The 56,452-nt window shown below is 39.7% G+C and overlaps 1 protein-coding gene across 1 annotated transcript; it reads left to right on the forward strand.

Moving 5' to 3' along the window:
- Positions 1 to 13,861: 13,861 nt before the first annotated feature.
- Positions 13,862 to 32,013, forward strand: LOC110329235 (zinc finger protein 728-like). Its single transcript, XM_029543918.1, has 4 exons — positions 13,862 to 13,929; positions 24,495 to 24,621; positions 26,991 to 27,086; positions 29,063 to 32,013. Exons 1-4 carry the CDS (start codon positions 13,924 to 13,926, stop codon positions 29,746 to 29,748), a joined length of 915 nt encoding a protein of 304 aa, XP_029399778.1. The 5' UTR covers positions 13,862 to 13,923; the 3' UTR covers positions 29,749 to 32,013.
- The last annotated feature ends 24,439 nt before the right edge of the window (positions 32,014 to 56,452 follow it).

A 56,452-nucleotide genomic window follows, 5' to 3' on the forward strand; every position in this document is an offset into this window, starting at 1 on the left:
GTTTGCTGCAATCAACAAAGATGAAAAGGGAGTTGGAGCTCTGAAGATCATCAGCCTTGGAGTTAGCTCAGCTGGATTTCTGTCTTGCTTTGGGAATTACAGTTACGTGACTGGATGAATTTCAGAAATGATAGACAATGAAATTGAACTTTGGTCCAAATCTAACCCTTCAAGTTACTCCTGTGTGCATATTTTATCACTGCCATGAGAGTACTTACTAAATTTTAATGCCAAATGTAAGTTTCAATACATATGAATCATGTCTCTTTTCCCATTATTATTGCCTTCCCTTTTGCCCCCTTCTCTGAAAAGTGTTTCCCCTCTCTACTTACATACCTACACACATATCTGTATGAATGAACAAAGATGTAGAGCAAGCAGTGTCCAAAACTATAGAAATGGTAGTGACTGCTGGCTGGCTGACTGTCAAGCAGATTTCCCTGCAACACTGGAGCATTTATATCTTCAAACTATTGGACCAGAGCATCTGACAGATTTTTCTGTGAAGTAACAAATATGAAGGACTTCTCTCCCATGTCCTTGCAGAGTTTGGCAGTTGACTCTCATTGTGTCCTGCTTGTCCACAGCTTGCACAACATATAGTCAGCAGTTGAGGCAAGGGCATTTTGTCATCTGGTGGCTGATTGTCACATTTTTAGCAGACTTCACATTGTTCGAAGGATTCTGGGTTCTGCCAAGAGCTGGCATTTCTCACCGTCAAAGATTAACAAAATATCCTTCAATGCCATATTCTACAGATTTCTGTTGTTTCTGAAGACCATCTAACATTCTCAATATATTTGCATAGGCATATATCGCTTCTCTCTAGTTATTTACTATCTCATTAACTTAGAAAATGTCTGTGATTTAACTATATTAATATGTGTGAGGTTTTGTCTTGTACTGTCTGTTCTAATGCTAATTGCAGGTACCCAAGACCTCCAGTGTGCACCTAGCCCCTGTGATCCCGCCCCATGTTACTTCTGATTGGTAAATAAAGATGCCAACAAACTAGTAACTAGTCAGAAAGGGCATAGGTACCATTTAGGTTTCCTGGGCTAGGGGTCAGAGAAGAACCAGGATAAGAAGAATGTGCAGGTGGGAAAATAATAAGCTATTCTGGGTTAGCTGAGCCATTAAAAGCAAAAACAAAAACAAACAAACAAACAAAGGTGCCTCTGTGAACTGGACAATTGAAGTTAAGAACAGTTCAGATAAAATACAGTGATTATGAAATAATTCAAGGTTATCAATAGGAAAGTAGATTCTGATAGCATCAGGGTATCTGAATCCTTTGTACTATGTAAGGCTTATTGTAACTATAAAAGGTGTGTGTGTGTGTGTGTGTATGTGTGTGTGTGTGTTTACTCGGGAACTAAATGGTAAAGTCACGATAGAAACCCTTGGAGGATTAATATATTTCTACAACATATGGTATTCCAACATCTGGCAAAAACTCACTTTTTTTTTTACTTTTTTTTTTTTTTTTGGTTTTTCGAGACAGGGTTTCTCTGTGTAGCCTTGGCTGCCCTGGAACTCACTCTGTAGACCAGGCAGGCCTCAAACTCAGAAATCCACCTGCCTCTGCCTCCTGAGTGCTGGGATTAAAGGCATGCGCCACCACGCCTGGCAAAAACTCACTTTTAAAAAGTCAATTTGCGGGGGGGTGGTGGTGGCGCCTTTGAGCCCAGCAATTGGGAGGCAGAGGCGGGTGTATTTCTGAGTTTGAGGCCAGCTTGGTAAACAGAGTGAGTTCAAGGACAGCCAGAGCTACACAGAGAAACCCTGTCTCGAAAAACAAAAACAAAAACAAACAAACAAAAAAAAGTTAATTTGAGATTACCAAATGGAAAACATATGCCATTCCTTTAAGATTAGGAGGCAGGAAGAACTGTTTTCTTAGATGTATGTTTTTTTCCCCCCAAAGACACATGGTGTTTGTAACTAGGAGAAAATTTATGCTAATTGGGTACACAAAATTCTGGGGTTCAGAGCATAAGACACAGCTGCACCACCCCAAGCGGACCCAGACAATACACCGGTTGGTGGGCTCTGTGCTGATGCTAGGAGCCCTGCTGTGCAATCAAGCAGGCTGCACAGAGTGCAGAAAATATGGCTGCATGTCTCCCGCAATCAAAATAAGAGTAGAGAGTAAAGAGAAATATAAGTTGTCAGTGCTGTCTAAACCAACCAGATTCTTTCAATGTGGGCTCCATGTTAATATTAGGACTACTTAGCCTAGCACATGACACATATATTGGCCTGAAAAATAGGTTACACAGTAAATAGAAGGGAATTTAATTGAAGATAAATATAGGAAAATAGGAAAGAATATTAGTTCAATGTATATAAAGAGAAAAAATATATATCCTCTGTAATATATACTCTGATATATATGTAATATATATATGGAGAAGTGGAGAAGGTAATCTCTGATATTACTATGGAGATAGTAAACTCCATAGAAGGGAAGAATAAATAAATATTGCTTCAAATGTTCTTTAGTATAGAGAAATTTATTGAAATTAAGGAATAAACAAATCAAGGCCTTTGATCTCAATGTGTAGGAGACAAAAGTATGGACCCCAACAGAGAAAACCCTATCTCAATAATTAATAATAATTGTTTTAAAATGTTTAAATTATTTTAAGTTGTCATAATTATTAAAATGAAGGTGGTCATATGTTCAATGATTATACTGGTATTACTAATCCTCTGTGAGAGAGATCAAAGTAGAGCAAGTCTAAATAAAAATGAGACTGCTAAATTGAATCATTGTAGATTTTGATGGCTTGGGTTGCTAGACCAAGAACATGCTATTTTGGGAGAGAGGCCCTGCATTTCTGTTAACAGGAAAGAAGGAAAAAGAACGCTTTGGACTCCTTCCAAAGTAATATGGATCAGCTACGACAGAAGAAGAACCCTTGAAGATCTTGTCTGCAGACAGGAAGGAAAAAATTCAAGAAGACCAAACAGGACAGGTAACCCGATTTTCTGTTCTCTCTAGATGGGAACAGCCCTGAAACTGGCTGAGACATAAAAATGTCTCTAGCCCACAGCTCAGGTATCCATACCTTATAAATCTTATTGGTTGCAGAATGCTCAAAATTCATCATGCCATCCTTTCATACGGCATGAATGAAGAGTTATTACAATGTGGTTGTTGATCAAGCTAACTCAAAAAAGACAGTTGTCTTTCACATGCTCAAAGAGCAAAAATTCATACTTAACTAATTTGTGCACTTTGCACATTCCATACAAATGCCTTTATAGAACTAAACAATGTTGGAAGGTTTCTATAATACAGAATAAAACACCAAGAGAACAGCCTTGACAAAATTCACTCTTGGGGAGGCTGAAATTACTTGTTCTTCCCACTCCCTACCTGATCCTGCCTCAAGTCACCCTGTTTCCAGAGACTTGCTCTGAGAACAGCTCCTGAAAGGGATGCTAATCCCCAAGGACTTCAGTTCATCTAACCTTTCAGGTGGTTCCTACCAGGACTTCAGTTGAACCCTGAACTTTCTCACCATACAAAGCCTAGAGAGCCAAAGCTAGAGCTTACTTTCTTACGACTAACCATATATTCTAATTTACTTCCCCAAACCCAAAATGGAACCCCTGGGGCATCAAGTCTCTACAGGATCAGACACATCCTCACCCACTGAGACCAGACAGGGCAGTCTCCTGCTACATATGTGCTGGGGGCGGCAGACCAGCCCAAGTGCTCTCCCATCAAGGTCCCTCCCTTCCTCTGTTTCCTGAGATTATTGTGTTCTCTCTTCTAAGTGGGAAGGAAGCATCCTCATTTGGGCCTTCTTTCTTGGAACACTTCATTCAGGCTATCAGTTGTACTATGGATATTCTTGTTAGTTATAATTGTTATTATTATTAAGAAGTCATATTTAATTTTCTCTCCGTGGTCTCTAATGTGGGACCACTCAGGAGCACACAGGCTGCAGAAGCAGCAGAGCAGTTGGGACAGGGTACTATGGGCCTACATCTGCACCCAGGAGGTGGGGCTTTTCTGTAGCCCTCGGAGTACCTTTCCTGCCAGGGGAGAAATTGCCTCCAGAAAGTGTTTAACCCCAAGACTCAGGCGAGATCGCCATTTTCTCTCTGGCAACCCTATAAGACGGGACTACTCATGGGAGCACAGGCTGCAGAAGTAGCAGAGCAGCTGGGACAGGGTCCTACAGGCCTACATCTGCACGCAGGAGGTGGGGCTGTTCAGAAGCCCTCTGTGCACTGGTCTTGCCTGGAAAGAACTGGTCTCCTAGGAGTGCTGACAGAGGCTTACAGACTCACAGGAGGAACAAGCTTCAGCCAGAAACAGCAAGATCATCAAATACCAAAGATTACCAGGTGGTGAAAGGCAAACTCAAGAATCTTACCAATAGGAAACCAAGACTACTTGGTATCATCAGAACCCAGTACACCCACCACAGTGAGTCCTGGATACCCCAACACACCAGAAAAGCAGGATTAGGATTTAAAATCATCATGATGCTGGTAGAGAATTTTAAGAAGGACATAAATAACTCCCTTAAAGAAATACAGGAGAACACTGCTAAATAGATAGAAGCCCTTAAAGAAGAAACACAAGAATCCCTTGAAGAATTACAGGAGAAAACAGGTAAACAAGTAGAAGCCCTCAAAGAGGAAACAGAAAAATCCCTTAAAGAATTACAGGAAAACACAACCAAACAGGTGAAAGAATTGAACAAAACCATCTAGGATCTAAAAATGGAAGTAGAAACAATAAAGAAATCACAAAGGGAGAAAATTCTGGAGATAGAAAACCTAGGAAAGATATCAGGAGCCATAGATGCAAGCATCGCCAACAGAATACAAGAGACAGAAGAGAGAATCTCAAGTGCAGAAAATTCCTTAGAAAACATTGACACAACAATCAAAAAAATGCAAAATTCAAAAGGATCGATCGAAACAAAAGATCCAGGAAATCCAGGATACAATGAGAAGACCAAACCTAAGGATAATAGGTATAAATGGGAAGGAAGTCTTCCAAATTCAAGGGCCAGTAAATATCTTCAACAAAATTATAGAAGAAAACTTCCCTAACATAAAGAGAGCAATGCCCATGAACATAAAAGAAACCTACAGAACTCCAAATAGACTGGACCAGAAGAGAAATTCCAGCCATCACATAATAATCAAAACACCAAATGCACAAAACAAAAAAAGAATATTAAAAGTAGCAAGGGAAACAAGGTCAAATAATATATAAAGGCCACCTATTAGAATTACATCAGACTTCTCACCAGAGACTATGAAAGCCAGAAGGTCCTGGACAGCTGCCATACAGACACTAAGAGAACACAAATACCAGCCTAGGCTACTATAACAAGGAAAACTATCAATTACCATAGATGGAGAAACCAAAGTATTCCATGACAAAACCAAATTTACACATTATTTTTCCACAATTCTTGCCCTTCAAATGATAATAAAGGGAAAACACAAACAGCAGGAGGGAAACTACACCCTAGAAAAAGCAAGAAAGTAAATGTTCAACAAACCTAAAATAAGATAGCCACATGAACAGAATCCCAACTCTAACAACAAAAATAACAGGAAGCAATAAGTTTCCTTTCCTTAATATCTCTTAATATTAATGGGCTTAATTCCCCAATAAAAAGACAGACTAACAGACAGGTTTCATAAACAGGACCCAACATTTTGCTGCATACAGGAAAGCCACCTCAGTAAAAAAAAGACAGACACTACCTCAGAGTAAATGGCTGGAAAACTATTTTCCAAGCAAATGGTCCCAGGAAACAAGCTGGAGTAGCCATTCTAATATTGAATAAAATCGACTTTCAACCTAAAGTTAACAAAAAAGACAAGGAGGGGCACTTCATACTCATCAAAGGTAAAATCTACCAAGATGAACTCCCAGTTCTGAAGATCTATACTCCAAATGCAAGGGCATCCTCATTCATAAAAGAAACTTTACTAAATCTCAAAGTACTCATTGCACCACACACCATAATAGTGGGAGACTTCAACACCCCACTCTCATCAATGGACAGGTCATGGAAAAAGAAAGTAAACAGACACGGTGAAACTAACAGAAGTTAAGAAACAGATATAACAGATATCTACAGAACATTTTATCCTAAAACAAAAGGATATATGTTTTTTTTTCTCAGCACCTCATTGTACCTCCTACAAAATTGACCATATAATCGGTCACAAAACAGGCCCCAACAGATTAAAAAAATATTGAAATTATCCAATGCATCCTATCAGATCACCAGGGAATAAAGCTGATCTTCAATAACAGCATAAATAATAGAAATCCAACATTCAAGTGGAAACTGAACAACACTCTACTCAATGATACCTTGGTCAAGGAAGAAAGAAAGAAAGAAATTAAAGATTTTTTAGAGTTTAATGAAAATGAAGCCACAACATACCCAAACTTATGGGACACAATGAAAGCATTCCTGAGAGGAAAACTCATAGCTCTGAGTGCCTCCAAAAAGAAACTGGAGAGCGGGGCATGGTGGTGCATGCCTTTGATCCCAGCACTTGGGAGGCAGAGGCAGGTGGATTTCTGAGTTCGAGGCCAGCATGGTCTACAAAGTGACTTCCAGGACAGCCAGAGCTACACAAAGAAACCCTGTCTCAAAAATCCAAAAAAAAAAAAAGGTAAAAAAAGAAAGAAAAGAAAAGAAACTGGAGAGAGCATATATTAGCAGCTTGACAGCACACCTGAAAGCTCTAGAAGAAAAGGAAGCAAATTCACCCAAGAAGAGTAGACAGGAAATAATCAAACTCAGGGCTGAAATCAACCAAGTGGAAACAAAAAGAACTACAAAGAAACAACCAAACCAGGAGCTGATTCTTTGAGAAAAATCAACAAGATAGACAAACCCTTAGCCAGACTAACTAGAGGGCCCAGAGATAGTATCCTAATTAACAAAATCAGAAATGAAAAAGGGAGATATAACAACAGAATCTGAGGAAATCCAAAAAATCATCAGATCCTCCTACAAAAGCCTATACTCAACAAAACTGGAAANCCTGGATGAAATGGACAATTTTCTAGACAGATACCAAGTACCAAAGTTAAATAGGGATCATATTAATGATCTAAACAGCCCCTTATCCCCTAAAGAAATAGAACAGTCATCAACAGTCTCCCAACAAAAAAGCTCAGGACCATATGGGTTCAGTGCAGAATTCTATCAGACCTTTAAAGGGGACCTAACTCCAATACTCATTAACCTAATCCACAAATAGAAACAAAAAGTACTTTACCCAATTCATTCTATGAAGCCACGATTACTCTGATACCTAAGCCACACAAAGACCCAACAAAGAAAGAGAATCAGACCAATTTCTCTTATGAATATCGATGTAGAAATAATAAAAAATTCTCTCAAACCGAATCCCAAACACATCAAGATGATCATCCATCATGATTAAGTAGGCTTCATCCAAGGGATGCAAGGATGGTTCAAATAAGGAAATCCATCAACGTAATCCAGTATATGATCAAACTCAAAAACAAAAATCACATGGTCATCTCAATAGATGCTGAAAAAGCATTTCACAAAATCCAACACCCATTCATGATATAAAGTCTTGGAAAGATCAGGAATTCAAGGCCCATACCTAAACACAATAAAAGCAATATACAGCAAACCAGTAGCCAACATCAAACTAAATGGAGAGAAACTTGAAGCAATCCCACTAAAATGAGGGAATAGACAAGGCTGCCCACTTTCTCCCTACCTATTAAATATAGTACTTGAAGTCCTTGTCAGAGAAATTAGACAACAAACGGAGATCAAAGGGATACAAATTTGAAAGGGAGAAGTCAAAATATCACTCTTTGCAGATGATATGTTAGTATACATAGTGACCCCAAAAGTTCCACCAGAGAACTCCTAAACCTGACAAACAACTTCAGTGAAGTAGCTGGATATAAAATTAACTCAAATCAGTGGCTTTTCTTTACACAAAGGATAAACAGGCTGAGAAAGAAATTAGGGAAACAATAAGATTCACAGTAATCACAAATAATATAAAATACCTGGTGTGACTCTAGCTAAGGAAGTAAAAGATCTGTATAATAACAATTTCAAGTCTCTGAAGAAAGAAATCAAAGATCTCAGAAGATGGAAAGATCTCCCATGCTCATGGATTGGCAGGATTAACATAGTCAAATGGCTATCTTGCTGTGGATACTTCGTTCCTCCTTAGAATAGGGAACAAAATACCCATGGAAGGAGTTACAGAGACAAAGTTTGGAGCTAAGATGAAAGGATGGACCATCCAGAGACTACCCCACCCGGGGATCCATCCCATAATCAGCCACCAAACGCAGACACAAATCTTGTTGCATATGCCAACAAGATTTTGCTGAAAGGACCCTGATATAGCNCTCTCTTGTGAGGCTATGCCAGTGCCTGGGAAATACAGAAGTGGATGCTCACAATCATCTATTGGGTGGAACACAGGGCCCCCAATGGAGGAGCTAGAGAAAGTACCCAAGGAGCTAAAGGGGTCTGCAACCCTATAGGAGGATCAACAATATGAACTAACTAGTACCCCCAGAGCTCATGTCTCTAGCTGTATATGTAGCAGAGGATGGCCTAGTTGGCCATCAATGGGAGGAGAGGCCCTTGGTCTTGGGAAGATTATATGCCCCAGTACAGGGGAATGCCAGGGCCAGGAAGTAGGAGTGGGTGGGTTGGGGAGCAGGGTGGCGGAGTGTATAGAGGACTTTCAGGATAGCATTTGAAATGTAAATGAAGAAAATATCTAATAAAAATGAAAAAAAAAGAATACAGATTTTCAGACTTTGGATTTGGAAAGCATAGGATACTAGCAGACTAGTGCTTCAAGGCAACTAGGACAAGGTTATTAAAGCCCACACCCACAAAGCTATACCTACTCAACAAGGCCACACCTCCAGACAGTGCCACTCCCTAGGCCAAGCATATACAAACCATCACGCTAGTATAAATTCTATTGTGTGGTTAATAACGTTCACCCTCATGAATATCTTTATGATAAACAGGAGCAAGCTTGACAAGGAAAAATACAAAATATATGTTTTTAGGAAAAGTGGAGCATCAGGAAGAAGAATGGATCTAAATCCAGTCTTAAATATATTAAAAGGAATTAATGGAGTGGTGACCTTTGGAAAACTTTCTGCCCAGCTAAGCTTATTATGCATATGTAGTTGAACAAAGGATAGTTATATCATGTTAGATGTTGTTATGATCTGGCTATTGTTTTCATTTAGCCATGTAGAACATCATAAAACTGACAAGCAATGGATTATAATGTCTATTGTCAGTTGTCAACTTTATTTGAAATAAACTATATTCCAGAAATGGAGGGCATACCTGGGATCCAGATCTTGAGGCTAGAGTAGAGTCTACGAGTATCAAGATTACACAGTAAGGAAATCAATGGAAACGGAAAACAGGTCATTCTGTGTTCTAGAGACAGACGTCATTCTGGCAGCCAGACTTGGTGATGTGCCATAATCCCTCAGCTGGTACTGCTTGTGAATGGATGAAGGCATCTTGAAGAATTACTGAGGCTTGGCACTGACAGCAAGAGGGGTATTGGTGAAAATGTAGCCTCATTGTTAGTTGAAAGCCAAAGATTGAAGGGGTCGTGTAAGAGAGTTGATGCATGTCAGCACAAGGAGAGCCTATGAGAGGTGATTGGTGAAATTGCAGCCTAGTTGCAATGCAAGACCCCAGTGTATTGAAGATGCCAGTACCATAGTATGACCACCAACAATTGAAGTACAAATGGAGTGGAGCCAGCCAGAGCTTAAAGGGCTACAGAGCACAGAGCTGGAGAATTGAAACAATTCCTTTGGAGGATTCCAGATTGTGGATCCCAAATGTTGTAGACTTTGAACTTTGCTTTTAAACACTGTTGAGATGTGATAGACTATGGAGAGTTTTCAAGATGGACCAAATGCATTCGCCATTGTATTATAGCCAAAGGCTTATGGGCACCAGGACCTGAAATGTGATATTTTGTAAATGTTTTTCTCCCATAAATTCACGTCTTTAAATGCTAATAGGAAATGGGGCCTTATTGGAGTCGGTATGGAGTTTTAGAGGAAGTGTGTCGCCGTAGAGGCAGGTTTCCAGGTCATTCATGTGTGTGTGTGTGTGTGTGTGTGTGTGTGTGTGTGTATTCACGTATCACTCCCTATCCCCAGTGTAGGACATAAGCTCCTTCTGGCTGACTTTGGATCAAGATGTAGAAGTGTCAGCTCCATCTCAGGTATCATGTCAGCCTGCACGCTGCCATGCTTCCCACCATGATGATAATGGAGTAAACCTCAGAAACTTCAAGCCAGCCAAAATTAAATCGTTTTGTTTATAAGAGCGGCCTTGGGCATGGTATCTCTTCACAGTCAAAAAAGCCTAACAAAAACATACAGGTTTGTGTAAACCTCTTGTCCTCTGACAGTTGTATCTTCCATTCTCTGTCATCTGAAAATTCCCTGAGTGTAACTTACAATTAACCAGATGGATTGACAAACTGAGAGTGTGCTAGTAAATATTTGCTGACTTGACGGAAGCTATGGTAATCTGGGTACAGGGAACCTTGATTAAAATGATCTTTATAAGATTAGCCTTTAGACAAGTCTGTGAAGTAGCACACAGTGTAACGATTATCTGGGAAGGCTTTACATCACTGGAAAAATGAATCTTGCTTGTTTGGCAAGGAAACTGAGACAGCCCTTGATGAGCTGGAGGAGTGGGTAGAGCCTGAAAGCACATGTAGATGAGTTTAAACAAGATAAAATAACCACCACAGAGGTGTAAGGATACACAAAAGACACATGTTCAGTAACGTAAGCAGAAAACTTTCCCATATACACCAATAGATAGTACAATCATTAATTTTATGGGGAGGAATAAGGGAAGTATGTGGATGTATTATAAACTTATACAGTGATGTTCAGTGACCCACCTTCTATAAAGTAACCATTTGCTGTATAATCTACTGAACAAGCTCAGTATGTCTTCCAAGAAAGTATGAAACTATCTACACATCTCATGTGCCTTCCTGTGAGGGATGTAGTAATGATGGGGTCTGTAATGTATCTTGGGAATTTGTACAGGCTCAGGATGGTAGACATAGGGGCTCTTGAGAACTGCACTAGGAAGGGTTCTATTTCAGTGGGCTTTTGCTGGTGAAAGCATCTATCTTCTAAAATGGCAACTGGTAGGTGTTTAACAATTTGTGTTATATTTAAACAGTGAAAACAATAATATTCCTTTCAAATATCATTTTTTTTCTAAATGTGAAGCCTTGGTTTTACTTTTTTTTGTTATTGTATTTGTTCCAGACAGGGTTTCTGCACTGATACTCTTGAAATTCACTCTATAAATTTCTGTCCTCCAACTGAGAAATCCAGCTCTCTCTGACCCCTGTCTAGTTGAAATAAGTGGATGTACCACCACGGGCAGCGTAAATTTTTAATTACACGTTTTATTTTACTTTACTAGAAATTTGTTTCTCTGTGTGTGTGTCTATGTGCCTATCTTGTCTACAATAGATGCCTGATGATGTGACAAGAAGGTGTCTGATCCTCTAGAACTGATGCTTATATGTGCTCGAAAGCCATCATAAGCATGTTAGAAAACAAACTCATCTTCTATAAGACAGTAATTACTCTCAACTACGGAAAAATCTCTTTAGTCTGTAAGCAAAGGTTTTAAAGTGATTTTGTCCAACATCTATTGGAGAACGTTTCAAAGGGAGAAAACTAAATGGTCAAGATGTAAAAAAAAAAAATGACTGTAGAAAATAAACTTAAAATGGTGAACATGGTCTAAACAAACATATTAGGCCTGAATATCTGGCCCCAGTAGACGTTTTGATAAGTATAAGCCTGGGTCCCTAATATTCTGCTGAATGAGGCTCCTCTTTGATCACATGTTCAGGTTGTGACTACACCATGGTAGCTCCTCATCCTATTGAATTACACAGCCACGATGCACAGAAATGGAGACTGCAGAAGACTTGTGAATGGATGCTGCCTTCTCAAGGATGAGCACATCTCATGTGAATGACTATCCTCTTAGGTAGGTGTGCATGAAAAGACACAAACATACATGTACACATATACATGTGTAATACAACCAATTTAAGGTTACACCTTACAAATAAGATCAATTCAGACTAGGGTTATTTCATTTGGCTTTGACAATTACTGAGCTGCAACCCTTAATCGACTCTTCTAACTGCTGACCTGGCACCCTTCCCAGTGGTGTACCCCAGATATTTGCTGTTTCTCCTGGCCACATGCTCATGGTCCATCTGCCCCAGGGCAGCTTCGTCCTCTTTTCCCATTCCTCCTCCTTGTCCTGGTCTCTCTCCCTTCTCTCTCTTCTCCACCTCTACCAGCTAACTCAAAACTCACCTACCTCAAATCCCTCCAGTAATCAATCGGCTGTAACCGATTTGATTTATCCAGTAGTTTTAAATCAAGGAACAAGATTTACACAATAGAACTTTGTAAATGTGAGAAGTTGGTAGAGGGCCTAGACCTTTTGTTGGAGAATTTAGCATAACAAAACATAGCAACACACCAAACCTCAACACATACACATATTAGAAAACTTATTATGCTCAGAAATTCTGTCCTTGTGGTTGCTGACAGTGCCCTCCATTGCAGTATTCAGGAGGATGGACAGACCAGTCGTGACCTCATTCTAAACAGACATGCCAATCAAGTGTCCAGGTGAATGTACTGCCTGTTGACTCTAGTTTCTCCAAATGAGGAAGCTGTTCTGCATCCATAGGTAAACACACTCCCTGGTGAAGAACTCAATAGGGACTCTGCACCAGTCTTTGCTCTGAAACTGCTTCCTTTTGAATCATAATGCATCAGGGAAGTATGAAGCCTTTTTGTAATGGGGTTTATAACTGACTCAAGCTTGAACTACACAGGAATACACCTTCTCAAGAAGAGGTGGGGATTCTCAATATTGCATGTTTCCAATATAACTTCTTTAATATATCGACCTCATTTGTCATTTGGCAATGCTATAAACATATTTCTGATATCTTTGTATTCAAGAAGGAATTATCACGGTGTTCTGCTTCAGAGAAATAACGGAAGTTCAAGGCAGATACCACTGATGGTCAAATATGGTCAAATATGAACGATGACAGGCTCACATGAGAGACGGGGAATTCAATAAGGAACATCAAACTTAACACAGGCAGAAATCCTATAATGCAAAATGGACCAAGAGTTAGGACACACACCACTGCGATCCCAGGAGCTCTGCCCCTCCTCTTGGGAGAGATGCAGAGGAGGAAAGCCTGAGCTCAGAAAAAGCCTGATGGTTGCTGGCTTTGAATTCTAAGTCTTTTGTCTTAAGCACCTGACATGCTGAGTGACAGGCAGGGTCACCAAGGATGGTTTCAAGAGCATCTTAAACTAGCTCTTGCTTCCATACTTTTAAGTAAAGCAAGTCATGAAAGCATGAATTTTCCGCGGTAGTAAGATAGTTTAAAATCACGGTGTTCTACCAGAAATAACTAGGAAACGTGATAAACATCACTGTGAAAGGGTCGACTCACAGGCTAACATTGCGTGCCGGGACCACAGAACTTTAAATGAGTCCAAATGCCCTGTGACTGCCCTAGTGAAGAAGACTGTTTCTTCCCAACTTCAGGGAATCACAGTTGGTCAGGAAACCAGCAGGTGAACGAACCAGCTCTGTGGGTTCATGGAAGTTCTTCGCACTGATTTGTGGGACATGTAGTCCGGATACATGAGACGTCATCAGAAGGCTGGCCGTTGCTATCAAACTTCCGCATTTGATTTTCAAACTTAGCTTCTCCCCAGAGTTAGGCGTCTGTCCTGTTGAAAGCTGCGTTTGGATCTCTGACATGAAGGTTGGTGCAGGGAACACCGTAACCTTGCAGATCTGAGGGACTGTGCAGGGTGGCGTATCGGGCACGGAAGGAGCTTATTTGGGCTTGTTATGAGACCCGGCAAGCTGCTGACCTGGAGGTGTGGTGCTGACCTAGGCTAGGGAAGAAAGTTGGAAACAACAGGATCACACGGGCAGGCTGGGTCTGCTGACTGCTTGTTCCTGAGATGCTGAAAGGAGCTCGCGCATCTTTACTGGGGAAATATGCTCTGCCTGGCTCACCCGTTCTCACGTGGCTGTAGTCAGATTCTCAGGACATACAGAACACGTGGACATCTAGCGCCTCCTATACTCTATATCCTATCTAGTACTTGAGTTTGACCTCACAAATCTTCTTAAAGTTCCTAGTGCCAGGGACAGAGAGTCCCGTGAGGGTGACTGTTGTGTGGGGTGTTAGTTCCTTTTCCTTTGGAATAAAGTGTTAGATTTACGGATGCCTCGGGTTAAATAGGAATTTAGGATGTACAATCCTGTACCTGAATCACCACAATACATGGCTATATAGCCACAGAGTAACCCTGTAATTGATATGAACCAGTGTTTGCACAATCCAAATAATTATGAATTTTGCCCTTCCGCTAAAAAAAATCACTAGACAATAATACTCAACAATTCTTAGTATGCGTTCTGTCCAAAATTTGGACTCCTTCTCAGATATGAGAGGTGACTTGGTGAGATGAGAGAAATGGAGCTCATGACCTCTGGAAGGGGCTGGAATGTGTCTGAAAGAGAAAGGAGATGACCCTCCTCTGGTCACATGTTTTTTTTCTGTCTGTTCACATTATCAGAAATGTCTAAATTCTCTTAAATGTACTCTGCTCCCTGTATCTGGCACCCAACTTTACTGTTGCTCGCTGAACATTTCTAGAATGATTTCATGTTTTCCTGTGGTGGTAAGAAAAATTGGGAAAGCTCTGGCACACTTGGGGTCTTAGGATTTTCACATAGGTTCCTGTCCATGCAAAATGCAGTTTTCCTCTTAAAGGGTTAAGAGGCAGTTTAGTCAGCCTTTTGAGTGGCCATTATCTGAGAATACAGACTTAGGTTAATCCAAAGTCTGTGCTTCAACACAAGGCAGTTTCATGGTTTTACAGAACAGAGAATGTCATTAACCAAGGAAAATTTAAAATACATTGGTGTGTGTCTCATAGAGTCATTGGAGATATTCTATTCACCTAAGTTACCATCTGCTGAGATTTTAGCTTTTGGATTGATACAATCTCATGTTCTGCCTTGTTGGTGGATTCTGAGAGGTTTTTATCTATTGTCACAAGCTGTGTGGTCCACTGCAGACTGAGGCAAGGACTGACTGTCCCTGAAGGGAAAATCAACCCAAGGTAAGACAGCTAATCCTGAACCTGCAAAATTCCAGGCTCTGCCCCTCAGTGATCTTGCTTATATTGTCATTCCTCAGTCCAATCGAGTGTTAGTGAGCCGGGGCCTGACTCATGGCATTCAAGTCTACTCCCAGAAAGCATGGGCTTCAGACCACTTTTTCCTATCTACTGGGATTTTCAATGAGTTTCTTGCCATATCTAGAATCATATATATTTCCTAGTAAATGTTGCTAATCTGTAGGAAAAATATAACAGTATATGAAATTGGAATCTTGTGCTACTTTGTACATCAAAATATGTTCCTTACACTGTAGAGAGAGAACAGCAGCATACTATATATATATAACTTCCAGGCACCAAATATTCACATATATTTTAAATTAAACAGCTCTATGACAGAGAATTGAACTTAAGCCTATTCTGTAACTCATTTCTGCCAGTTCTGCTTTTTGGGGAGGAGTCAGGAATTCTGGGGTTCAAAATCATCCTCTCCTCCATAGTCAATCCATGGTAAGCCTAGGATACTTGAGACCTGTGGTTTAAAAAGAATCTTAAAATGTAGGTTTTCTCCACGTGGTAATTATTTCTGGTTGGTCTCAGTTCTGAGCACCAGTGACCTGACAGAAATCCATCCAATTCACTTCTTCTAATTATGACAACTTACAAATGTGCTTTAAGAAGTTGTGTCGAATACATTTGAAATCTTGCATCCAGATTTCCACTAGCATCCTTCTGTTGATGACTAGCGTTGGGATTAGAACCTTGTTTCCACTGACTGTGTGGGAAAGGATTCCCCCCTTTGCCTGGCTTGAGTACTCCTCTGTATTTGCAGGGAATGGTCGTTTTGTTTGCATACTCTTCACTCTTATTTTCTGACATAACCTCCTGGTGACCTCTGCTGAATTCACATGAGTCTTTTGAGAACAGCATGGCTGCTCTACAGATAGAAAATGTCAGCCATATCTACCGCTGTCCTTCGCATCTGACACTACTACCGTCAAGGCAGTAAACTGTCAAGGTGGGAGCCCTTCCTCTTCCTCGGGGAGGGGTCCAGTCTCCTATGCTGTGCAGTGCCGCCCTTTTCCTTGCAGGCTCTTTTCATTTCACCTGAATCTACTCTGACTGATGATATGAATGAAGGACTCACTGATTTAAACAGACTGACTATGTTGGTCTTTTGTTTAGCCCGTATCCTCTTTTTTTTTTTTTTTTTTTTTTTTTTTGGTTTTTCGAGACAGAGTTTCTCTGTATAGCCCTGGCTGTCCTGGAACTCACTCTGTAGACCAGGCTGGCCTTGAACTCAGAAATCCACCTGCTTCTGCCTCCCGAGTACCATGTCCTTTTCTTGTCCAACAATACTTCCACTAACTCTTCTATGAGACTCCCCAAGCTCCTTCTACTATGTGGCTGTACGTCGCTGCATCTGTTTCAGTCAGAAGCTTGGTTGATCCTCTCAGAGGACATTTAACCGAAACCCCTGACTGTAAGACTAACAGAGTACCATTAATTGTGTTAGTCATTGGTTCTTGCCTGTGGAAAGGTTCTCAAGTTGGGTTAATCCAGGGTTGGCCATTCCCTCAGTCTCTGCTCCATCTTTTTCCCTGCACTTCCTGTAGGTAGGATGAATTTTGGATCAGTTTTTGTCCTTGGATCAGTATCCTTATCTCTCCAATGGGGGTCTTGCCTGACTACACTAGGAAGCCACATTAGGCTCCATATTCCCCACTGCTAGGAACTCAGCTAGAGTAACCCTCATAGACTCCTTGAAGCCTCTTGCATCCCTAGTCTCAGACTTCTCCCAAAGATCTCCCTTCCCCTGCCCACCATCGAGTTCCATTCACGCTACTGGCCCTCTCTCCCAGGCTCTCTCTACACCTGATCCCCATTACCCATACCCCTTTATATCCCCTTCTCCACCCACCTCCTTCCCTCCATCCACTCCTGATGACTTTTATTCCCCCCTCTGAGTGAGATCCAAGCATCCTCCCTTAGGCCCTCCTTGTTATTTAGCTTCTTGAGGTCTCTGGATTATAGCTTAGTTATCCTGTACTTTATGGCTAATATTCACTTGTAAGTGATTACATACCACACATGTTCTTTAGGGTCTTGGTTACCTCATTCAGGATAATGTTTTCTAGTTCCATCCATTTGCTTACAAATTTCATGTTGTCCTTGTTTTTAATGTCTGAGTAGTCCACTCATCAATTGTGGTACATCTGGATTGTTTACAGTTTCTGCCTGTTGTGAATAAAGCTGCTGTGAACACAGTTGAGCAAGTGTGCAGGAAGATCTTTTGGGTATATGCCCAGGAATGGTATAGCTGGGTCTTGAGGTAAAACTATTCCCAGTTATTTGAGAAAGTGCCAAATTGATTTCTGTAGTGGTTGTACAGGTTAGCAATCCCACCAGTGTTCTTGATCCACATCCTTGCCAGCATGTGCCTTCACTTGACTTTTTGATCTTAGTCATTCTGATGGGTGTAAGGGAGACTCTCAGAGTCACTTTGATTTGTGTTTCCCTAATAACTAAGAATGTTGAACCTTTTGACCTACCAATTAGAGATTCCTACCTACCAATTAGAGATTCCTCTGTGGAGAATTCTCTGTTTAGCTCTATACCCCATTTAAAAACAAAAAACAAACAAACAAACAAAAAACTGGGTTACTTGGTTTGTTGATGGCTAACTTCCTGAGTTCTTTGTTTATTTTGGATATCAGCCCTCAGTGGGATGTTAGGTTGGTGAATATTTTTTCCCATTCTCTAGGCTGCCATTCTATCCTATCGACAGTGCCCTTTACCTTTCAAAAGCTTTTCAGTTTTATACAGTCCCATTTATTAATTGCTGATCTTGGTGCCTGAGCCATTTGTATTCTGTTCAGGAAGCTATCTCCTGTACAAATGTGTTCAAGGATATGCCGCACTTTCTCTTCTATTAGATTTAGTGTATCTGGCTTTATGTTGAGGTCTTTGATCCACTGGAACTTGAGTTTTGAGCAGGGTGATAAATATGAATCTCTTTGCATTCTTCTACATGCAGATATCCAATTAGACCAGCACAATTTTTTGAAGATTCTTACTTTTTTCCAGTGTATAGTTTTGGGTTCTTTTTCAAAAATCAAGTATCTGTAGGTGTATAGGTTTATTTCTGGATCTTCTTTCTGATTCCATTGATCAACATGTCTGTTTCTAAACCAGTACCATACAGTTTTTATTACTATTGCTCTTTAGTATATTAAGAAATCAGGGACAGTGATACATCTAGAAGTTCTTTTATTTACAGGTTTGTTTTAGCTATCCAGGGATATTTGTTCTTTCATATGAAGTTGAGAATGGTTCCTTCAAGGTTTGTAAAGAATTGTGTTGGAATTTTGATGGGAAGTACATTGAATCTGTAGATTGCTTTTGATAAGGTGGCCATTTTTTACTATGTTAATCCTACTTATACATGAGTATGGGAGATCTTTTCATCTTTTGATATATTCTTCATATTCTTTCTTTAGAGATGTGAAATTCTTGTTCTACAGGTCTTTCACTTGCTTGGTTACAGTTAACCGAGATATCTTGTATTATTTGTGGCTGTCATTAAGGTGGTTGTTTCCCTGGGAAACATTCCCAGTTTCCCATTTTTTTTTCCTCAGACCATTTTTTCCTTTATATAAGAGAGGGTTACTGATTTTTTAAAATCTATTTTGAATCTATTTTGAAGGTGTTTTTCAGCTGTTGGAGTTCTCTGGTAGAGTTTTTGTGGTCACTTATGTATACTACCATATTATCTGCAAATAGCCATCTTTTGACATTTTCTTTTCCAAATTATATACCTTTGAACTCCTTTAGTTGTCTTATTGCTGTAGCTAGAACTTAAAGTACTATCTTGAAGAGATATAAAGTGGACACCCTTGTTCCCGATTTTAGTGGGGTTGCTTTAAACTTCTTTCCATTTATATGATGTTGTCTATTGGTTTACTGTATATTGCTTTCATTATGTTTACATATGTGCCCTGCGTTCCTGATCTCTTCAATACTTTTAACATGAAGGGGTTTTGGATTTTATTCAAATGGGTTTTCAGGATCTAAGGAGATTGTTATGTCATTTTTAGATTTCTCAATTTATTTATATGTTGTATTATAAGGAGTAGTGGTTGAAATACTTTCTTTGTTGAGTCTTTGTGTTGTTTAGGCATCAGAATGAACACTGAGCTTTTGTCCAAAGTGGCTGCAAGCTACAGAGAGTTGGGATAAGAGTTCCAAGGTTCCTGTTAAAATCCATATACATACATACATATATTTACATACATATGTATGTATATAACCTCCTTGTGAATCCATCTGGGCACAAATTTTTTTTTTTTAAATCTGGAAAACGTTTCGTTACACTTTCAATCTGCCCATTATTTTGAATCCATTTAGGTTGTTAATTTCTTCCTCATTAACTTTTTTTCATAAAATCATAAGAAAACTAAATCTCTGGGACCTGTTGAAGGCAATCTAGCAGGTGAAGATTATAGCCCAATTGTGTGAAACTATGAGAAAGACCACAGAGAGATGATTGGATGATACACTGAAGAAATTTGAGAAAAACAAGAACAAATGTAATTCTAATCCTGTCAATGGTCAGTAATTTTTAAAATATTTAGAAGAAAAATAATTGAGCTGGGTGGTGGTGGCACACGCCTTTAATCCCAGCACTTGGGAGGCAGAGACGGGTGGATTTCTGAGTTCGAGGCCAGCCTGGTCTACAAAGTGAGTTCCAGGACAGCCAGGACTGCACAGAGAAACCCTGTCTCGAAAAAACAAAAAACAAAAAACAAAACAAAACAACAACAACAACAATAATAATAATAATAATTGAAACTAATTCACAGAAAAAAGATTCAAATGATCAACAAATTCACATCAGGTTCTTTTAGAAGATAAACAAGATTGAGGGACACTTTATCCAGCTAACCAACAGAAACTGGACCCAAATGATCAGATTCAGAAATGAATATGAAGATATTACAACAGATAACAAAAAATTCAGGCTATCATAAGGGGATATTTTGAAAATCTGTCTGGTTTCATTGGGAAATCTAAAAGACATCACTGATATCTACTTGCTGTAGACAACATAAAGTTGGATTCGTTTCTTGATCCATTTTCCTGGCCTGTATCTCGTGAAAGGAGAACTGTGAGTGGGCATCACTTGTTCTGGTGTGTGAGTCTTCACTGTCAGTGTGTCCCTCATTCTCAGTGTTGTTTGTGTTCTCAGTGGCCCTTTGGGGTTTTGTCATTTTGGCTTCTGATGCCTTTTCATGGTGTCTGGGCTATGCTCATCTCTCTCATCAGCCTAAAATGGTGGTTTCTGTATTTTCTTTATGTTCGGTTTGTAAGATACAATTTTTAAATGCTCTTTATTTTATGGATGGTTTTTCTGTCTCTTTCAATCACTGCAGATAGTGTACAGTGTCTTAAGGTGGATGTCATTGTCTTTTAAGAGTTGGAAAGATTACTCCAGGCTCTTCTGACTTTCAAAGTTCCAGAGAGGAATTGCCTGATATCCTAATAAATGTGTTCTTTCACTTGCACATTTATGCCATGAGGACTTTATTTTCTGATCTTGTCCAATTAAGTGTTATGTGTACTTTTTATATTATTAGTTTAGGGACTATTTCTTTTATGGCCTTCCTGAGTTTAGGGAATATTTCTTTTATGACCTTCTTGAGATCATATCTGTGTAGTGGTAATTTAGTTAACCTGCTCTGGATTCGAGAATAAAAGACACACACACACACACACACACACACACACACACACACACACTTACCAGTTAATTTTCATATGCTTCAACTAGGTCATGGTTGGGCACTTCTAAGCCTAGCATATACTTCCCTCTGGAATTTCTGGTTTAACACCTTCTATGTTTTATCTTTGCTCTCCTATTACCTTCTGGCAGCTGCCCCCATTGGGCTGCTTGATCCTTCCACCTACATTTTGGATGGTTTTTCTTCCATAGTTCCTGAATCTAAGCCCTCTGCCTCTGAGTCATGGGGAATCTTCTCTCTCTCTCTCTCTCTCTCTCTCTCTCTCTCTCTCTCTCTCTCTCTCCTATCTGTCCCAAGCCCAGGAATCCTAAAAGTCCCACCTCTCACTGCCCTGCCAGGCTATTTGCCATCTTAATTTATCAATCAGAACCAAATGGGGGCAGGGCCCTCATTGCACAGGAGCAGACAGCTGTGTGAGCTGTTTGGGGAATCAAAATTAACACTAGAATACAGGCAGCATGAGGCGAAACCCTCTCCATCTCTGCCTCTTCCTGGGCCTTTCACCTTGTCTAACAGTTCTGTATGTTTCCTTCCCACAGATTTTTTTTCTTCATTTATTTAATATACTCTGCTTATTTTATCTAGATCATCCATTTTATTTGTAGATACTTATATGCTATCTTCTGCCAATTTATTCTATTTTTCTATTTTGATTCTATCTATTCTATTTTAAGTTTTTCCTTTAAGTTTTCTGTAAGGATTTTTTGGGGGTACATTTTGGATCATTGCTACCAGAATCCTCTTCAGTGTTTCTCTTTATTGAATTCCAGTTTCAAATCCTGCATTGTGTTGTCATTTCCATCCTTCTAAAGTTTTTGGTTTCTTGAGTGTCACAGAAGCATGGATTCTCCTGAAGTTCACTGTCTGCTGTGGCACTGAGATGCTTCTTCAAGCCTTGTTGAAATGTTTGTAATCTTTGATGAAGGTTATGACTACTCCTAAAGTCTATGTCCTAGTGTTCATCTAAGCAATGTGTCATGGCAAGTATTTCTATCTAGTATGGTGGTGGGGGTAAATGCCAGCATGATTTTTGACATCATTTATTTTTATATGCGTTATGGCCATATGGTTTTCAGGAGAAAATGTAGGTATGACCTAGCAGTTACCGTACCTGCAGAAAACTTGAATGTTGTTTGTTTGTTTTGTGTGTCTGACATCATAGAAGCTTCCTGTAGTCTTTCCAGTTATAATAGAGCTCTATATTCTTTTAATTCAAATACGTTATTTTTCTTTATATTCCCCTGTCCTATGTTTTTGAGGTCATCTTAATGTGGTTTGATATGAACTTCTTTAATTTGAATGAACCTTAATTAAATCATAAAAGTAAAATAATCAGGGAATTGTGGTACACATGGTTAATTTTGGACACTATTCGGTGCCCTTAAAGGGTGGAATATGGTCATTTTTGACAATATCGTTGACGTTAGATTTGTAAGCACAATCCAAAGAGAAGAAGAGCAGAAAAGAGGTTGAGAATAACACAAGGGCCTGTTTATTAGTACACACAGAGAGTGATACCAACTCTCCTGGAAATATGATATGGGGTGTTGTGTTGGGAGAGAAACCTGGCTTGGACCTTTTAGAGCAGCAGGTGAGGGGCTTGGGAATGAGGAAGTTGATGCAGCTCTAGGAGCCCCCTGCAGGTCTGCAGTCTCTCCTTCCTGGTGTTGTCTGCTTAGGCAAGGCAGATTATCTTGAGAGACAGGAGATCCCCAAAAACATCCCTCCCTGGGTGATAGCAGACAAGGAAGGTTAAGGAGGGTCAGCTGTATTCACATAGGAATCCTGTTTTTACAAGCAAGAAATCTAACCAAATCAGTCAGACTTTGAATCTAAAGGATTGTAAATCAAGTGAGAGATGCAATTTTTATCCCATTGTCCAGTCATCTCAGGATGAGGACACCTGGAGGAATATTGATCAGTGGATACTCTTCTTCATTTAGATGAGATGAAGGAATGCTAGGGTCCTGATGTTGACCTGAAATCAAGGGATTTAAAATCTCAAATTGCAAAAAAAAAAAAAAAAAAAAAAAAAAAAAAAAAAAGGAATGGATGGACCAGGGATGGAAAATAAAGAAAAAAGGCTTAAAGAAGACAAAAGCAATAGCTGGGAACAGGATATCTTGTATAAACAGTTGACACAAAGGCAAGCAAGTTTATTAAAAATCACAGCATGCAATATTGTATTGGTAGATAAAAAAAATGGCCAAGTTCACCAGAGACCTAAATCATACAATGTGGGCAATGAGAGCACAGGCTACCTCAGAAACAGCTGCCTTACGGCAGATAACCTCAGTTGCAGCAGAAGTGTAACATCCCCAGTAACTGCAACAATGACTCCTTCATGGCACTGTATCCTCTGTCAGATTTGCCTGGCCAAGTCCATGGCTGAATGAAGACAGTGAACTAAAGTTCCCATTGTCCTTTTATGGGACCTCTGAAAGTATTGATTTGGTGTAAGTTCCCACTTGACTGAACTTACTGGTTAATTTTCTAATTATACTGTGTTTAGTATAATTTGTTTCCATTTATCTATGAATTCATTTATTATGAATTCATTTATTTTGTTCTACCCATTGAGTGCTCAAACTCCTGACCCTTTGTGCATTGTACATGTTCTCTCTGCACATGCTCAGGAAGCCAGCCCTTCACAAGTACATCCTACAATATATATGGATCTTCATTGTGTTTGACATTTGTGATTGTGCATATTTGGGTTGAGAAAAACTTTCACCATCACCATGGCTCTCTACCGTGAAGAATATACATAACGTGTGCTGTATTACAATACAATGATAGGACACTAAAGCTCCATTTTTTTCCAAGATTTAACTATTTGTTTATTTTTATTGTACTAACTAGAGTATTGTGCACTTGAAACAAACTATACTTATGAGAGTATAGGAATTGTTAATTTTGGAAATACTCTGTAAGATGAGGCTGTGTGCCAGCCTGTAGAGCAATTTCCTAGTGACTGATGGAGCATGACACATACTGATATGAAAAGTATCTGAGATGATAGCCCTGGATTCCATAAAGGAGCAGACACAGCAAGCCATTTATAGGAAGCCTATGAGCTGAACCACTCCAATATCTCTAAATCACCAGGTTCCTGTCCTGTTTAAATCCCTGTCCTGACCTCCTTCAATAATGAACTATGCTGTGCTATGGAACCATAAGCCTAATAAAAGTTTTAATTGGGGAGCTGGTTTTACACAAAAATTACTGGTGAACTCATGGGAATTCACTTGTGTTGGTACAGGAAGATAGTGCCAGGGGGCGGGAGTTAGTGGGTACAGAATTTTATCATTTGAATACATGGAAGCACCAGACCAACCACAAACAATACTGTCTGATATTTACTCTTTTTTTAATTTTATTTTCTTTAGGATATGCTGTCATTCTGGGATGTGGTAATATATTTCTCTGCAGAGGAGTGGGAATACCTGGGTCCTGCTCAGTGGAAATTATACAGGGATGTGACACTGGAGAATTACAACAACTTTGTTTTTCTGGGTGAGAATACCTTCCATGATGAACTTTTAATTAATTATAAACATGAAAGTTACTCCTTTTGTACATTATCTTTGGGGAACTTCTACACCCATCCGTGAGATCCATAGGACTACTTTTAAGGAAAATTTAAATTATTCATAGCTTTGAACTATTTCCTCTTGTGTTCATACCACCCCCTTAAATGTACTGTTTGTCTTAGAATATAAGTGATACACATTAAAGAGAAGATCACATACTTCATTTGTAAAAGTTCTCCTTGTAACTGAGGGGTGTGAAGCTCAGCACTTGCAATTTCCAAGTTTCTGATGTGGCCATCAGAAAACATGTAACAACTAGTCCTGTTGTATTGGCTGTTTTTGTGTGTCAACTTGAAACAGGCTGGAGTTATCACAGAGAAAGGAGCTTCAGTTGGCAAAGTGCCTCCATGAGATCCAGCTGTGGGGCATTTTCTCAATTAGTGTGTTTGGTACCATCCCTGGACTGGTAGTCTTAGGTTCTATAAGAAAGCAAGCTGAGCAAGCCAGGGGAAGCAAGCCAGTAAGCAACATCCCTCTGTGGCCTCTGCATCAGCTCCTGCTTCCTGACCTGTTTAAGTTCCAGTCCTGACTTCCTTTGGTGATGAATAGCAGTGTGGAAGTGTAAGCTGAATGAATCCTTTCCTTCCCAACTTGCATCTTGGTCATGATGTTTGTGCAGGAATAGAAAACCTGACTAAGATAAATTGGTACCAGGAGTAGGGTATTCCTGTGACAATCTGACCATGTTTTGGGGAGGACTGTGAAAGGACTTTGGAACTTTGGGCTAGAAGATCCATTTGGTGTTAAGAGCTCTGTAGGATGTTGTGTAGGACCTTGGAAGATAATGTTGAGAACAGTGAAGAAGATGGAGGTCTGGCTTGTGAAATTTCAGAGGGAAGATTTAAGACTCTTTTCAGGGACATTGCTATTTTGATTGTGAAGATTCTGTGGTTTTGGTTAGCTGAGGCTGAAGAATCAACTGTGGTTATAAAAATACCACAAAAACCACATCGAAAATTTGCATTACTGGGACTATTGATGCTGGTTAGGTGGAGCAAAGAAATTAGTGGTGATTAAGAAGAGACCAGCATCATTGAAGTGAAATCTTCTGGGAAGTGTTTTCTGAGAGCACAGAGGCTGTGTTCCAGAGATAACCAAAGCTGTACCTTGTGCTGTGGCTGGATTTGGTAATGTGTAAGAGTCACCCAGGTGGTACTGGTTTTGAAGGCATGAAGGGGTCACTCAGAGCAGCTGAGGCTTGGCACTGTGAGAGGCCACAGAATGCCATTGGTGAAGATGCAGCCTCAGTTGCAATTGATGGCCCAGGACTTGAAGGGGTCATGCAAAGGAGTTGAGGCTTGGCACCATGAAGAAAGCTTGTGAAAGGCTATTGGTGAAGCCTAATTGCAGCCGAAGACAACAGTGTTTTGTAGATGCCAGTGCCACGAAATGACCACTAAGACCAGCAGCAGCAGTGCAATACAGGCAGCTGGAGCCTAGAAGACTACAAAGTGCAGAGATGAATAAGTGACCCAAGCCTTTGGAGGGATCTATAAGATCGTGAGTGGATCCTAGACATTGGACAGTTGGAGTTTGATCTTGCTTTTGATTGTGACTGTGCCCTGATATTTTTCCCTCTTGAAGGAAGAAAGTATTTTTAATGAAGCCCACAGTTAAAAGACTTTGAATTTTTAAAAGATTTTGAATTTTAAAAGATGCTGGGCATTTTAAAGGGATTGAACTTTTAATATGTAAAGACTGTCAGACTTTTAAAGTTATTTAGATCTTGGGAATGAAAAGAAAGTAAGGGTTGAGGCTTAAAAGCGATATGTGTGTATGTCAAGTTGATAAGGGGTCAGTTGTACTGGCTGTTTTTGTGTGTCAACTTGACACAGCTGGAGTTATCACAGAGAGAGGAGCTTCAGTTGGCAAAATGCCTCCATGAGATCCAACTGTGGGACATTTTCTCAATTAGTGTGTTTAGTACCATCTCTGGGCTGGTAATCTTGGTTCTATAAGAGAGCAGGCTGAGCAAGCCAGGGGAAGCAAGCCAGTAAATAGCATCCCTCCATGGCCTCTGCATCAGTTCCTGCTTCCTGACCTGCTTAGTTCTAGTTCTGACTTCCTTTGGTGACTTCCATTGTTGAACAGCAATGTGGAAGTATAAGCTGAATAAACCCTTTCGTCCCCAACTGACTTCTTGGTCATGATGTTTGTGCAGGAATAAAAACCCTAAGACATCTCTAATCACCTTTATTGTATCTTCTCATTCCTTATACACACAGTCTTGGAGGGGCATTTTATTTCCCACGTGACCACAGTAACAATGTTGTTCCATTTTTCTGCAAACAGATCTTGTTTCCTCTAAGCCATACCTGGTCAGATTTCTGGAACAAATACAAGAGCCTTCAGATGTGAAGAGTCAAGCAGACATCTCTATGTACTCAGGTGTGTGTGAAGGAGGGGGGTCAGAGAACAGAGTGGGAAACTCTGGGATCTAACATAAATCACAATATCCATCTTTTTAAAAATTAAATTATTATTATTTTTTTACTTATTCTCCTCACATCTGGCTCACTGTTCCCTTCCTGGTCACCCCTTCCCACAATTCTTCCTTTGTCTGCCATCCTCTTCTGCTCTAAGTCAGTGAGCACCTTCCTGTCTACTCCCCACCCCCCTACCCTGGCACTTCAAGACTCTCTAATGCTGGGTGCTTCCTCTCCCACTGAGTCCAGTTATGGCAGGCCAGCTAGTAGAATATCTTTCACATACAGGCAACAGGTTTTCAGATAGCCTCCTTTCCAATTGTTCAGGACCCACATAATGATCAAGCTGCACAACTGCTACATATGAGCGGGGAAGCCTAGGTCCAGCCCGTGTATGTGTTGGTTTGTTGGTTCAGACTCAGAGCCCCAAGGATCTAGGTTAAATGACTCTCTTGGTCTTCCTGTGGAGTTCCTGTCCCCTTTGAGTTCCACAATCTTTCCTCCTCTTCTTCTGTAGGAGTCCCAAAGCTCCATCCACTATTTGGCTCAGGGTATCTGGCTCTGGGTATCTTGGTATCTGGGTATCTGGCTCTGGGTATCTTGGTATCTGGGTATCTGGGTATCTTTGGCTCTGAGTTTCTGACTCAGCTGCCGGGTGGAGCCTATCAAAAGACCACCTGCATCTTTGCTTTTAAACATCTACCTTTCTGTCTTTTTCTGTCAATGGAGGGCATAAGCTAATGTTTAGAATGTTTTGAGTTTCATTATCTTTGCTTTCTTCTACCATGAGATTAACCTGTGTTCCCCATGACTGCCCAAGCTCTGTCATTTCTATGTAATCTTTAACTTGGTTATTTATGCTTTTTATAAGATATCTGTACATACATTTTAGAAAGTGATGAGTTATCTCAGCAAGCTCCCAAATGAATAAGATAGGGAGTATAAGATTTATTTGATATGCTTTACAACACAGTTACTGGAACATTAATAATTAATTCTAATCCACTAAGGTAATCTGGCTAGATCCCAGGCAAAGTACTCATGATAACTGGCATTGTAGTACTGGTCTGGTTCTCTGAGCTACAGGGGATTTTCCAGCCTCCTTGTCTAGACCTCTTCCTTATAGTGAACTACCCCCGACCCCCGTTCTTTCCTGGGATTGCAGAAATCAAGCATATTCTCTATTCAGCCCAACCATTGGCTGATCAGCTTTTATTAACAGATTATGGCATAAATGGGGAACAATATTTACAAAAACTTAAGATGAGAGATTCTAAGAATTCACTACAATGCCATGTCTGGATGACACAAACATATGGGACCAAGAAAATCAATCATTTAAATAAAACATGATAATCTTCACAAAATGCACAAAACCATTATACTTACAGATGTGCTTAAACTCTTTTTTCTTGAATTTTTATTTAATATTATTAAAGAAAGTCTTCTTCAGTCACCATTCAAAACTTCTGAAACAAAACTCTATACTTAGACTATAGATAAAATATTATATTCATGTATAATATATAAATATTGTTTATTCAAGTGTTTTCCAAATTAGATTAATTTATACTTTGTTTTTGAGTATTGATGAAATTTCAGTATCTCTTTAAGGAGCTGATTTTGCATTTGCATAATGCCATTATGGATTTTCTTAGTGAATATTGTGCTTTCATACGTTTGATTTTATTTAATATTCTATTCCTTCCTTGTTCTATGTTGCCATTGTCTTCTTAGTTCAAGGGAGTCTACATGATTTTCACTTATTCTGTGTTTTAAATTGTAGTTCACTGAATACAGGTACAGAAAATTGAATGTAGCATCTCATTAATACAGACCAATGCAAATAGGAGTAAATGGTGTTTTTTAAAAAACTATCAGTATAGATTTACAGATATTGGCAGTGTTTTCATTCATTTCTCAACTGTTACTCACCAGGGGGAAAATGCTATACGTGTAAAGAATGTGGCAACATCTTTGTGGGGAAAGAAGTATTTCAAAATCATCGGATAATTCACTTAGGAGGGAAGCCCTACAAGTGTGAAGAGTGTGGCAAGTCCTTCCGTTTTCCATCATTGCTTTCTCAACACAAACTAATTCATACAGGAGAAAAACCCTACAAGTGTGAAACATGTAACAGGGCCTTCCATGATCCAATAAAACTTTTTCAACATAAAATAATTCACACAAAAGAAAAACTCTATAAGTGTGAAGTATGTGGCAAGGCTTTCAATTATTCATCAAGACTTTTATACCATAGGAGAATTCATACAGGAGAGAAACCATACAAGTGTGAAGTATGTGGAAAGGCCTTCCACTCTTCACCATTACTTTATCAACACATGGGGATTCATACAGGAGATAAACCCTGCAAGTGTGATGTATGTGGCAAGGCCTTCCGCTTTCCATCATTACTTTTAAAACACAAGATATGTCATACAAACCAAAAACCCTACAAGTGTAAAATATGTGGAGATTTCCTCCGCTGTCAATCATCACTTCATGAACACAAGTTAATGCATAAAGGAGAGAAACTCTACAAGTGTGATATATGTGGCAAGGCCTTCGAATATCCATCAAGACTTTCAAAACATAAGAAAATTCATACAAGAGAGAAATCATAAAGGTGTGAAGTATGTGGCAATGCCTTCCATTATCCATCAATACTTTCAAACTGTAAGAAAATTCATACAAGAAAGAAACCATACAGTTGTGAAATGTGTGGCAAAGCCTTTGATTATCCATTAGGACCTTAAAAACTTAAGAAAGTTCATACAGAAGAGAATCCCTACAAGTGTGAAGTATCTGCCAAGGTCTTCAATTACCAGTGAAGACTTTACAAACAAAACAGAATTCATACAAGAGAGAAGTCCTACAAATATAAAGAATGTGGCCTGGCCTTCTATTGTCCATAAGTACTTTCTGAAAAGAGAAGCCACACAGGAAAGAAACCCTAAACTTGATGTGTATCAGGTAAATCCTTTAGAACTTTCCAGATTCTTTCTCCTTATTTGATAACTCATTCTGGAAAGAAAACATACAAAAGTGAGGATCGTGGAAAAACCTCTTTTACAAAGTCAATCCTGTATCTAGACAAATTAACTCACAATGTAGAAAATATTTACAAATGAAAAAAACATGTCAAAATGCTCAACAAATTTAGGGATCATCAAAGAATTCATTCTGGAAAGAAACCATACAAATATAAAAAATGTGGCAAATACTTTTTAAGTTCATTGCATGATCTGAACACAGGATAATTCCTATTGGAGATAAACACTACACATGTGAAGAATGTGGCAAACACTGTATTACCAGTCTTCTGGTCTCAAACAACATCAAAGAATTCATCTATGAGAGAAACCATACAAGTGTGAAGAATGTGCTAAGGTCTTTTGGACTTATAGAAACCTCGAGGAAAACTTCACAATTCATACTAGACTGAAATGTCACAAGTGTGAAAAATATTGCAAACCCTTCAATAAGCATTCTTATATTTCTGAAGACAAGTTAGATTAAACTGGAATGAAATAGTACAAATGTTAAAATGTTCATAACATCTTAATACTTCTCCAGACCCTAAAGATTATCAACAGTTTCATGCTGAATCGAAGTCCTATAAGTTTAGGGGATTTTGTAAAGGCTTTGGAATCATTCATACTACCATGCCAAAATTGGAGCTGTCGGACTATGTGGTTGTCGTTCTGGATTTGGGGCTGATCCTTCCTTTGTCTTTTGTTTCTTCTGTTTTAGAATTGAAACCCTTGTTCTATACCAGTATGTAAAAACTAGTCACTTGTTCTTATGTTGTAGGAGCTCACAGTCAAGAGATTGCCTTGAGTCTCATGTGACACGTGGACTGTGGTCTTTCATAGTGTTGTAATTGTTAAATCCTTTGTGGACCTTTCAAGTTGTAGCCTATTTTACTTATGAGGCGAAAGTTAGGTTGGAGAAAGGGCAGGAATGTTACGATTTTTGGGTAGAGCTAGCATATTGACTTTGAGAATACAGTAAATTGCCAAGAAGACCCAATACACCCATGTCAGTATTCCGGGTATCCACAACATAGAAAGAGGTAATTACCTCTGAAGGTTGTCCTCTGACCTTCTTGCATGGGCCCACACACAAACATAAATTTCTGTGCCCAGAAATGAATAAATGTAGATTACACTTTTGAAATAACTTTGTGTTTTACATGGAAAAGTGTAAAGAACTAATGATACAAACTCAATTGTTAGCAGCATGAGTTCTAGAATCATTTGAGTTGCAAGCCTCTTGTTGATTTGTAGAATTTATCTTGATTAATTAAATTGATTTTAGGAGGTCTGTTGATTGCAGTTGGAAGCATCTGTTTGACTTAGATGCTGCAGTATCAGATAATACTCTGAGACCAACTATTCATCCATCCCCTGCTTCCTCACTGTGGAAGGAACATGACCAGCTGCTTATGTTCCTGTTGTTTTAACTTTCTCACCATGTGTTGTGGTTGGAATAAGAATTGCCCCAAGGGCTCATAGAATAGATTTGAATGGTTAGTTATCAGGTAATAACACTGCTGGAAAAGGCTTAAGAAGTGTGACATCACTGGTGTAAGTGTGTCATTGGAGGTCATATTTGAGATTTCAAAGGTTCAGACCCAGTGTCCCCCTCTTTTACTGACTATGGGTCAGTATGGATAATTCTCAGCTACTTCTCAAGCTCCATGTCTGCCTGCATTCCAATGAGCTCCCTAGCTTGCTCCTCACAATAATAATGGACAAACCTCTGAAACTGTTTACAAGCCCCAATTAAATGTTTTTTTTATAAGAGTTGTCCTGGTTTGGTGTCTCTTTGTAGCAGTAGAACACTGAGTAAGACTCCATGGTTGTGATGGATTGTATGACCTCTGCCCAGGAAGTGGCACTATTAGGAGGTGTGGCCTTGTTGAAATAGGTATGTCACTGTGGGTGCAGACTTAAAACCTTCATCCTAGCTGCCTGGAAGTCACTCTTCCACTAGCTGCCTTCAGATAAAGGTGTGGAACTCTCAGGTCTGCCCTCACTATGTCTGCCTAGATACTGCCATGCTCCCTAATTGATGACAGCCCCAAATGTATCTTGTCCTTTGTAAGACTTGCCTTGATCATGGAATCTGTTCTCAGCACTAAAACCCAAAGAAAGAATTTGGTACCAGGAATGAGGTATTGGATAGGCCAATTTTTTTTTTTTTTGGGGGGGGGGTAATAGATTTTCAGTCTTTGGAATTGGAAAGCATTGGAATGCTTTAAGTGGGGCTTAATGGGCTATCCTAGAAGGAGTATGGAAGACTTTGTTGCTGTGAGTGATTTGAATTGTGGTGACCTGGTGCAAGAGGTTTCAGTGGAGAAGAACTTCAGTATGTGCTCTAGAGACTGTTTTTGTTGTATTTTGGTGAATAATGTGGCTAATTTTCGACCTTGTCTGAAGAGTCTGCCTAAGTCTAAGGTGAAGAGACTCAAACTAATTGCACTGACAAATGAAGTCTCAGAAACACCCATCATAGACTTTGTTCTCTGATTAAGTCTCATGAAGAGCATTTTTATTTTTCTGTATTTTTTTAAATTTCATTTCTGAAATTTCATTATAATTTCATTTATAAAATTTACATTTCAAGAAGAATTGTGTGACACATATCTGCACTTATTAGCTCATGTAGTAACACAAATTTTATTAGCAAGATATTAGAGAAATAAAAGATTAGCTTAAAATTCTAAAATTTTACTTAATTCTCATAATTATCCTGTTATTTCCATGTTGGTAACTCATGTGATTGACAATTAGTTCATCAACTACAGTAAAGTTTTTGTATTTTATTTTATTTTTGCTTAGGATATTCCACCTGTACTTAGAAATAAACACTTATGCCCAAATCATTAAAAGTGATTAGGTTTCATTCATGGTATCTAATCCAGAACAAATATTTCTTATCAGTCTCAGGTGTCTTTTGGTTTGCAAGTCATTTTGTATGAAGTACCACTGTTATCATACAGCTGAATTCTTTTGAAAAGAATGGGAATACTAGAAACTTGAGTATCACATTTTGTAAATGTGATACATAAATTTCAGTATTTACAAACATTTTGTTTAATAAGAAAATATTCAAGATCTGTTTTCAAGCATCTGCATTATATGCCAATAAGTGTCTTCAAGTAAGGACATAACCAAACTTTGGGGTATGTAATATTCTAAAATATTTTTTCATACTACTTTAAGTCAAGAATGGCCATAAGACTGGTGCCAATCATCCACATATATCAGTTACTGAGTTAAATACCCTGAGTGATGTTGGTCACCCTTATTGGGGAGAAATGAAGAACTACCTCCTCTTTTCAGAAGATGAACCAAACTTTTTAGTATGTCACTACATTTGTTGGAAATGTAACTGCACTGAAATCTCTTGTAAGGCATACAAACTGCCTATCAAATATTAGACAATCCATGGTAAAATCCCTTGAAGCTCCCACAATGTTGACAGACTCCTCATATAAATATGTGATGAAAATATTTTCATTCTAAGACCCTGTGAAAAGACAAAGCTCTGCATATAGTAGCACAAAGCCACAGCTTGACTATAGTATTTTGCAATAATGACTGTAAAGAAAATTATAAGTGTGGCCTCTGGTATTTTGAACATTCTGAAGTGAAAGGCCATACATCAATATATGGGCAGCACAAATCAGACTTATTTTTGATTAGAGGATTGATTTAAACTAAAACTACATAAGTTTTAATTGACGTGGAATGTCTAAACTCTCCAAATGAATGTCTTCCTTGAGGACAGGTATATGAAGTATAGGATAGTCAAGGTAAAATATTATTTACCTCACTTTTTTATTTTTAAAAAAGAAATCAAAATTTTTGTGACTTTCTCATATTCCAAATCATTATATTTGAGAAGCAAAGCAGAGTGAATTACCATGTTTGAAGACACCTTGTATATTTTCAGTTGGAATTTCATACCCAGTGGTCAGGTCCACATAGAAATCCCATAATTCTTTACTTCATATAAGAAGTCAGAAGAGATAACACTTAGAAACTGGCCAGTTTCTGAAGTACATAATTCTCCATTTTTTGTTTTAAAGAGCTGCATCACTTTATTTTTCTAAGTTTATTGAAAATTGTATCGTCTGTATTTGGAACACATTCCCATTTTTGTATAACCCACTGAGATCAGAAACCCCCCTTCTTCTCAGTCAGCATACACACATACAGACAGGGAGGAACACATTTCTTTTAACTCAGGAAGAACATTTTAGGCAATAATAGCAAGCTGAGAAAGGGAAAATGTAAAATATATGGTTAGAGTATTAAAGAGGCATCAGGAAGTAAAATGGAGCTGAGTCCTGTGTTCAAGGATAATAAATTGAATTAAGGGAGTGGGACTTTGGGGCAAGATCCTAGCCATCTAAGTTTACATCCAGACATGGTGGTGCACACCTTTATTCCTAGGAGCTAAATCCAGCTTGAGACAGAGCAAGTTCTAGGTGAAGAGCACCTTAAATCCAGGCATGGTGGTACACACAAATATCCCCAGAGACGGGCATGCAGATCTCTGAGTTCAAGGTTAATCTACAGAGAGAGATCCAGGAGTCAAGCTTAGGTAGTGAAGGAGTTGGAAAATCAAAAGCTAGTGATAATGTAATAGAACAAGGGGACCAATGTTCCAGCTCCTACAAGCAGCAGAACTTGGCCATATGTCTCTGCCTTTACATGCAAGAGGAAAAGGAGACTACAAGGGCAATTGATGGTGGTTGGCTAGAGCTAAGAAATTAGTTGTGATTAAGGAAAAGCAGCATCACTGAGGTGAAATGTCCTGGGAAGTGTTTTCTGAGAGCACAAGGAAGCTTTGTTACAGAGAGAGCTAAAGTTGTACCTCAAGATACAGCTGTACTTGGTAACGTGTAAGAATCACCCAGGTGGTACTTGCTTTGAAGGCAAGAAGTGGTCATGAATAGCAGCTGAGGTCTGGCACTGTGAGAGGTCATAGAAGGACACTGGTGAAGGTGCAGCCTCAGTTGCCATTGATGGCCCACGACTGAAGGTGTCATGCAAAGGAGTTGAAGCTTGGCACCATGAATAGATCCTATGAGAGGCTATTGGTGAAGCCTAGCTGCAGCGGAAGACCCCAGTGTATTGGAGATGCCAGTATCATGGAATGATCGCCAAGAACAGCAGCAGCAGTGGAATGGATCAACCTGAGCTTAGAGTATACAGAAGGCAGCGCTAAAGAAGTGACTCCAGCCCTTACATGGAGCTCAGAATATCATGTGTGAACCCCAGACACTGGAACAAGAAACTGTAACACTGAAGTTGCCTTAGAGACATCAAGATGTTTGAGATGCCAGGGTTATCTGCTAAGGAAAGCTGTTAACAGGGAGTGGAACCATCCCAGGGAAAAGAAATTTCTTACAGTCAACAAAGATGAAAAAGGAGTTGGAGATCTGAAGACTGCTTTGACATTAGCCTTAATGATGAAGAGTTTGGAGTTTACTCAGCTGGTTTCCTGTCTTGCTTTAGGAATTGCAGCTAAGTCATTGGATGAATCTCAGAAAAGGCTTTGAACTTTGGAATATTATTGTTGAGACTGCTATAGACTAAGGGGACTTTGAAAGTTGGACTAAATGTATTTTGGATTATGCTATGTTTAGGTATGGCCCTCATGGACTCATTTGTTTGAAAAAGCCTGTGGGGGCCTGGGAGTGGAATGTGATGGTTTGTGTATGCTCAGCCCAGGGAGTGGCACTGTTAGGTGTGACCTTCTTGGAGTAGGTGTGGGCTTAAGACCACTGTGGTTGTGGGCTTAAGACCTTCATCATAGCTGCCTGGAAGTCAGTCTTCCACTAGCAGCCTTCAGATGAAGATGTAGAACTCTCAGCTCTGCCTGCACCATGTCAGCCCAGACACCCCATGTTGATGAAATTGAACTATGGTCCAAATTAAACCCTCAAGTTGCTCTTGTGTGCATATTTTATCACTGCCATGAGAATACTTCCTAAATCTTCAGGCCAAATGTAAGTTTCAATGTGACATATAATACGTATGAATCATGTACTTTTCCCCTTTTCCTATTATTGCCCTCCCTTTTGCCCCTTCTCCAAAAAGTGTTTCCTCTCCTCTTTCCTTACACACCTGTACACATATCTGTGTGAACATCCCAGATGTAGAGCAAGCAGTGTCCAGAACTAGAGAAATTTTAGTGACTGCTGGCTGCCTGCCTGTTACACAGGTGCACCTGCAACACTGGAGCATTTATCTCTTCAACCTATTGGTCCAGGACACCTGACAGATTTTTCTGTGAAGCAGCAAATATGAAGGACTTCTCTCCCTTGTCCTGGCAGAGGTTGGCAGTTGACTCTCTTTGTGTCCTAGTTTGCACAACATATAATCAGCAGTCGAGGCAAGGACAGTCTCTTCTCCAGTGGCAGGTTGTCACATTTGCAGCAAACTCCATGAGGAAGTTCTTCAATGCTCATCATCTGCTTCAAAGGTCTCTGTGGCTTCTGCCAAGAGCTGGCAATTCTGATTGTCAAAAATTAATACAGCATCTTTCAATGCCATATTCTACAGATTTCTGATGTTTCTGAAGACCATCTAACACTCTCAGCATATTTGAATAGGAATATTTTGCTTGTCTCTAGCTATTTACTATGTCATTAATTTAGAAAATGTCTGTGATATAACTAAACTAGTATGTAGTGAGGTTTTGTCTTTTACTGTCTATTGTAATGCTAAGTGCAGGCCCCCAAGACCTGGTATGTGTACCTAGCCCCTGTAATCCTGCCCCATGATATTTCTGATGGGTATATAAAGATGCCAACAAGCTAATAGCTAGGCCAAAGAGATATAGGTACCGTTTAGATTTCCTGGGCTTAGAGTCCGAGGAGAACCAGGAGAAGAGGATGTGCAGGTGGGGAGGAAAAACAGTGGCTCTGTGAGCTGTAATTGAAGTTAAGAACAGCCCAGATGAAATATAATAAATATGAAATAATTCAAGGTTATCAATAGGAAAATAGATTCTGATTGCATCAAGGCTAGGTATCTGCCCATTCTTTGTACTATGTAAGGCTTATTGTAAATATAAAAGTTGTGTGTGTTTTTATTCAGGAACTAAATGGTAAAGGCAGGGTAGAAATTCTGGGCCATTAAAATATTTCAGCAACATATGGCATCACAACATCTGGCAAAAACTTACTTAAAAAAATAATTTGAGATTGCCAAATGAAAAACATATGTTATCCCTTTAAGAGTAGGAGGCAGGAAGAACTGGTTTCTTAGCTATACTTTTTTTTTCTCAAAGATGCATGGGGTTTGGAACTAGGAGAAAATTCAGGCTAATTGGGTGTGCAAAAATCTGGGGTTCATAGCATAAGCTAAGACACAGCTGCATACCCCTGACAAGCAGACACGAACAACACTGGCTGGTGGGCTCTGTGCTGATGCTAGGAGCCCTGCTGTGCAATCAAGCAGGCTGCACAGAGTGCAGAAAGTATGGCTGCATGCCTCCCACAATCAAAATAAGAATAGAGAGTAAAGAGAAATCTAAGTTGTCAGTGCTGTCTTAACCAACTGGATTCTTTCAATGTGGGCTCCATGTTAATATTAGGACTACTTAGCCTGTCATATGACACATATATTGGCCTGAAAATCATTTATACAGTAAATAGGGAACTTAATTGAAGTTAGAATATTAGTTCAATGTATATAAAGAGGAAGAGGATATATATATATATATATATATATATATATATATATATATATATATCCACAGAGATATTATCTCCATAGAAGGGAGAAATAAATAAATATTACTTCAATTGTTTTTTAGTATAGAGATATTTATTGAAATTAAGGAATAGATAATCAAGGCCTTTGATCTCAATGTGCAGGAGACAAAAGTATGGACCCCAACAAAGAGAACCCCTACCTCAAAGAATAATAATTGTTTTAAATTGCTTAAATAATTTTGAATTGTTTTTATTATCAAAATGAAGGTGGTCTTATGTATTACAAATCCTCTGGGAGAGAGATCAAAGTAGAGTAAGTATAAATAAAAATGAGTTTGCTAAATTGAATCAATCTAGACTTTTGATGGCTTTGGTTGCTAGACCAAGAACATGCTATTTTGGGAGAGAGGCCCTGCATTTCTGTTAACAGGAAAGAAGAAAAAGAAAGCTTTGGACTCCTTCCAAAGTAATATGGATCAGCTACGACAGAGGAAGAACCCTTGAAGATCTTGTCTGCAGACAGGAAGGAAAAAATTCAAGAAGACCAAACAGGACAGGTAACCCGATTTTCTGTTCTCTCTAGATGGGAACAGCCCTGAAACTGACTGAGACATAAAAATGTCTCTAGCCCAAAGCTCAGGTATCCATACCTTATAAATCTTATTGGTTGCAGAATGCTCAAAATTCATCATGCCATCCTTTCATACGGCATGAATGAAGAGTTATTACAATGTGGTTGTTGATCAAGCTAACTCAGAAAAGACAGTTGTCTTTCACCTGCTCAAACAAAGAGCAAAAATTCATACTTAACTGATTTGTTCACCTTGCACATTCCATACAAATGTCTTATAGAACTAAATATTGTTAAAAGGTTTATATAATACAGAATAAACACCAAGAGGACAGCCTTGACAAAATTCACCCTTGGGGAGGCTGAAATTACCTGCTCTTCCAACTCCCTACGTGATCCTGCCTCAAGTCACCCTGTTTCCAGAGACTTGCTCTGAGAACAGCACCTGAAAGGGATGCTAATCCCGAAGGACTTCAGTTCATCTAGCCTTTCAGGTGGTTCCTACCAGGACTTCAGTTAAGCCCTGAACTTTCTCACCATACAGGGTCCAGACAGCCAAAGCTAGAGCTTACTTTCTTAAGACTAACCATATATTCTAATTTTCTCCCCACTCCCAAAATGGAACTCCTGAGACATCAAATCTCTACAGGATTAGACACATCCTCGCCCACTGAGACCAGACAGGGCAGTCTCCTGCTACATATGTGCTGGGGGCGGCAGACCAGCCCAAGTATGCTCTTTGGTTGGTGGCTTAGTTTCTGGGAGCTCTGAAACATCCAGGTTAATTGATACTGTTGTTCTTCCTATGGGGTTGCCATCCCCTTCAGCTTCTTCTGTCCTTCACTTAACTCTTCCATACATGTCTCTGACCTCAGTCCAATGGTTGGCTGTAAGGGTTTGCATCTGTTTCAGTGAGGTGCTGGTACAGTCTCTCAGAGGACAGCCATGCTAGACTCCTCTCTGCAAGCACAGCATGGCATAAGTAATAGTGTCAGGGTTTGGTGCATACACTTGGGATGGATCCCCAGTTGGGCCAGGCCTGGATGGACTTTCCATCAGTGTCTGCTCAACTTCTGTCCCTGTATTTCCTTTACACAGGAACAATACTGGGTGAAAATATGATGATGGTTGGGTGTCACCATTCCTCCACTGGGGGCCCTGTCTATCTACAGGATGTCTTCTCTTCAGGCTCTATCTCTTCACTGTTGTCCATTTTGACTAAGGTCATCCCCATTGATTCCTGTGGGCCTCTCACATCCCAGATCACTGGGACATTCTAGAGGTTGCTCTCACCATTCACCCCCTGCAGCTTCATATTTCCATTGATTCTCCTGTCCCTTTGTGCTTCACTCCTATCTTACCCCACTGCCTCCTGCCCCACTTTCTTTCCCAATCCCCTCTCCTACAAAAGTCCTTCCCTCCCTCTGTCTATTGAGATTATTATGGTCTCTCTTCTAAGTGGGAAGGAAGGATCCTCACTTGGGTCTTCCTTCATGGTAAACTTCATTCTGGCTCTGAGTTGTATCATGGGTATTCTTGTTAGTTTTTATTATGATTATCATCATTATTATTAAGAAGTCATATATTTGTCTGAATAGCATCACTGCAAAACAGTGAATCTTCATTGGATCTGTAGAGATCCTGCCCAATCAAGGTGAGCAAATGTCCAGTAATTTAATTTTAATATTAACAGTAAAGGCATATTGTAGCAGGAATCTTTCCAGAGACTTGTCCCCTAGACCTTGCCTGAAATGGCTCATACATTGTATTTTCCACAGTGAAACATATCTGGAATATCAACCTTTACCCTCTCCAGATGGTTTCAGACAATGGTTCCTTTCTGGGAGTGGAGGAAAGTTGGTCTGTGTTTTCCATTGTTGCAACAACTCACACCCCAATAAATTCATGCTATATTCGCCACATATTGCTTTAATTCATGTATGTATCCTTCCAGCCCTACATACTTGACCTAACTTGCAAGTTGTTACACCATAGATAAAGTCCCTAGAAGCTGATATTTACCCTCTGAAGAGGCCATCTGGATGCCAAGATGTTGGTAAAATTATTGTTACATCTGCTTCCATGTCTATTATGTAAGACTCCAGGGAGCCTTAGCTTATCCGGGACCCTCTGAGTGAAACACATTGAGCCAGGATCGATGCAAATAGCAAGAGGAATTTATTGTTCCAGTGCACTGGGGTCGTCCCAGACCCAAAGGAGAGGCAGTGACCCCCAGCAACCATTCGGGGAGTTTTTTATGTGGTTTCCAGGGGCAGAATAGAGCATTAGCAACTAGGCACAATATGATTGGTGGACCAGTGCACCCTTTAAATTGATTGGTCTTTAGGGAATGAGGTGACAAGGACTTACCTTGTTTGAAGGTGGTCCTAGGGAGTGTATCCCCACCCACAGGTTGGTTCCGTCCTGTTGTCAGAGAAATGTAAATTAGCCTCTCCCTTTCAGAGGGGCAAGTGTTTTGTGACCTTTCCAAAGTTCCTAAGCTGACCCTTTCATTACACCTTCAATTTCTAGGTCATTTACTTGTGTTTCTGGCTTTGGTCTCTGATCCTATAGCAGTTTAACCAAATACTTGTTTTTTGTGGTCTATCCTGAACATTTTGTTTTATCTATTGAAGTTGTTTTGTCCTTCATTACATCCAGAGCAATGGCACTTTTAACAACAGGCATTAAATCTTTTAATTGATCTGTGGCTGAATTCCTCTGATGGTGACAGGGAATGATTGAAATATAAAAAGAAATATAAGAGAAAACAGTCTCATTCCCAAAAGGCAGGGTGGGTTTTCCCATGTATGGTGAAAGTTTGTAATTGTTTAAGGGGATTTTGGTCAATAGTTATTAATGGTGTTTGAGAAGAAACAAAGCAAAAGTGGTAAGATTCAAGGATCTCTTCCTTTTCCTTTCTTTCTCTTTCTTCCTTCCTTCTTTCTTTTTTCTCTTGTCCTACGGGCAAAGTAGTGGAGAGGGGATGAAAAGAAAAAAAGTATATATAAATAATAAGATGAAAGGGTAGATTTTTGAGTCTGTTTAAACTAAAGACCATCAAGAGGCCTAATAACTTAGATTGGTATAGAATTGATTGGTTGATTTATTAATACAAATTTAAGGTTCTTTACATTACCAAATTCTATATTATGTTTTCACCATGTTTTAGGTATCCTACATAAACAATTACAGTCTTTAAAGGCTACTATTTCAAATTGTTTTGGATAATTATAATAATACAAGTTGGTAGTCATTTAATCAAAGTCTTGTTAGCGACTTCTTTAGTTATTTATGAAAATAAGCTTTGTTAACCCTCCTGGAGCTGTTTTCAAAGTTAAACAGATAAATGACTAGAAAAAAGCAACACCTACACACTCAGATATCTCTTAGACATATAGGTAGTTTTTAAACATTTCAGGATATGATATATTTAAAAATCTACAGGATATGGCATTTAAGATGCTTTAATAATAAACGTCTTTTCATGACAGTGAGACACATCAGCTTCTGACAGCATCCCCAATCTACTCCCAGAAGATGATGGGCACCAAAGACCCTCCCACTGTAGTCAGCTTCAAATATGGCGAAGGTAGCTACTGGTTAAAAACCTACTTTTGCCTAGACTGCACAAAGCATGTCATCCAAAGTGTGGACAAATAGGACACTGGGAAGTTGACTGACTAATTTTGCAGGGACAAAGTGTGACTATCCTCCTGTATCCCTGCTTCACAAGAATCCTGTCAGGTATTCTAGGCTGAAGATGGATGCCCAAGTGTTGTAGAGGAATGTTGGGGGACTGACCAGGCAGCTAGTAGTCTCTGTTGTTTCTATAATTTTGGAAGTTTCTTGCTCTGCATTTCCTGATTTCTCAGGAAATTTTATCCTTGTCAGGTCTCTGATGAGGATGAAGAGAGATCATTAAATTTTTCATCTAAAATTTATTGATTTTAGATTATAAAAAACCATTCATTGGACTAAAAGGAAGAAATACTGGGATAGAATTTTGCACAGTGTATAAAGGTTTTCTTTTTATTATTCAAATACTGATTTCTCTACCAGGAGAGAGCTGACTGATGCATGGACTTTGGTGTTGTTATTTTAATGGCTCATTCCCTGCATCAGTGCTTTGTAAACATATACCTCTCTTGCCTTCTGAATAAGGTCAATAGCTGAGGCTGGAGAGGAATGATGTCACTTCCGGGGCAGAGAGAGGCTCTGTGGGAAGAATCAGTTGCCAGGTTTATTCTCCAACACCACACTGAGGTGGAAGGAACAGGTGCCAGGACTGAGTGGAAAGTAGTAGGTCATGTGGCAGATGTGGACTAGAATACTCAGGTAAACTCACGTGCTAGCTGTGAGGTAGCCACCTAAGCCCTAGATAAAATAAATATTAATAAGTTTCTGTGTCATTATTCAGAAGTTTGCAGATCCTAGAGATATGACATACCACTTTCTGATATCTTCTTCAATTTATTTTTTTCAAAGACGTGGCACTTTTGTCAAACAAGTCTTACATTTACCACAGAGAATTTTCACAATATATTATATATTATTTTTGGCTATTGTGAAGAGTGTTGTTCCTCTGATTTTCTTCAGTCCATTTGTTGTTTGTATCCCTCTGCAAATAGTGATATTTGACTTCTCCCTTTCTTAGTTGGATCCCCTTATTCCATTCAGCATACTAATTATTCTAGCTGCAACTTCAAATACTGTATTCAATAGATATAGAGGGAGGGGAGAACCTTGCCTCATTGCTGATTTTACTGAAATTTCTCTCCATTTAATTTGATGTTGAAAATAGGCTTGATGTAAATCACCTGTATTATATTTAGGTACATCCAATGCATGTTTGTTTACTCTTTCTAAGACTTTTGTCATTAAGATGTGTCAAAGGACTTTTTTGTTGTCTAATGTGATGATCATGCAGTTTTATTTTAAGTTTATTTATATGGTATAGTACATTGACTTTTTTAAAAATGTGAAACCATTCCTTCATGTCTGGGAGGAATGGTCCTAGATGGTCATGCTGTATAACATTTTTGATGTTTTCTTAGATTGGCTTTGATCAAACTTTATTGAGTATTTTTGCATCTATGCTGATTTTGTAATTGTCTTTCTTCATTGAGTCTTTGGAGAGTTTGATTATCCATCTTACTGTGGCCTCATAAAATGAATTTTGAAAATTTTCCTTCATTTCTACTTCTCTGAAATAATCAAGGATTATTGGGAAGCAGGGGCAGGAGGATTTCTGAGCTCGAGGCCAGCCTAGTCTACAGAGTGAACCCGTTGCTTTGTTTCAACATCTTAGTTCCAGCTAGCCATAGATTTTATATTTTTCTTTCTAAGCTTGCTAAGCTTGTTCAAAATGGTCTTCATGAAACTTAACCAGTGAACAAAGTCTCTGTTGGGCTTTTTCAGACTTCTTTTGTCGATACAATTAATATAAATCTCTCTACCTTAGCCTCAGGTAGACTCATCAGACAGGGGCAGAAAGCAGCCGCATTCTTCACCAAAATAACAGAAAAACAGTCTGTAGGCCACATCAATATCAGCAACAAAGTCTTTCATATTCTTTCCAGGATAGCCCCTTAAGCCCCATTTAAAGCACTCCACTGCTTCCCAAATCCAAAGTCCCCAAATCCACATTCTTCCAGACAAATGCATGGTCAGGCCTAGCACAACAATACCCAACTCCTGGTACTAACTGCTCTCTTAGTTAAGGAAATCATAAATGCTTGCCATCCTGTTGTCTCCAACCTTCTCCCCTTCAAACCTGTGCCCAGGGGTAGGGGCCCAGTGTTGGTCCACTGTGCACTATAGGATTTCCTGTGTTAGGTTTGATGTTCCTTATTAATTTTCCTGTCTTTCTGTACATATACCACTGTGGTCCCTGGTCCCAAGAGCTCTGCTTGCCTGCCCCGCTCCCCTTGGGAAAGATGCAGAGGAGGAAAGCAGTGCTCAGAAAACACCTGAATTTTAATTCGTTTCTCTTAACCACCTGAAATGCTGCAAAACAATCAGGGTCACCAAGGATGGTTTCAAGAGCATCTTCAAGAGATGATGCTCAGTCCTAAATTTGCTTTAGCTTCCATATTTTTAAGTAAAGTAACTGATGAATTTTCCATGTGGTAGTAAAATACTTTAAATTCCTTTAAAACCACAGCATCCTAGCAGAAATAACTAGGAAACGTGATAAACATCACTGTACAAGGTTCGACGCACAGGCTAACATCGCGTGCTGAGACCACGAGATTTTAAATGAGTCCAAATGCCCGTGGCCGCCCATCTGCAGATGCTTGTTTCCTCCCAACTTAACCTACTCAAGGTGGGCAGGAATCCAGGCAGACAACAAACTAGTTCTGTGGGTTCCTGGAAGTTCTTCGCACTGACTTGTGGGAAATGTAGTCCCTACCACATTGACGTCACCAAAGGGCTGGCTGTTGGTGTCAAACTTCCGCATTTGATTTTCAAACTTAAGCTTCTCCTCCAAGTTAGGCGTCTGTCCTGCTGAGCACTGCTTTGGACCTCTGACATGGAGGTTGGTGCAGGGAACAGCGCCATCTTGCAGAGGGACTGTGCAGGGTGGCGGGTCGGGCGCTGAAGAAGCTGATTTGAGCTGACCTGGAGGTGTTGTGCTGACCTAGGCTGGGCCACTGCCCCTGGGCACAGGTTTGAAGGGGAGAAGCAACAGGATGGCACGGGTAGGCTGTGTCTGTTGACTGCCTGTGCCTGAGATGCTGAAGGAAGCGCATTCATCTTTACTAGGGAAACGTGCTCTACCTGTGCTTACATAGCTGTAGTCAGTCTCAGGACATACAGAACACATGGACATCTAGTGCCTACTAAACTTCATATCCTGTCCACTACTCCAGTTTGAACTCACAAATCTTCCTAGGAGATTGTTTTATGGGATGTTAGTTTCTTTTCCTTTGGAATGAATTGTTAAGAGTTATGGATGCCTCAAGTTGAATCAGAATTCTGAATGTGCAATCTTATACCTGAATCATCACAATACATGGCTACATAGCCACAGAGTAATTTTTTTTTTTTTAATTTGGTTTTTCGAGACAGGGTTTCTCTGTATAGCCCTGGACTCACTCTGTAGACCAGGCTGACCCTGAACTCAGAAATCCACCTGCCTCTGCCTCCCGAGTGCTGGGATTAAAGGCGTGCGCCACCACGCCCAGCCTGCCACAGAGTAATCTTGTAACTGGTATGAACCGGTGTTTGCCCAATCCAAATTATATGGAATTTGCCCTTCCACTTAAAAATCACTAGATAATGATCCTCTTAATAAGTGTTCTGTCCAAAATTTGGACTCCTTTTCAAATATGAGAGATGACTTGGTGTGTGTGTGTGTGTGTGTGTGTGTGTGTGTGTGTGTGTGTGTGTGTGTGTGTGTGTGTGTTTCAGGGTTTCTCCTCCACAGCCCTACCCCCTATCTCAGGTGATCTTGTTTATATTGTCACTCTTCAGTCAAACCAAGTGTTAGTAAGCCAGAGCCTGGCTCATGGCATTCAAATCTACTCCCAGAAAGCATGGGCTTCAGATCACCTTGTCCTATCTACTGGGATTTTCAATGAGTTTCTAACCATACCTAGGATAATAGACATTTCCTCATTAACTTTGTTAATCTGTAGAAAAAAATATAACAATATATGAAGCTGAAATCTCATGCTGCCCTGTACATCAAAACATGTTCCTTACAATGTAGAGAGAGTACAGCATTGTGCTCATATACAGTTTATAGGCACCTTATATTCATACATATTTTAATTAAACAGCTCTATGACAGAAAAGAGAACTTAAGTCTATTCTATGACACATTTCTGTCACTTCTGCTTTTTGGGGATGTGTCAGGAATCCTGAGGATCAAAATCATCGTCTCCTTTATAGCCAACTCAAGGTGAGCCTAGGCTATATAAGACCCTGTGTTTTAAAAAGATTCTTCAAACATAGTTTTTCTTTTTCCACATAGTAACTAGCTCTGGTTGGTCTCAGTTCTGAGCACCAGTGGCCTGACAGAAATCCATCCAATTGACATCTTCTAATTATGAAAACTTACAAATGTGCTTTAAGAAGTTCTATCAAATGTATTTGAAATCTTGCATCCAAATTTTCACTAGCATCCTTCTGTTAATGACTAGTGTTGGGGTTAGAAACCTGATTGCATTTCCTGTGTGGGAAAGGATTCCCTGTTCGCCTGGCTTGAGCATTCCTCTGTATTTGCAGGGAATGGTCGTCATCTTTGCATCGTCTTCTCTGTTATTTTCTGTCATTATCCCCTGGTGGTTTCTTATGATTTTAAATGAATTTTCCCAGAATAACAGTCTGGTTCTACAGATGGAAAATGACAACCACATCTACTACTGTACTTCGCATGTGGTATCACCACCATCCAGATACTAATCTGTGGGATTCCTTCCCCTTCCTCTTCCTCAGGGAGGAGTCCAGTCTCCTATGCTGTGCAGTCCTGCCCTTTTCCTTGCAGGATCTTTTCATTTCATCCTAATGTTACTGTGACTGCTGATATGAATCAGACTGATTATGTTGGTGTTTTGTGGAGCCCATATCCACTCCTGGTCCTATAATATTTCCCCCTACTCTTCGACGAGTGTCCCTGAGCTCCTTCTAATATTTGGCTGTAGTTCTCTGCATCTGTTTCTGTCAGATGCTGGTAGATACCATTCTCCTGTCTTCAATACTAAACAGAGTATTATTAATAGTGTTGGGCATTGGTTCTTGCCCAGAAAAAGGGTCACAAGTTGGGGGTAATCAGGGGTTGGTCATTTCCTGTCTCTGCTCCGTCTTTCTCCCTGTACTATTTGTAGGTGTAACAAATTTTGTGTCTAAGGTTTTGTACACAGGTTGGTGTCCTTATCTTTTCAATTGCAATCCTACCTGACTACAGGAGGAAGCCACTTTAGTTTCCAAACTCCCTACTGCTAGGAACTCAGCCGGAGTCACCCTCATAGATTCCATGGAGCCTCTTACATCCCTGATCTTAGATTTTTTTTCCAGAGATCCCCCTTCCCCTGCCCACCATCGAATTCCAGTCACTCTTCTGGTCCTCTCTCCCAGGCTCTCCCTATCGCCTTCCCCACCCGCTTCCATCTGTCCACCCACTTCTGATGATGATTTTATTTCCATTTCTGAGTGAGATCCAAGCATTCGCCCTTAAACACTCCTTGTTACTTAGCTTCTTTGGATCTGTGGATTGCAGAATGGGTATCCTGAACTTTATGGCTAATATTCACTTTTAATATGCATGTCCATTTGGGTCTGGGTTACATTTCTGGTTCCATCCATTTGCTTACAAATTTGGTGATGTCCTTGTTTTGTTGATCCCTTGTGAGATATCTGGATTGTTTGCAATTTATACCTATTGTGAGTAAAGCTGCTACAAACACAGTTGAGCAAGGGTCCTTGTGATGTGTGGGAAGATCTTTTGAGTATATGCCCAGCAATGGTATAGCTGGGTCTTGAGGTAGAACTATTCCCAGTTATTTGAGAAAGTGCCAAACTGATTTCTGTAGTGGTTGTACAAGATGGTATTCCCACCAGCAATGGAGGAATGTTCTCCTTGATCCACTTACTTGCTAGCACGTGTTGTTACTTGAATTTTTGACCTTAACCATTCTGATGGGTGAAAGGTAGAATCTCAGAGTCACTTTGATTTGCATTTCCCTAATGACAAAATATGTTGAACCTTTTAAAAGTGTTACCTAGCCATTCCTCTAGTTCTCCTGTTACCTAGAAATTCCTCTGTTGCGAATCCTCTGCTTAGCTGAGTACCCCATTTTTTAATTGGGTTACTCGGTTTGTTGATGTCTAACTTCCTGAGTTCTTTGTTTATTTTGGATATCAGCCCTTTGTGGGATTGGCAAATATGTTTTCCTATTCTGTAGGCTCCCATTTTATCTTGTTGACAGTGTTCTTTGCCTTTTAGAAGCTTTGCCATTTCATAAGGTCCCATTTATTAATTGTTGATCTATCTTAGTGTCCGAGCTATTGGTGTTAAGGAAGTTATCTCCTATACAAATGTATTCAAGGGTACTCCACATTTTCATTTCTAATAGATATAGTGTATATGTTTTATGTTGAGGTCTTTGATTCACTTGGTCATGAATTTTGTGCAGGGTGATAAATATGTATGTTTTTGAATTCTTCTACATGCAGATATCCAGTCAGACCAGCACCATTTCTTACTTTTTTCCAGCGTATGGTTTGAGATTCTTTGTCAAAAATGAAGTGTCCATAGGAGTGTAGGTTTATTTCTGGCTCTTTTTTATTCCACTGATCAACATGTCTGTTTCTATACCAATACCATGCAGTTTTTATTACTATTGCTCTATCGTATATTAAGAAATCAGGGATGGTGATATGTCTAGAAGTTCTTTTATTGTTCAGGTTTGTTTTAGCTAATCAGGAATTTTTGTTTTGCCATATGAAGTTGAGAATGGTTCCTTCAAAGTCTGTAAAGAATTGTGTTGGAATTTTAATGGGAAGTACATTGAGTCTGTAGATTGCTTTTGCCATTATTTACTATGTTAATCCTACTTATACATGAGTATAGAAGATCTTTTCATATCTTCTTCATATTCTTTTTTTGTTATTTGTTTTTGTTTGTTTGTTTGTTTTTGTTTTTGTTTTTCGAGACAGGGATTCTCCGTATAGCCTTGGCTGTCCTGGAACTCACTTTGTAGACCAAGCTGGCCTCGAACTCAGAAATCTGCCTGCCTCTGCCTCCCAAGTGCTGGGATTAAAGGCGTGCACCACCACCACCCGGCTTCTTTCTTTAGAGATGTGAAATTCTTGTTATACAGGTCTTTCACTTGCTTAGTTACACTTATACCGAGATATTTTGTATTATTTGTGGATGTCATTAAGGTGGTTGTTTCCTTAGGAAACATTCCCAATTTCCCATTTTTTTTCCCTCAGACCATTTTTTCTTTATATAAAAGAGGGTTACTGATTTTTTTAAAATCAATTTTGATCTAGTCTGTTTGCTGAAGGTGTTTTTCAGCTGTTGGAGTTCTCTGGTAGAGTTTTTGTGGTCACTTATGTATCCTGCCATAAAATCTGCAAATAGCCATCCTTTGACTCTTTCTTTTTCCAATTATATACCTTTGATCTCCTTTAGTTGTCTTATTGCTCTGGCTAGAACTACTATCTTGAAGAAATATGGAGAAAGTGGACACCCTTGTTCCTGATTTTAGTGGGGTTGCTTTAATCTTCTTTCCATTTATATGATGTTGTCTATTGGCTTACTGTACATTGCTTTTATTATGTTTACATATGTGCCCTGTATCCCTGATTTCTCCAAGACTTTTAACATGAAGGTGTTTTGGGTTTTTTTTTTCAAATATTTTTTCAGCATCTGAGCAGATTATCATGTTATTTTTAGTTTTCTCAGTTTATTTATCTGTTGTATTAAGTTGATGGGTTTACATATATTGAACCACCCCTGCATTCTTAAGATGACTGTGGAAGACTGCTCGATCATGGTGGATGCTCTTCTTGGTGTGTTCCTGGATTTGATTTGTGAGTATTTTAGTGAGTACTTTTGCATCATTCTTCCTTTATAGAGTTTTTCTCTAGTTTGGTATCATGGTGATCATTGGTGGGTTTGCCCAGAGTGACTGCAAGTTGGTAGTGAGCTGGAGCAAGAGCTCCAAGGTTCCTTTAAAAATCCATATATATCCATCTAACCACAGAATTTATTTATTTAGCTGGAAAACGTTTTATTACACTTTCAATCTCCCCATTCATTTGAATCCATTTAGATTGTTAATTTCTTCCTCATTGTTTTTTATTTATGTGTAATACATGCATAGGATTGAAAAGGAAATCATAATAAAGCTAAATCTCTGGGACCTGTTGAAGGCAGTCCAGCAGGTGAAGATTGCAGCTCTAATTGCATGAAACTGTGAGAAGGACCACAGAGAAATGATTGAATGATGCATTGAAGAAATCTGGGAAAAACAAGAACAAACATAACTCTAATCCTGTCAATGGCCAATAATTTTAAAAAGAACGAGAAGAAAAATAATTGAAACTAATTCAGAGAAAAGAATCAAATGATCTACAAATTCACATCAGGTTCATTGAGAAGATAAACAAGTTTGAGGGACACTTGATCCAGCTAACCAAAAGAAACAGGACCCAAATGATTAGATTCAAAAATGAAATGGGAGATATTACAATAGATACCAAGAAATTCAGACTATCATAAGGAGATATTTTGAAAACCTGTGCTGTTTAATTGGGAAATCTAAGAGACATCACTCATATCTCCTTTTAGACAACATAAAGTTGGATTCGTTTTTGATCCATTATCCAGGCCTGCTTCTTTTGAATGGAGGACTGTGCACATTACTTGCTCTGGTGTGTGAGTGTTCACTGTCAGTGTGTTCCTCATTTTCAGTTCTGTTGTGTCCTCACTGGCCCTTTGTGGTTCTGTAATTTTTGGCTTCTGATTCCTTTCCACGGTGTCTTGACTATGCTCATCTCTCTCTTCAGCCTACAAGGGTTTTTTTCTGAATTTTTTTTAATGTTTGGTTTGTAAAATATGATTTTTTTAAATTTATTTATTATTATTTTCTTTATTTACATTTCAAATGCTATCCCAAAAGTTCCCTATACCCCACCCCGGCCCCTGCTCCCCTCCCCACCCACTCCCACTACTTGGCCCTGGCNTTCCCCTGTGCTGGGTCATGGAAAGTTTACAAGACCAAGGGGCCTCTCTTCCCAGTGATGGCCAATTAGGCCATCTTCTGCTACATATGCAGCTAGAGACACGAGCTCAGGGGGTACTGGTTAGTTCATATTGTTGTTGCACCTACAGGGTTGTAGCCCCCTACAACTCCTTGGGTACTTTCTCTAGCCCCTCCATTGGGGGCCCAGTGTTCCATCCAATAGATGACTGTGAGCATCCACTTCTGTGTTTGCCAGGCACTGGCATAGCCTCCCTATCTCCTCTCTCTGTATGCCCTGGGTGTTCAGCCCTCAATAAATGAGACCTTGACAATTTTCCTGCCTGGTCTCCCTTTTCTTTTTCAGGCTAGGTCCCCCTCCAGCTACAAAATACCTTGTCCTGAGGGCCGGGATACACAATAATAACTAACAACCCTCCTAAACTGCAAACAAGCTCCAATCAAATGCTTTCTTTTATAGGTATTTTCGTGGTTTGATGTCTCTTCATAGCAATCAAACACCGAGTAAGTCTCCATAGCAGTCAGTGAAATTGAACTATGATCCAAATTAAACCCTTCTCGTGCTTGTGTGCAGATTTTATTACTGCCATGAGAATACTTACTAAATCTTCATGCCAAATGCAAGTTTCAATGTGATGTTTAATACATATGAATCATGTATGTTTTCCCTTTTCCCATTATTGCCCTCCCTATTGCTCCCTTCTCTGAAAAGTGTTTCCACTCCTCTTTATTTACATACCTACACACATATCTACATCAACAAACCCAGATGTAGAGCAAGCAGTGTCTAAAACTAGAGAAACGTTAGTGAATGTTGGCTGCCTGACTGTCACACAGGTGCCCCTGCAACACTGGAGCATTTATCTCTTCAACCTATTGGCCCAAACATGACAGACTTTTCTCTGCAGCAGCAAATAGGAAGGACTTCTTTCCCTTGTTCTGTCAGAGTTTGCTGTGGACTTTCTATGTGTCCTGCTTGTCCACAGCTTGCAGGTCAGCATTTGAGGTAAGGGCAGTTTCCTGTCTAGTGGCAGCTTGTCACACTTCTAGCAAACTCCATAAGGAAGTTCTTCAATGCTCATCATCATCTTTGAAGGACTCTGCAGATTCTGCCAAGATCTGGCATTCTCGTTGTCAAACATTAATAAAATATCTTTCAATGCCATATTCTATAGATTTCTGATGTTTCTGAAGACCATCATATTTGAATAGGAATATGTTGTTTGTCTCTAGCTATTTACTGCCTCATTAACTTAGAAAATGTCTGTGATATAACTAAACAAGGATGTGTTGTGATTTTGTCTTTTACTGTCTATTCTAATTCTGAGTGCAGGACTCCCAGGACCTGGAGTCTGCACCTAGTCCCTTGGACCCTGCTCCATGTTATTTTTGATTGGTAAATAAAGATGCTGACAACTAATAGTTGGGTAGAAGTGCTGATTAGGTTTCCTGGGCTTGGAGTCAGAGGAGAACCAGGAGAAGAACATGAAGGAGGGAGATAGAAAAGCTGCTGTGGGTTAGGTGCGCCAAAAAAAAAAAAAAAAAGTGGCCCTGGAGCTGGCTAATTGGAGTTAAGGGTAGCCCAGATGACAAATATTAAATATGAAGTAATAATTTGAGGTAAGTATATCAATAGGGATGTAGATTCTGATAGCATGAAGGCTCTGTATCTACCCATCATGTGTACTGTATAAGGATTATTGTAAATATAAAAGTTGTGTGTGTTTTTATTTAATATCTAAATGGTAAAAGCTTGGTAGAAACCCTGTGTCAGCATTAAAATATTTCTACAACATATGGTGCCTCAACATCTTCCCCGTTTTGGGTGCCAATTTGTTGCAGTACATGTCCAACACCAATAATTTACCAATAAGTAAAGAACACAGAACTCAGTTAAAATATGTATGTGCTGCATGCGTAGATTGGACAGATTTACCACAACACTACTCTCTTCCACAGCTAGGAGACCCCTTGCGACTTTTAGCTTCTCTGGGTCCCTTGGTTCTGCTCCATCTTCCTCCATCTACCTCTGAGGTTGCTTTGTAACCAAGTTTGAGAGATAGTTCCATGAGAGCTGAGAAGGTATATTATTTTGTATTTGATGAAAGGTTCTGTAGAATCTGTCATGTCCATTTGATTTATAATGTATCAGTGATGGTATTTTTTTGTTTAGCTTTCAGCTGGATAACTAACCTGTCCATTGGTGAGAGTTGGATATTGAACTCTTCAATGATAAATATGTCAGGGCTAATGTGGGATTAACCTTGATAATGTTTCTCTTACGGACATGTGTCCTTGCATTTGTGACACAAATGTAATTATACCACTGTAAATACTCCACCTATTGAATTACACGGCCATGATGCACAGAAATGGAGACTGCAGAAGACTTGTGAATGGATGCTGCCTTCTCAAGGATGAGCACATCTCATGTGAATGACTATTCTCTTAGGTAGGTGTGCATGAAAAGACACACACATACGTGTATACACTTACCGTACACACAGCTAATTTAAGCTTATCCCTGACTAACTTACAAATAAACAAGACTCAGACTACAGTTATTTCCATTGGCTTTGACAATTACTGGGGCATGGGGGGCAGCCCTCATTTATTCTTCTAAGTGCTGTCCCGGTGTCCCCCTTTCTTTCTGGTCGTGTACCCAAGATACTTGTTGTTTCTTATGGCCATGTCTCCTCATGGCATCTTCATCCTCTTTCCCCATTCCTTTTCCTTGTCCTGGTCTCTCTTCCTTCTCTCTCTTCTCAACCCTCTACCAGGTAACTCAAATCCTACCTACCTGTAATCCCTCCAGTAATTGGCTGTAGCCAATTTGATTTAACTAATAGTTTTAAATCAAGGAACAAGGTTTGCACACCAGAACCTTATAAATGTGAGAAGTCAGTGGTAGGCTTAGATCTTCTAATATAGAATTTAGCATTACAATACACAACAACAGACCAGACTTCAACACATAACACATATTGGAAAACTAGCTATGCTCAGAAATACTAAGTTTTTGTGGTTTCTGAGAATGCCCTTCACTGCAGCATTCAGGAGAAGGAGAGACCAGTCGTGACACTTGCCAATCAAGTACAGGTACACGTACTGCTCCTTGACTCTAGTTTCTCTGACTGAGACAAATGATCTGCGTCTCTGGATAAACATACTCCTGAAAAAGAACTCGATAGGGACGCTGCACAGTCTTTGCTCTGAAACAGCTTCCTTTTGGATCATTAGGATTCAGGGAAGTATGAAGCCTTTTCTGTAATGGAGTTTGTAACTTTGACTCAAATATGAACTACACAGGAATAAACCTTCCCATGCAAAGGTAGGGAGTCTCAATCCTGCACGTTTCCAGTGTAACTTCTTTAATACAGTAACTTATTTGACAGTAATATGAACATATATCTGATACCTTTGTATTCAAGGAGAAAACATCTCAGTGTTTTGTTTAGAAGTGAGGGAAGTTCCAGACAGATAACACTAATGTTCAAATATTGTCAAATATGACCAATGAGAGGATCAGTGCAGAGACAGGAAAATCAATAAGGAACATCAAACCTAAGGCAGAGGGAAATCCTAGAGTGTACAATGGATAAAGAGTCAGTACACACGTCATTGTGATCCCAGGAACTCTGCCCCTCCCCTTGGGAGACAGGAAAGCCTGTATTTAGAAAACATCTGCTGGTGACTAGCTTTGATCTCCAATTCTATCTTAAGCAACTAAGATGGTTTCAACAGAATCGTAAAGAGATAATGCTCACTCCTACATTAACTTCCTGCTTGCATATTCTTAAATAAAGCAGATCATGAAAGCATGAATTTTTCATTCGTTAATGATTCTATAAGTAGATCAGAGTTTTAAAATCACAATGTTTTATCAGAGATAACATGGAAACGTGATGAACGTGATTATTGTGAAAGGCTCAGCAAACAGGCAAACACTGCGTGCCCTGACCAAGGACTGTAAAAGAGCCCAAATTCCCTGTGCATGCCCATGTGCACCTGCTCTCTGTGGACTGTATAGTCCAGGCAGCTCACAAAACCACTTCAGTGGGCTCCTGGGTGTCGTTCCAATTGACTTGTGGGAAATGTAGTCCCAACGATTGTGACGTCATCAGTAAGTGCTGTCAGCATCAAAATTCCGTATTCTTTCTTCAAACTTCGCTTCTCCTCAAATTTGTGCAGTTGTCCTGTTGAGCTCTGCATTTGGATCTCTGACATGGAGGTTGGTGCAGGGAACAGCACCATCTTACAGATCTGGGGACTGTGTAGGGTGGCGGGTAGGGCACGGAGAGTGCCGACTTGGGCTCCTGAGACAGGAAGCTGCTGACCTGGAAGTGCTCTGCGGACTTGGCTGGGCCACTGCCCCTGGGAGAAGGTGTGAAGAGGAGAAGGTTGGAAACAACAGGATGGCACGGGCAGGCTGTGTCTGCTGACTGCCTGTGCCTGAGATGCTGAAGGGAGCGCACTCATCTTTACTGGGAAACGTGCTCTGCCTAACTGACCGTTCTCACGTGGCTGTTAGATACTCAGGACACACAGAACACGTGGACATCTAGCGCCCCATATACTTTATGTCCTAGAGACTACTACTGGTTTGAGCTCAGCTTCCCAAAGGTCCTATTGTCCAGGGACAGAGAGTCCTGTGACGGTGATTGTTGTGTGGGGTGTTAGTTACTTTTCCTTTGGAATGAATTGTTAGGTTTATGGATGCCTTGGTTTGAATGGGAATTTCCAATAGACATCTATGTGACTTGAATCATCATAATCCATAGCTATATAGCCACAGAATAATCTTGTAATTGGTATGAACCTATGTTTGCCCAATCCAGATAATTATGGATTTTGCACATCAAATTAAAATCGCTAGACGGTTCTGAGTGTGTGTTCTGTACAAAATTTAGACTTTTTCAGATGTGAGAGTCTACTTTGTGTGATGAAAGGTCGCTGGGTGGAGCTGTAAAGTTTGAAAGGGAAGGGGGAAATGGCTCTGCTCATCAGCCAGGCTCTGTACATTGCTCTCTAATCTGCCAGGCTCTGTACATTGTTCTCTAATCTGCCAGGCTCTGTACATTGCTCTCTAATCTGCCAGGCTCTGTACATTGCTCTCTAATCTGTCAGGCTCTGTACATTGCTCTCTAGTCTGTCAGGCTCTGTACATTGCTCTCTAATCTGTCAGGCTCTATACATTGTACCATGTTTTCTTTGTGTGTGTGTGTGTGTGTGTGTGTGTGTGTGTGTGTGTGTGTGTTTAGCATTTTTTTTCCAATTTTTATTAGGTATTTACTTCA

This window comes from Mus pahari, chromosome 11 (assembly GCF_900095145.1).
Source record: "Mus pahari chromosome 11, PAHARI_EIJ_v1.1, whole genome shotgun sequence".
Classification (NCBI taxonomy): domain Eukaryota; kingdom Metazoa; phylum Chordata; class Mammalia; order Rodentia; family Muridae; genus Mus; species Mus pahari.

Excerpts from the sequence above, each read along its gene's own strand:
- LOC110329235 (XM_029543918.1), top strand. Across the intron at positions 24,622-26,990 it reads CAACAACTTTGTTTTTCTGG|ATCTTGTTTCCTCTAAGCCA; the intron begins GTGAGAATACCT and ends TTCTGCAAACAG. Across the intron at positions 27,087-29,062 it reads AGACATCTCTATGTACTCAG|GGGGAAAATGCTATACGTGT; the intron begins GTGTGTGTGAAG and ends GTTACTCACCAG.